Raw genomic sequence first — 72,089 nt, 5'->3', positions numbered from 1 at the left:
TACCGGTTAACGATGCTCTACATCTTCATGGATGCTCTCAAGGTCGCTGCAGAGAGGTGCCTGACGCGCATTTCCCCCTCCATCCAAGATCATAACGAACCTGATTTATAATTTTCACATGGCAATCATGTAGTTTTGCTATTATCGTTCATTTTAAATACACAGCATAAAACAGATTTTCCGTTTATTTTTCTGGATTTTAGCTTGCAAATTGATTAGTTTGTTAACGCATAATACGTTTTATAGGTGTGTGCTCAAGATTGCTGCGATATCATGCGGCTCGCGGGAAAAGATACAACGTTCAACTGGAGTTATGCTGTCAATCAAGCTATTTATTCACCGAAGTCTTGCCCAACTCATGCAACGATTGGCGATTAAAAAGTAGCGTCATTCCAATGGAACTCCTCAGTGGCTATTTCTAGTGTCATTTGAATGAGTTTTCGCAGCGCTTCCTAAAAGAACAACGATTTGGGCTTAGTATTTGTAGATTTTAAACTTAAATATATTGAATGTTGGTAGGGTATTAAGAAGGGGTTATATCTGGGTTCAGAACTGATAGTCCTCGCGATAAAATTTAAATCAGAGGCGTTCCATTTGGATTGTATTTATAAAATGTTAGTGGTCGCCCTAAACTGTGAAATTTACCTGCAAACATACGTTTCTGAAATGGATCGCTACTAATAGAGTCATTTTATGTTGTATTAGGATGAAATAGTGCAACTAATTTGCAATCCATAACCAGCGAATTGTTCATATTTTGTGTCCTTTCTCACGTTACCGTTTCAATTCTTATTTTGTCATAAAGAACAATTTAATCATATGTAACATATGTTTTGGATAAAATTCTAAATGCTGTTTCTTACAACAGTAACATTGTTGACCCGTTAAAACGAACCTCTGTTTTAAAGCATTCACCTGTAAAAATGCCTTGCAATTGCGAATCGAAAACTGGAAAGCCGATTTCGGTCCATCTCGCCCCAAGTTGAAAAATGGAGTGTAACTCTTAAGTTAATTTTTACCTGTTATTTTCTTTACAATTTTAATTGGCACTAAACGTAAAATCTCCTTTGTGATCAATAGTCTACTAACTAAAACGTTTTTAATTTAATTTCAAGCAGAGCGGCTCGCTTGTTATCCTGTCAGGCTGAGTGAATACAGCTACACGTTGCTGCCACCTGCAGCCTTGTAGTTTCATGGGCTGTTGAGCAATGTTTCAAAAGCGTTAGTTCTCGTGAACGAACGTGGCTCCAGTTCAGAAAGGCTACCCTAAAACACTAGGCTTCTTTAAATTATGACCCCATAAATACATTTTATATTTAAACTTGTAAACTATAACTAAAGTTCTGAAGCATATGTTCTGTTTAGAGATGACCTATATTCTGACACTTGGCAGATATTCTCCATCAGCCTACTCTCTATCATTAGTAAAGTGATGGAATTGCCGGCAGTGCTATCAGGCACAATTTTCTCAACAATGACCTGTTCACTGACGCTCAATTTGGGTTCTGCCGGGGCCACTCAGCTCCTGACCTCAATACAGCCTTGGTCCAAAGAGCTGAATTCAAGAGGTGACCATGATGTGGAGATGCTAGCATTGGACTGGGGTGGGCATAGTAAGCCGGCGGTTTGCACTGTCGGTGGTAGCCATAATGTGGAAACCTGGTGTTGTGAGACTTCTTGCTGTTCAAGAGGTGAGATGAGAGTACCCTTGATGTCAAGGCAGAATTTGACAATGTGGCATCAAGGAACCCTAGCAAAACTGGAGGCCATCAGGGAGAAAATTCTCCACTGGTGGGAGTCATACCTAGCACAAATTAAAACGGTTGTCGTTGTTGGAATTCAATCATCTCAGTCTTTGGATATTGCTACTGATAGGGAGGTGTAAAATTGGATGCTTTGGCAGTGGAGCTGTGTCCATTAACTACCTACCGTCTTGCCCCCATGGGTTTTTTTTTTACTTGCCCTGGGGGAGGTGACCGTCAGCCTGCTGTGTCAAGTGTCCTGGCCACTGGATAGTATCGTGAATTGGCTTGGGAGGATATGCCTCCTGTGCAATCAGAGATTCCCCCCAACAAGATATTCTGTCCCTGAAACCACCCACCACCATATTTCCTCCCTCCCAGTACTATTTAAGATAGCCTCCTAACCCTCTTTCTGGGGTCCTAGCAAGACCCCAGAGTTGCCTATAGGTCTGGCTCCACACTGCATGCAGACCCAGCAGCAGCCACCTCTTCCACTGGTGCTGGGAAAAGAAAGCTGCTGACCATTTGTGGGACTTATTCCCCAAAGGGGGCCAAAGGCTTGCTTCAAGCCAATTAATGGCTCAATGGCTGTAATATGACTGCAGGGTGAACCAGCAACTTGGAGACAGACTCACCCATCCTGACATAGGTCATTGCCCTCCAAGTAGCATTTGGCCCACTATTTCTTCTGATGGTAACACCCAAGGATGAAGGGATATAATCCCAAAATTAGAGCTGGGTAAATTCAAAGGGAAATCAGGTGCACCTTTCACATAAGCGGTAGTCCAAATCTGGAATTCTCTGCCTCAGAAGTCTGAAAATGCTGGCAAAATGACAATTTGCGAGGCAGATAGTTAGATTTTTGTTCGATATGGCCATTAAGGAATGTGAAGCTAATGGAGGTAAAGAAGCGAAGGTACAGATCAGCCATGATTTAATTGAACTCACTTAGGAAATCCCACACCCTATTTACCTGATCATCCCCAAGCTTTATTGGTTCTTCATGCCCCCTCATGCTAACACCAAAAATCACCACCTTATTTTCAAGTCTTTTTAGCCTCACCAAACCCCAACTTTGACCTTTTACTTTCTGACCTCACATGCAACTTCCTTTCCAAGCTTCTCTTCATGACTGCTCTTTCTGCTCCACCATGGCAGTTGCCTGTTTAGCCACTATGCTTCTGTCACTTGAACTCTTCAAACAACATTCTTTGCCAATGGACCTCACTCATTGATTTCAAAAAATATAATTTCTCTTAAGCTGTCCCCCCCCCCCCCCCCCCCCACCATCCTAAACTCCTTTTTTCTCCCTTTTCCTATTTTTGTGTCCACTGGATCTTTTTCTTCCTCATTGTAAAGCACACTGTAATGTCTCCTCAAATGTGAAGGACACTAAGTAAGAGTAAATGTATGCTGTAGAAGCACAGAAGCTTGTGAAGGGAATAGAACAGTCGATTTTAGCAAGCAATTGCAAAATAAGCATTTTGGTTTATAATCATAAATTATTTTGAAAATTGATCTATTAAACACATAAAAAAACAGCCTTTTTTCCTTACTAGAATATACTTAAGTTATATCTCTTACATTTTCCTGTTTAAATATTTACCATTCATTAATTATGATCATATTTACCATTTTCCCCCTTTCTTTAATCTGGACAGTTCTCTTTTTATATCATATTTATGATGAACTTATTTTACCAATCAACCCCCTTTGTCCTTGGCTTCTTTTTCTATTCTTACATTGGATCTAATTATATTCTGGTCACTGCTTTTCAAATGCTTCCTCCTTTTAGGTCACCTACTTGCTCCACTTTGTTACAAAGAACCAGGTCAACAAATGCTTCCGTCCTTGTTGAAATATCATATTGACTGAGCAAACAATCCTGAACACATTGCAAAAAAATCTCCAGCTTCTTCACCACAGTGCTTTTCCTGATATCAGAATTTTTGTGGAGAATTAAGATCACATAAAGTTACAATTCCTTGTTCGCAGATTCTAATTTGTCCAAAAAAATCTTAAATTTACTTTCCACTATTTAGTCATTATTCTATAATCAGAATAGGACCAAAATCTTCCTAATCCACAATATAATCTGGAAATTCCACTTAATCTATTTAAGATCCAGCACTTTAATATTTTAATTTTTTAAAATTTTGTCAAAATTTGTCAAAAATACATAGGTGATGGCATTGTTTGGTTAAGGACTGCGATCATATATAAAGTCCAGGTCCAGGTGGCGGTGGGAGTCAAGGTGATTGTCTGTCCTGATTGTGTGCTCCTCTACCATGACTATTTTTGCTTGAGTTTTCCTGACTCCTACAACTACCCGCAAGACCTCCTTTCTATAACCCAATGGTAATACAACCTGATGAACGTCTGCCCATTTTCCATCTACCTGAATATGTAAAGGTCTTCACTTCCTCATTAAGACATACTTTTAACCTAATAACACTCCAATATACACTCCGATTCTTCTTCTGTGTATGCTTTCTGATGCCACTGCTTTATCTCTATATCTTTGTTGTAATTCTGTCAACTTCCCTGAGCTAAAAATATCCACTTCATCCTCCACCTGTTCTTTCTAAACCATCTGGTGAAAAATGGTTTCCGATAATTGAACTTCAACCTCCTTCCTTATTCTTTAATTTCTCCTCTTGTCTCAACCTGTGGCTTTGTGACCTTGTTACCACATAGTCAAGAAAAATCCCCGGATATGCTTCCAGCAACACCTCAATTGTTTGATTTTCCACTGGCTTTTTAACCACAGTAGGCATCACTCCCACCTGCGATCCAGCTATATCATTACCCAGGATAAACTGCTCCTAAAAAGGGTATTTTCCCTATTACTCCTACCACCACTTCACCTTTCACCATGAATTCCACATATTACCACTTGTTCTGGTGACATTCCTTCTGAGCTCCATATCTCCACAACTCTCACTATTCAAGATTGACTCGCTCATGATTTCTTGTAAAATCCGAACTTCTTTACCTACTCCTCCAGGTGCAGTAGGCATCACTCCCAGCTGTGATCCAGCTATATTGTTACCCAGAAGAAACTGTATTCCAGAAAAGATTATTTCTCTATTCCTCCCACCAACACTTTTCACCAGACTCTCCAACCTTACATTACATAATGGAACATTAATCTTTTCACCAAGAATTTCACATATTTCCACCTTCTCTGGCAATACTCCTTCCAAATTACATATCTCCTCTTCTCTCACCATACATTGACTTACTACCTAATCTTAAAATCTTAACTTCTTTACCTACTCCTCCTGGTATCTCATGCACTATTCGCAACACCTCCTTTCAATAACCCACTGGTAATACAATCTGATTAACTTTTGCCCATTTTCCATCTGCCTAAGTACACTTCATCCATATCCTGTTCCTTAATCCTGACCCTCATGTGGCTTTTATAGTCACTAACAGAACTTATAAAGCTTTATGCCACTTGACCAGGTTTTTTTCCAATGCATTTTTGGGATTCAAGTCTTGCTTTAGTTAACTTCAGCTGTGTCTGATTCCTATACATGCAATCTTTCCAGTTTCGTAAAATTTATGTTTGAGGCTTTGACTGTAAATAATTTGATTTTTCTTCCTTAACTTATTTCCAAGAACATCCCAATCTCCATTTTTGAAAACTTTCTTTATACCTGAAAATTGAACCCATTTTTACAGTAGGCACAGCAAGTTGTCTGCAGCTATAATTTTCTCAACCAAATGAAATATGATGCAATATTGATATGAATTGAGGGTTGTTAGGACATGGAATGTTCCCATTAGAAACAGTGGCAGGAATAGATCTCATCATACGGTTCATCTCTGATGATTAAAAAAAAGAGAAGTGTGGGAAATAGAATGATATGGATAGATCTTTCTGAGAACTGTGCAGTGACAATGATGAATCAAATAGCTTCCATCTGTGCTGTGAAATGTGTACTTCCCACATGGAAATTGAATGTCATCTCAGGAGTACTGCTATGGATGGGAGGGGTGAGGGACTGGGCTTGGGGTGACAGAGGAAGAATGGGTGTGATGGGGGAGAATTAGGGAGTGAAGGAGGGTGGATGGAGAGGGTGAGGCAGAGGGGAAAAGGTGCATGAGGGAGAGGGATGGAGTAGAGGGAGTTAAACAGTTGTGATCCCAGGTTCCCACTATCCAGGGCTCAGATTTACACATGCACACCTCCAATTCTAGCACCATCCATGTGACAGTCACATGAGCTCACACTTTCTCAGATTTGGACTCCCAACCACTGCTGCGCGCTCAGGGACCGTGGGCTAGCTCTTCCCAATTCCATACAGCTGTTCCTCACAGCGCAGGTGTAGTGTCACAAGCTGGATGAGGAATATAGGTCTAATCAGTGATTGTGTATAGTAACTCCAGGAGACGGCTGTGAAGAAATCATGCTTTTGTGCATTAAATGAAAATAAACAATAACCACAAGCCTGTGGTGAACACAACATTCCCAACCAAGTCTAAAAGGATAATGGACCCACTCAGGGTCTTGATTTATACAGGGCTAGGTAAATGAGCTCCATCTGGTTGGCTAATTGCCAATCCCCGGGGAGCTCGTATTCAATGAGCCCAACTGGGGGGGTCAATTAGTGATTCCCCAAGCAGATCCTGGGGGTTACCACTCCGCTCCCCCTCCGAATCCAAGGGATCTCCCTCACTCCTTGGGCACCAGGGCCATCTTCACCTTTTGGCCCGTGGTCTCTTTCCTATTTTGTACTCCGCCTGGTGAGGCAGGGTATGCATATCAGCAAGTGCCTCTTTCTTGACGACCAAAGAAGTAATATTGGATGTGGTTCTTCGTCACCGATGGCTTCTGCTGTTTGAGTCTCCATTTCAGAGTCAGAGATCTCATAGTGTTTCAGAGCCTCCCATTGGTAGAAGTGTTTTGTCTTTGCTCTGTGTGCTTGGGGTCTCCGATGGCATACTCGCCAAGTTGGCTGCTTCTATTGACAGCTCCCACGTTTTAGGTGGTCCACATGTTTTCTTTGTACTGCGTCTCCAACTTTTACCATGTAGGACGCTGGCCCTGTTTCAAAGAGAATTGTTCCTGGTGTCCATTGGGTGCTGCCTCCAAAATTTTGCACTAAGACTATGTCTCCCTCCAAAAAAACTCTTTTTATTTCATCATGGCCCCTTTTTGGGGTTTCTTGCTTCTGTACAACTCTTGTATTTAGGTTTGGGAATGTAAGGCTTAGCTTGGTCCGTAGGCACCTGCCCATTAGTAACTTGGCCAGGGCTACATCTATTGTTACATGAGGCATCGTTCTATAATTGAAGAGAAAGACGTGCCGGTTTGGTGTCTACAGACCCCTGGTCTGTTTTTCATTCCCCTTTTAAAAATTTGGACAGCTCGTCCCATTGTCTGTTCGATGATGGGTGGTAAGGGGCTGTGCAGATATGCCATATTCCATTTGTTTCTGTAAATGTCTTCTTTTATATATGTTTATTGAAAATTTTCTTATACTTTACATAGCAAACAAATGTAGATACAGATCCGCGTGTACATTCCAACGCGACTGGGCACAGGGCTCCCCGTGGCCAGGGGACAAGCCCCTGGTACCCCCAGCACCCACCCCGCCCAAGTCCCATCTAATTGTATCGGTAATAACGGTAATAATATAAAAACAAAAAGGCAGAGGAATGCCGCTGGAGAATCAACTGAGTGCCCAAACAGCTCACGCTCTAAACTAGCGAACAGAGAAAAGAAAGAGAGACAGCAAAGGAGAGAGAAGAAAGAGAGTGAGAGGGAAAAGAGAAAAGCTCTCGTGTTTGTCCCCGCACCTCGGCAGGGTGGGCGGGTGTATTCAGGTAAAAGGCCAGGGCACGTCCAATAATCGGGGGAAGGGGATTCTGTGGGAGCACCCAGGGTTCTGGGGCCATTGGGTATCTACTCACCCGGCTCCAACTGCAGAGTCCCAATATGCGCTATAAATAGTTACTAGGTCTTATAGAACCTAGTGGACCCATGTAGTATGCACCTCATCTTCTCTAGCTTAATGGTATCTACCACCTCCTTCACCCACTGTGAGTGTGTCGGGGCTGCACCTGATTTCCACCTAAACAGGATTAGTCATCTTGCCAGAAGTGTAATGAAAGCTACAAAATCCGTTTGGAATTTCGGCAGTGGCCGAAACGACCCCAAACAGGCAGCCTGGGGGGATGCACTTATGTCCCAATCTAGCATTGCCGCAATCATCTCAAATATCGATGTCCACTAGTTATACAGTGATGGTCAAGCCCAGAACATATATAAGAGGATGGCGGGAGCTTGCCATCACAAATGGGGCTTGTGCCTGGGTACATTCTAGAGACTCTAACCCTAGTTAGATATGCTCTATAAAGGAGTTTACATTGTATCACACCCAGCTTGGCACATATTGAGGAGGAGTGTACTCGATGCAACACTATGTCCCAATCCTCCTCCGAGAACTCCTCCCCCAGATCTCGTTCCCATAAAGATTTAACTACTGATAGAGAGTTTTGTTGGGACAGAATTTGAGAATAAAGAACAGAAATGATACCACGCAGAGTATAGAAGACACTAAGAAGATGTCAATGGAGGCACAAGATGGGAGCGTCGAAAATTGAGGGTCAGCCCTACGCACAAAGTCTCGAATTTGCAAATATCTGAAAAAGTGAGTTGCAGGTAAAGCAAACTTATCCACCACCTTCTGGAATGACGCAAATACGCCATCCACATACAAGTCCCGGAATGTTCTGATCCCGTGCTTGACCCATACGTTGAAGGCATCATCCAAGAAAGGAATGGTTAGCCGATACTGGGGAGGCCAGCAACCAGGCCTGAAACCCAAAGTGGCATCTAAATTGCGTCCAAATTCTAAGAGTTGACTTGATAAGTGCACTCCTAGCATACTGTGAGGAGGGAAAACTTACCGGGGAATATATCAAGGCAGCCAAGGAAGATGGAGCACAGGAGGAGGATTCTAACAGCAGCCAACAAGGAACCTCCTGTTGCCTCTCTGTACCCAACACACTACCGCTCTCATATTGGCTGCCCAATAATAAAATAGAAAATTGGGCAATCCCATACCCCCCTCCCGTTTAGGGCTTTGCAAGACTGTTCTCCGCATTCTTGGGTTTTTTCTATTCCAGACAAAGCTTGAAATGAGCCGATCAAGGATTTGGGGATGAACACCGGGATGCACTGAAAGAGATATAAAAACTTTGGTGGTATGTTCATCTTCACCGCATTGATACGGCCTGCTAACGATAACGGGAGGATGGACCAATGTTTGAGGTCCTGTTCCATCCGCCCCATGAGTGGAGCAAAGTTAGCTCCAAAGAGCCCACTAAATTTGCGAGTCACTTGCACTCTCAAGTAAGTAAACTGCCTAGTGACAATCTTGAAAGGTAGGGTGTGGAGTGGGAGGCTACGAGCCGCTGCATTCAAGGGAAGGAGCTCACTCTTATTCAAGTTAAGCTTGTACCGCGAAATACGACCAAACCTCTCTAGTATAGGTAAGACTTTGGGAATCGAGTTGGACAGGTCACTGACAATAGTAGATTGTCTGCATACAGCGATACTCTCTGTTCAATTCACTCTTGACCAATCCCCACCGTTCGTTTGCTGTTGCAAAAAGCTGCAGCAAGAGGTTCAATAGCAATGGCAAATAACAGGGGGGAGAGGGGAAATCCTTGCCTAGTGCCCCAGGACAAAGGGAAAAAGGCTGAATGCACATTGTTTGTCCGGACTGGGGCTAGAAGGGCGGAGTACAGTATCTTGATCCAGGAGATGAGCTTTGGGCTGAACCCAAACCTCCCGAGAGCATAAAATAAATAATCCCATTCCACCCAATCAAACACTTCTACAACGTCCAGCGAGATTAACATCTCTGGTAGCTTGGAGGTGGCAGGCACATACATAATGTTAAACAGCTGCCGAATATTCGAGGACATATGTCTATTTTTAATGAACCCAGTCTGGTCAAGTGAGATGATAGAGGGCAGACTGTCCTCCAAGCGAATGGCCAGAGTCTTAGAGATCAGTTTGAGATCCACATTCAGCAATGAGATCAGTCTGTAAGAGCTGCAGATTTGCGGGTCCTTATTCTTTTTAAGGATAAGCAAAATTGTCACTTGCCTCAAAGTCTGTGGGAGAGGGCGATTCTCATATGATTCATTGATCTTGCGCAGTAGCAGGGGAGCCAACCTATCCATAAATGTTTTGTAGAATTCGATGGGGTACCCATCTGGTCCCGGACATTTCCCACTCAGCATAATTCTGGCCGCCCTAACAATTTCTTCAACATCGATTGGTTTCTCCAGTGTAGCGGCCTCTCCCCTGTCCACCACGGGGAGATTCAGTGCCCCAAAGAACTACTGAAAGTCCGCTCATTGGCAGTAGTCTCTGAGCTATGAAGTGTTGAGTAAAGGGTTATAAAGGGTTTACCAAGAAGTGGGAAGCAGAAGGTCTGGTGTCAAGGAGTGGTAAGCCCAAAACACTACATTAGTGTTTCCCTCCCTCCCTCCTCCTCTCACCAAAAAAAAAGGCCACTGTGAGAAGGTAAAAGTGAAGGTAAGAGTTTTATAAATTTTCTCAAATAATTTAATTGATGCTCGAAATGTCGGTTGGTGGGGTTAAGTGTTGTACTTGTGAGATGTGGGAGATCCGTGACACTTCCAGCACTTAGAAGCATGAAGGAGGCGGAAAGCGTCATAGATAAGAGCTTTAGAGATGTGGTCACACCCAAGGTGCAGGCAGATGGATGGGTGACCGCCAAAAGGGGCAGGCAGTCAGTGCAGGAATCCTCTGTTGTCATCCCCCTCTCTAACAAGTATACCGCTTTGGATACTGTTGGGGGAGATGGGCTATCAGGGAATAACAGCAGCAGCAGCCAAAGCAGTGGCACCACGGCTAGCTCTGTTGTTAAGCAGGGAGGGACAAAGAGGATTACAGCAATAGTTATAGGGGACTCTATAGTTAGGGGTGCAGATAGGCGTTTCTGTGGACGTGAAAGGGACTCCAGGATGGTATATTGCCTCCCTGGTGCTAGGGTCCAGGATGTCTCTGAACGGACAGAAAGCATTCTGAAGTGAGAGGGTGAACAGCCAGAGGTCGTGGTACATATTGGTACGAACGACATAGGTAGGAGGAGTGATGAGGTCCTGCAGCAGCAGTTTAGGGAGTTAGGTAGAAAGTTAAAAAGCAGGACCTCTAGGGTTGTAATCTCAGGATTACTCCCTGTGTCACGTGCTAGTAAGGCTAGGAATAGAAAGATAGTGCAGCTCAACACGTGGCTAAACAGCTGGTGTAGGAAGGAGGGTTTCAGATATCTGGACCATTGGGGTCTCTTCTGGGGCAGATGGGACCTGTACAAGAAGGACGGGTTGCATCTAAACTGGAAGGGCATAAATATTCTGGCCGGGAGGTTTGCTAGTGTCACACGGGAGGATTTAAACTAATTTGGCGGGGGGTGGGAACCAAAGCAAAGGTGAATTACCTGAAGGGAAACCAGTGAACAGAGCCAGTAAGACTCAGAGAAACAGCAGGCAGGGTGGGGTTGCTAATCAAAGAGGGTCTGGTGGACTGAAGTGCATCTGTTTCAATGCGAGAAGTGTAACAGGTAAGACAGATGAACTTAGAGCTTGGATTAGTACTAGGAAGTACAATGTTGTTGCCATTACAGAGATTGGTTAAGGGAAGGACAGGATTGTCAGCTTAACATTCCAGGATACAGATGTTTCAGGCAGGATAGAGGGGGATGTAAAAGGGGTGGGGGAGTTGCACTACTGGTAAAGGAGAATATCACAGCTGTACTCCGGGAGGACACCTCGGAGGGCTCATACAGTGAGGCAATATGGGTAGAACTCAGGAATAGGAAAGGTGTAGTCACAATTTTGGGGGTTTACTATAGGCCTCCCAACCGCCAGCGGGAGATAGAGGAACAGATATGTAGGCAGATTTTGGCAAGGTGTAAAGTAACAGGGTTGTTGTGGTGGGAGATTTTAACTTCCCCTATATTGACTGGGACTTACTTAGTGCTAGGGGCGTGGATGGGGCAGAGTTTGTAAGGAGCATCCAGGAGGGCTTCTTGAAACAGTATGTAGATAGTCCAACTAGGGAAGGGGCCATACTGGACCTGGTATTGGAGAATGAGCTCAGCCAGGTAGTCGATGTTTCAGTAGGGGAGCAGTTCGGGAACAGTGACCACAATTCAGTAAGCTTTAAGGTACTGATGGATAAAGATAAGTATAGTCCTCAAGTTAAGGTGCTAAATTGGGGGAAGGCTAATTACAACAATATTAGGCAGGAACTGAAGAATGTAGATTGGGGGCAGATGTTTGAGGGCAAATCAACATCTGGCATGTGGGAGGCTTTCAAGTGTAAGTTGATAGGGATTCAGAACCGGCACATTCCTGTAAGGATGAAGGATAAGTATGGCAAGTTTTGGGAACCTTGGATAACGAGAGATATTGTGAGCCTAGTCAAAGAGAAAAAGGAAGCATTTGTCAAAGCTAGGAGGCTGGGAACACATAAAGCAAGTGTGGAATACAAGGAAAGTAGAAAGAAACTTAAGGTGTAAGGAGGGCTAAAAGGGGTCACGAAAAAGCATTGGTCAGTAGGATTAAGGAAAATCCCAAGGCTTTTTATACATATGTAAAGAGCAAGATGGTTGGCCCACTCAAAGACAAGGGAGGGAATCTATGCGTGGAGCCAGAGGAAATGGGCAAGGTATTAAATGAGTATTCACCAAAGAGAAGGACTTGGTGGATGATGAATCTGGGAAAGGATGTGTAGATAGTTTGATGTGGAGATGCCGGCGTTGGACTGGGGTAAACACAGTAAGAAGTTTAACAACACCAGGTTAAAGTCCAACAGGTTTATTTGGTAGCAAAAGCCACACAAGCTTTCGGAGCTGCAAGCCCCTTCTTCAGGTGAGTGGGAATTCTGTTCACAAACAGAGCATATAAAGACACAAACTCAATTTACATGAATAATGGTTGGAATGCAAATACTTACAACTAATCAAGTCTTTAAGAAACAAAACAACATGAGTGGAGAGAGCATCAAGACAGGCTAAAAAGATGTGTATTGTCTCCAGACAAGACAGCCAGTGAAACTCTGTGGGGGTTACAAATAGTGGGACATGAACCCAATATCCCGGTTGAGGCCGTCCTCGTGTGTGCGGAACTTGGCTATCAGTTTCTGCTCAGCGACTCTGCACCGTCGTGTGTCGCGAAGGGCGCCTTGGAGAACGCTTACCCGAATATCAGAGGCCGAATGCCCGTGACCGCAGTTCGGGAACAGTGACCACAATTCAGTAAGCTTTAAGGTACTGATGGATAAAGATAAGTATAGTCCTGGATTGAGGACTATACTTATCTTTATCCATCAGTACCTTAAAGCTTACTGAATTGTGGTCACTGTTCCCAAACTGCGGTCACGGGCATTCGGCCTCTGATATTCGGGTAAGCGTTCTCCAAGGCGCCCTTCGCGACACACGACGGCGCAGAGTCGCTGAGCAGAAACTGATAGCCAAGTTCCGCACACACGAGGACGGCCTCAACCGGGATATTGGGTTCATGTCCCACTATTTGTAACCCCCACAGAGTTTCACTGGCTGTCTTGTCTGGAGACAATACACATCTTTTTAGCCTGTCTTGATGCTCTCTCCACTCATGTTGTTTTGTTTCTTAAAGACTTGATTAGTTGTAAGTATTTGCATTCCAACCATTATTCATGTAAATTGAGTTTGTGTCTTTATATGCTCTGTTTGTGAACAGAATTCCCACTCACCTGAAGAAGGGGCTTGCAGCTCCGAAAGCTTGTGTGGCTTTTGCTACCAAATAAACCTGTTGGACTTTAACCTGGTGTTGTTAAACTTCTTACTAGATAGTTTGAGCCATGTTGAGATCAAAAAGGAGGAGGTATAGGGGTTCTTGAGAAACATTAAGGTCGACATGTCCCCAGGGCCTGATGGGATATACCCCAGAATACTGAGAGAGGCAAGGGAGGAAATTGCTGGGGCCTTGACAGAAATCTTTGTATCCTCACTGGCTACAGGGGAGGTCATGATGTGGAGTTGCCGGCGTTGGACTGGGGTAAACACAGTAAGAAGCTTAACAACACCGTCTCACAACACCAGGTTAAAGTCCAACAGGTTTATTTGGTAGCAAAATCCACTAGCTTTCGGAGGGCTGCTCCTTCGTCAGATAGATGAGAGTTCTGTTCACAAACAGGACATATAAAGAGACAAACTCAATTTACAAAATAATGGTTGGAATGCGAATCTTTATAGGTAATCAAGTCTTAAAGTCTGTACAAATGTCTGTACCTTTAAGACTTGATTACCTATAACGATTCGCATTCCAACCATTATTTTATAAATTGAGTTTGTGTCTTTATATGCCCTGTTTGTGAACAGAACTCCCACTTACCTGACGAAGGAGCAGCGCTCCGAAAGCTAGTGGATCTTGCTACCAAATAAACCTGTTGGACTTTAACCTGGTGTTGTGAGACTTCTTACTGTTCAGAGGAGGTCCCAGAGGATTGGAGAATAGCCAATCTTGTTCCTTTGTTTAAGGAGGGTAGCAAGAATAATCCAGGTAATTACAGGCCAGTGATCCTTACATCAGTGGTAGGGAAATTATTGGAGAGGATTCTTCGAGACAGGATTTATTCCCACTTGGAAATAAGTGGATGTATTAGTGAGAGGCGACATGGTTTTGTGAAGGGAAGGTCGTGTCTCATCAACTTGATCGAGTTTTTCGAGGAAGTGACGAAAATGATTGATGAGGGTAGGGCAATGGATGTTGTCTACATGGACTTCAGTAAGGCCTTTGACAAGGTCCTTCATGGCAGACTGGTGCGGAAGGTGAAGTCGCATGGATCACAGGTGAGCTGACAAGGTGGATACAAAACTGGCTCGGTCAAAGAAGACAGAGGGTAGCAGTGGAAGGGTGTCTGAATGGAGGGTTGTGACAAGTGACTTTCCTCGGGGATCAGTGCTGGGACCTTTGCTGTTTGTAACATATATAAATGATTTGGAGGAAAATGTAACTGGTTTGATTAGTAAGTTTGCGGACGACACAAAGGTTGGTGGATTTGCGGATTGTGATGAGGACCATCAGAGGATACAGCAGGATATAGATCAGTTGGAGATTTGGATGGAGAGATGGCAGATGGAGTTTAATCCGGACAAATGTGAGGTAATGCATTTTGGAAGATCTAATACAGATAGGAAATATACAGTAAATGGCAGAACCCTTAAGAGTATTGATAAGCAAAGGGATCTGGGTGTATAGGTACACAGGTCACTGAAAGTGGCAATACAGGTGGAGAAGGTAGTCAAGAAGGCATATGGCATGCTTGCCTTCATTGGCCAGGGCATTGAGTTTAAAAATTGGCAAGTCATGTTGCAGCGTTATAGAACCTTAGTTAGGACACACTTGGAATATAGTGTTCAATTCTGGTTGCCACACTACCAGAAGGATGTGGAGGCTTTGGAGAGGGTACAGAAAAGATTTACCAGGATGTTGCCTGGTATGGAGGGAATTAGCTATGAGGAGAGGTTGGAGAAACTTGGTTTGTTCTCACTGGAACGACGGAGGTTGAGGGGCAACCTGATAGAAGTCTACAAGATTATGAGAGGCATGGACAGAGTGGATAGTCAGAAGCTTTTTCCCAGGGTGGAAGAGTCAATTACTAGGGGGCACAGGTTTAAGGTTTAAAGGAGATGTACGAGGCAAATCTTTTACACAGAGGGTGGTGGGTGCCTGGAACTCGTTGCCGAGGGAGTAGTAGAAGCGGATACGGTTGTGACTTTTAAGGGGCGTCTTGACAAATACATGAATAGGATGGGAATAGAAGGATATGGTCCCCGGAAGGGTAGGGGGTTTTAGTTCAGTCGGGCAGCATGGTCGGTGCAGGCTTGGAGGGCTGAAGGGCCTGTTCCTGTGCTATAATTTTCTTTGTTCTTTAAAAGTCCCTAAACAGTTCATTTATTCGCTGTGGATCAGTAGAGACCCCATTCGGAGTCTGCATTTGTGGTATTAGACTTTTGGCGGAGAATTGGCACAGCTGATGAGCTTGCTTGCTTGCCTTGTCCCCATGCTCACAGTGTGTATACTTAGATTTGAACAGCATTTCTTCTGCTTGACATGAGGACAATGTCTCAAAACTCCGCCTGTAGTAGTAAACGTTCCTTATATACCTCTGGGAACGGGCCTACGGCGTACATGGCATCAACTTGGGCGATATGCCCCAGCAATTCCGATAACCTTCTACCTCTCTGCTTTGCCTCGTGCACTGAATAAGATATGATCTGGCCCCTCAAATAAGTCTTCAATGTCTCCGATAAGGTAGCTGCCAAGACTCCCGGAGCATCATTAAACTCTAAGAAATCATTGATCTGGGTTAACAGAAATCTAACAAATTTATCATCAGAGAACAGACAAGTATTAAATCGCCAAGACGTACGGGGGCCCACCCTCCTCCCCACTACCAAGTCCATTGTCAAGAGAGCATGATCCAAGATTATAATGGTTTTGTAGGAGCATGAGCACACAGCGGGGAGCAGCTTATTATCTACCAAAAAGTAATCTATATGTGAATACATTCGGTGGACAGGTGAAAAAAAGCATATTTCCTTCTAGTGGGGTTAAGAAACCTCCATGGGTCCGACACCGCGTATTCGGTGAGAAATGATTTAATCATTTCTGCCGACTTGGAAGATACAGCAGTTCTGGGGGAGGAGCAGTCCAGGGCAGGATTCAACCAGTTGGAATCTCCACCCAGTATCAACTGATATGAATTCACATCTGGAAGTAGCGTGATAAACGACTGGAAACAGTTCTCACAGTTCCAGTTTGGGGCAGACACATTGGCTAACACCAGAGGCATCCCATATAATTTACCCGTGACAATGACGTATCGGCCATTTGAGTAAGAAATGACATTGGCTACTATCAAGGGTAAGGACTTGTGGATAAGGATTGCCACCCCCTGCACCTTGGTGTGAAAAGTTGAGTGAAAGCATTGACTCCCCCATCCTCTACAGAGCCTAAAATAGTCCATTGGCCTGAGGTGGGTCTCTTGGAGGGATGCAATTTGGGTACCCATCTGTCAAAAATGCTGAAATATCTTACCACGCTTAACTGGATGATTTAATCCCGACATTCCAGCTAGTGAACTTGATCGCTCTGAGGTCGAAGTGTAAGGGCCTCGCAGCCAGCATCCCACATTCCTAACAGTGTCCTGGTATCCTTCCTCACTGCGTAGTCTCCCCCCAACCGCTGACATTGGCAGATGCCACACCCCAGGGCCCCAACCCCCACCCGCCCCACCGACCACAGGGAACCAACTACGAGAAAGAGAGGGTGGGCTTGAAAGAGGCCAAACCATGTCCACAGAGAAAAAAAGATATAGCAAAAACACAAAAACACCCACACAGACCAAACCCACAAACACAGCATTGCTCCCCCCCCCCGCCGGCACACGTCCTCCCAAACAGGGCGCCTGTGCCTCCAACACTTCCTTACCGTGTCGCCTTCACAGCAGTCCGCATGGGACACGATCTCCACCTCCATTCCCATCGTGGTCACAGGTGCTATAACCTAAAAAGGTCTGTAGAAATACCAAACACTTAACCTAACAGTCGTAAAACTCATTACGCTTTCTTGGTCGACAATTCGATCCAGGTATAGCATGCAGGTTATTAAAAAAACAAGTATCAGTTTACATTCGCTGTGTGGTCACCCAATTCAAAAGTCTGCTTCACAAATTTCATCACCGCCGCCGGATCCGTGAACTTGTGCTCGGTTCCATTGTTGAGAGTAATCTCAAGCAGGCTGGAAAGCGAAGCCCAAACTGTCACGCAGAAGTCGTTTGACATCAGTGAAGGCCGCCCTTCTCCTTGCCACCACCGGGGTAAAATCTGGAAATATCAACAGCTTATTTTCCTGGTACCTCAGAATGGTAGCCTGTGATGCTTGCCGCAGGATTCTGTCTCATGCTGAGATGTAATGTACTTGTGCAATAATGGGCTGAGGAGCTTCTCCCAGTCTGGGCTTTGCCCGTAACACTCTGTGTCCGTGATCCAGAAATGGATCATCCTCCAGTTCCAGCACATTCTTCAATAGCCGGGTGACAAAGTCTGTGATATTTGGGCCCTCGATTCCCTCCGGAAGGCCAATCAGACAGATGTTATTTCATCTTTGGCGATCTTCCATCTCATCACATTTCTCCCTTAGGGACTTAACCTCCGATGTCAAATGAGTAACTTGGCTCTTCAGCTGGGAGATAATGTTTCCACTAAATGCCTTTGAGTCCTCAAGCTCCTTCAAATGGTTTTCATGGGCGTCGGTGACACCTTGGAGAGATTTAACAGATGATCCGAGCTCCTCTCTCAGCTCTTCTATCTTGGCCTGCAGCTCAGTGGCCCACCAGTCCAACTTACTGTCCAATCTTTGCATGGCCTCCATAATAGCTTCCCCTGTCCTTTCGTTCAGCATGCTCTGTTCAGGGATCCCTCCAGGAGAGCGTGGTGGGGACCCCCCCTTCTGTCCCTGTGGTCCCATTCTTCAATTTTGGTTTGCCTCCTGCCATTTTGCCAGTGCCAGCGTCTGTGGGCTTACCTATTTCCTCCAGCCTGGAGCGCTATTTCTTGGTTGACGTATCAAGCTGTCTTGCTGTTCGATCTACCAGAGTTTTTACGTGGATTGCTTTTCACCTTACTTCACCCTTAACTGGGCGAACAGATGCAGCAAAGGATTCCCAGCCGAGCTGCAAGTGGCAACTCTTCTCCCTCACTTTAATTCACCCTTGATTGAGTGAAAAAAGAAACAGCACAGTGTCTCCAGGTTGAACTGACAGTTGCAGTTTTTATGACACAAGAGTTCTTCCCTGGGCTGCCACCCACCCCAAACCAATTCACACTTGACTGAGTGAAAAAATTACAAGATGGTTCCAGGCTGAACGGCAAGTCCTAACATGCCCCTCATAGAGCTCAAGCTGCAAAAAAAATCCAATAGTAGAAATGGCAGCTTGCAATTTGCAACAGGACCTCAGTGGCTCCTGCTTCCCACTTTAATTCACCCTTTCTGGGGTGAAAAAAGAACAGAGAGTTTGCAGACAGAGCTGCAATCCACAGCTCCTCCCTTGCTGAGCACACACAGTAAATTCCAACCGGCAGGAAGGAATCTAAAAATAACCTTTCCAGCTAGACTTCCAAAATCCTCTCTTTGCAACTGCCCTCCAGGTATGTTTAAAGCTTGCTTGATGTACATTAACCTCTCTCCAGATCTCAACAAACAGCCAGATTTCAAGAAGGATCTTACCACCTGTGGATCATGCTTTCTCTCACACCAGCACCATCTTTGATTCCCCCTGTTTCTGTAAATGTCTTAAATTCCCAACTGGTAAATGGGGTTCCATGGGTACTAAAAGATTGTCGTAGTTTCTCTATCATGTTTTGCGATGTGGAGGAGGTCATCTGGTGCACCTCCATCCATTTAGAATGGGCATCAATTAACAACAAAAACACGGAGCCCACAAATGGTGCTGCAATGCTCACACATATTCTAAACCATGGCTTTCCTGGCCATTCCCGGGGATGTAGGGAAGCTACCGGTGGTGCCTCTTGGTTTTCCTGGCACATTCAACATGTTGTCACTGTATTTTCTATGTTCCTATAGAGGCCACCAGACGTAGCTTCTTGCTACCATCTTCATTTTTGATACACCTGGATGGCCATTATGCTGTTCTTGAAGGACAGGCCTTTGAGCAGGACGAGGGATAACTACCCGGGCTCCCCCCAGGATAATGCCATCTTCTATGCCTAATTCCAGGCATTTTGTCGCATACGACTTCAAGTCTTGTGCAGGACATGCCTGCATTCCTCCATTTAAGATCATGTAGTTTAGTTTTGCCAGCTTGGGGATGTTTCAAGTCCAAGCTTTTATTTGTTTTGCCAAAATTGGCAAAGTGCCCATAAAATTTAATGTCATCACTACTTCATTCATTTTTGATGGTGACGGAAAACTTGTGGGCAAAGGTAAGCAACTCAGGACGTCTACGTCAGCAACTTGTGTCCCTGGTCTATGCTCCATACCCATAAGCGCCTAATAATAGTGCCCATCACTGTATTCAGGCTGACGCTATAACAGGGATCGTTTTCTGCTTGGAAAAAAGGCTGTGGTCTGTTATGATTGTACCATGCATTTACATGTATACCATACATGTATTGATGGGATTTCTTCACTGTGAAGATCATTGCCAAACCCTCTTTTTCTATTTGTGCGTACCTTTTTCCGCATCGGCTAATGTCCTTGAGGCATTTGCAATCGAGCGCTCCATCCCATTGTTCCATCGGTGTGATAGTACTGTACCTATTCCGTAAGGAGAAGCGTCACATGTTATGACCAACGGTCTTTCTGGGTTGAAATGGGTCAATATATTGTCTGACTGCAGTTGGTGTTTTATCCTCACAAGAGTATCCTCCCGTGGTTCTTACCATGCCCTGTTCTGATGTTTTCAACAGCGTATGTAGGTTGGAAGTAAGGTTGCCAAGTTTGGAATGAATGGGTGGCACAGTGGTTAGCACTGCTGCCTCACAGCGCAAGGGACCCGGGTTCAATTCTGTCTGTGTGGAGTTTGCACATTCTCCCCGTGTCTGCGTGTTTCCTTCGGGTGCTTCGGTTTCCTCTCACAGTCTGAAAGACATGCTGGTTAGGTGCATTGATCCCAACAGGTGCTGCAGTGTGGTGATTAGGGGAATTTCACAGTAATTTCATTGCAGTGTTAATGTAAGCCTTATGTGTGCCACTTTAACTTCAGAACTTTCCATAATAATTTATGAGGCCAAGGAATGATTTTAATTCTGTTGTGTTCATTGGTATTGGAGCCTCTTTAATGGCTCTTACTTTTACCTCGACTGGCCGTAAACCATCTTTGTAGACCCTGTATCTTTTGTATGTTATTTGGAAAATGCATTTTTTTCTTTTTAGTCTAACCCTGGCTACCAAAACCCATCGTAAGACTTCTGCTAATTTTCATGGTGTTCCTTGACTGTGGCTCCTGTGACTAGAACATCATCTAGGTAAACTACCACTCTGGGTATTTCCTGCCGTATGCCTTCCATTATTCTTTTAAATATGGCACATGCTGATAATACCCTAAATGGTAGGCAAGTGTATTCATATAAAGCCTTGTGCATGTTTACTGTCATATACTTCCTTGATGACTCTTTTAGTTCTAACTGGAGGTATGCATGATTCATATCTAGCTTTGTGAATGTCTGGCCTATGGATGACTTTGCAAAGAGGTCGTCTATTCACAGCATTGGTATTTGTCCAAATTAGATACTTTATTCACCGTCATCTTATAATCACCATCAAGGCAGATTGTGTTGTCCAGCTTTACCGATGTGGCCCACTCGGAAAATTGCACAGGTCGAATTATCCCCAGCTCTTCTAATCACTTCAGTTAAGTCTCCACTTTCGCTTGTAGCACATGTGGAACTTGCCTTGAAAAATCTCAGTTGACCACATAAATGTTTGACTTGACCCTTTTATTTTTCTAAGGCCTGGCTTGAACACCTCTGGGTACTTTCCTATTGCCTCATACAAGTTTCCAGTGTCGATTTTAAAAATTTTCCTCCAATCCAATTGGATTTTTTGTAACCAGTCCCTTCCCAAAAGCCTGGGTCCTGACCCTTGTACCACTATCAACAGGAGTTGAACTGTTTGTTGCCCATGTGACTAGGGTTGTGATCCTTACTACTCATAATGGCTCTCCTGTATAAGTTGCTGATCTTACCTTAGTGTCCTTCAACTTCTGTAGAGATACCCAATCATAATCTAAATTTATGCTCCCCTACAATAGACACTGCTGCCCCATGTCCACCTTTATATTCAATTGGTGTCCATTCACTTGGGGCTATATCTATTGGGGCCGCAATTTAGTAATGCTAGTTTCTCCTGCAGATGATACAAAAATTGGGGGAGTAGTGGATAGTGAGGAGGATTGTCAGAGGATACAGCAGGATATAAATCAGCTGGAGACCTGGGCTCAAAGATGGCAGATGGAATTTGACCTGGACAAATATGAGGTTATGTGATTTAGAAGGTCTACTGCAGAAGGAAAGCATACAGTAAATGGTAGAGCCCTTAGAAATATTAGCATATAGAGGGATCTAGCATGCAGATCCACTATTCCCTGAAGGTGGCAACTCAGGTGGACAAGAAGGCATATGGCATGCTGGCCTTCATTGGTCACAGCATTGAGTATAGGAATTGGAAAATCATGTTGCAGCTGTAGAAGACTTTAATTAGGCCGCATTTGGAGTATTGTGTACAATTCTGGTCACCACACTACTGGAATGTTGATGCATTGGAAAGGGTGCAAAAGAGATTTACCAGCATGTTGCCTGGTTTGGAAGATATGGACTATGAAGCAAGGTTGAACAAACTTGGATTGTTTTCATTGGAACGTCAGAGGATGAGAGGGGAATCTGATAGATTAAGATTATACAGTATGAAGTCTCACAACACCAGGTTAAAGTCCAACAGGTTTATTTGGTAGCAAAAGCCACTAGCTTTCGGAGCGCTTGCTGCTCCTTCGTCAGGTGAGTGGGAGTTCTGTTCACAAACAGGGCATATAAAGACACAAACTCAATTTACAAAACAATGGTTGGAATGTGAGTCTTTACAGGTAATCAAGTCTCAAAAGGTACAGACAATGTGAGTGGAGGGAGCGTTAAGCACAGGCTAAAGAGATGTGTATTGTCTCCAGACAGGACAGTTAGTGACATTTTGCAAGCCCGGGCAAGTCGTGGGGGTTACAGATAGTGTGACATGAACGCAAGATCCCGTTTGAGGCTGTCCTCATGTGTGCGGAACATGGCTATCAGTCTCTGCTCAGCGACTCTGCGCTGTCGTGTGTCGTGAAGGCCGCCTTGGGGAATGCTTACCCGAAGATCAGAGGCCGAATGCCCGTGACCACTGAAGTGTTCCCCAACAGGAAGAGAACACTCTTGCCTGGTGATTGTTGAGCGGTGTTCATTCATCCGCTATTGTAGCATCTGCATGGTCTCCCCAATGTACCATGCCTCGGGACATCCTTTCCTGCAGCGTATCAGGTAGACAACGTCGGCCGAGTTGCAAGGGTATGTACCGTGTACCTGGTGGATGGTGTTCTCACGTGAGATGATGGCATCCGTGTCGATGATCTGGCACGTCTTGCAGAGGTTGCTGTGGCAGGGTTATGTGATGTCGTGGTCACTGTTCTCCTGAAGGCTGGGTAGTTTGCTGCGGGCAATGGTCTGTTTGATGTTGTGCGGTTGTTTGAAGGCAAGAAGTGGGGGTGTGGGGAACAGTGACCATGACACCACACAACCCTGCCACAGCAACCTCTGCAAGACGTGCCAGATCATCGACATGGATGCCATCATCTCACGTGAGAACACCATCCACCAAGTACATGGTACATACTCTTGCAACTCGGCCAACGTTGTCTACCTGATACGCTGCAGGAAAGGATGTCCCGAGGCATGGTACATTGGGGAGACCGTGCAGACGCTACAACAGCGATGAATGAACACCGCTTGACAAAAATCAGGCAAGAGTGTTCTCTTCCTGTTGGGGAACACTTCAGCGGTCAAGGACATTCGGCCTCTGATCTTCTGGTAAGCATTCTCCAAGGCGGCCTTCACGACAGCGCAGAGTCACTGAGCAGAGACTGATAGCCAAGTTCCGCACACATGAGGACAGCCTCAACCGGGATCTTGGGTTCATGTTACACTATCTGTAACCCCCACGACTTGCCTGGGCTTGCAAAATCTCACTAACTGTTCTGTCTGGAGATAATACACATCTCTTTGACCTGTGCTTAACACTCTCTCCACTCACATTGTCTGTACCTTTGAGACTTGATTACCTGTAAAGACTCGCATTCCAACTATTATTTTGTAAATTGAGTTTGTGTCTTTATATGCCCTGTTTGTGAACAGAACTCCCACTCACCTGATGAAGGGGCAGCGCTCCGAAAGCTTGTGGCTTGTGCTACCAAATAAACCTGTTGGACTTTAACCTGGTGTTGTGAGACTTCTTTCTGTGTTTACCCCAGTCCAACGCCGACATCTCCACATCAAGATTAAGATTATGACAGGCTTGGATAGAGTGGATAATCAGAGCCTTTTTCCCAGGGTCAAAGGGTCAATTACTCAGGGGCATAGGTTGAAAGTGAGAGGGGGAAAGTTTAAAAGAGATGTAAGGGGCAAGTTTTTCAGAGGATGGTGCATACCTCAAACGTGCTTCCGGAGGAGGTGGTGGAAGCAGATTCTATAACAAACGTTCAAGAGGCATCTGGATAGATACATGAATAGATCGGGAATAAAGGGATATAGTCCATGTAGAGGCAAGAAAATATTAGATGAGAGGCATCTGTGTTGGCACAGACTTGGTGGGCCGTAGGGCCTGTTTCTGTGCTGTACTGTTCTTTATTCCTTGTTCTCCTCTTCAGCCTAACTTATCTGGTACATTCTGTTTTGGGGTGGCTTTGTCCTTTGATGTGGGCATTGTACACGCTGCTTGTTTTGGTAACCTTGCTTGGGATGGGCTCCCTGGCTGCAAACACTGCGCTGGTGTGTTGGCTGCTCCCTCAACTGTGGAACCCTCTCTTGGCCAGTGTTGGGATTTCCTGGCTTCTTTGCTTGCTCATTTTTCCTCATCCAAAGCCGGGGTTCACGAGTATGTTCAACTGGGGACCTGGAGCTGCGGTAGGGGACTCATACAGAATAGCTTATGGATTTTACTGTCTAACGATCCTTGCAGCTCTTGGGCCCCTTCTCATGAGCTAAGGCCAGCTCTATGGCTTTTTTTTAGATCTAGGTTAGGCTCTGTCAAAAGTCTTCTTTGAGTTGCTAGATCATTTATGTCACACACTAAATGGTCTCTCAGCATTAGGGTAATGTTGTGCCATAATCACAATGCTCTGCCAGTTTTCTCAGTCGCTTCAGGAATTCCGTCACTGGCTCCCCTGCAAATCTGGTAGCTGTATTGGAACCTGTACTGTTGCAAGATCATGGAAGGTTTAGGATTGTAATGATTTGCCACCATTTCTACTAACTCATCGATGCTCTTGGACTCCGGTATTTCCAGATAAGTCGGACTTTTTATAATACTGAATGTTGCAGCCCTACACACAGTCATCAGGATGACCTTTTGTTGATTATCTCCTATTTCTTTTGCTCAAAAGAAGCATCTCATTCACTCAGCATATTGTGCCAGTCTTCAATACTCACATCGTATGGCTCCAACTTCCCAAAAAATGGCATTGCAATGATGCAGGCTTATCAGGATCTGATGAGCAGGGTTACCAAAACATTCCTTTTACCTCTGCACCAATATAATAACTCCAGGAGATGGCTGTGAAGGAACCGTGCTTTCAATGCACTCAATGACAATAAACAATAACCACAAGCCTGTGGTGAACACAACAGGTCCCAACCGGGACTAAAAGGATAGTGGACCCACTCAGGATCTTGCTTTATACAGGGTTCACTATACGAGCTCCACCTGGTTGGCTAATTACCAATCCCCAAGGAGCTTGTATTCAATGAGCCCAACTGGGAGGTCAAATAGTGATTCCCCAAGCAGATCGTGTTAGGAAAGAACTGCCCTTCCTCTGGAATTGGCTCAGCAGAATGTTGACAAGTACATTTTCGAAGGGATTTCAAAGTAGTTCTGTCACGGGCTATGAGACTCATTCATCTTTTTGGGCCTCCCTATCATTTGGAGGTTGTGTGCCTTGACTCGGTGTAAATCCTCCCCGCTAGCATAGGCAAATTGGGAAGGCAAGTGCCATTCACAATCAATGGGTGCCCCTAACTGAGATAAACTTTATAAACAGGGAATCCAGTCATGGACTGTCACTTCTTTGAAAGCATTGGATATTTCTACAATTGGTTATGTCAACTTGCTCAGAGGAAGAAGCCAGGAATGTTATGGAATGGAATATTATGTTCAATTCTGGTTGCCACATTACAGGAAAGATGTGGAGGCTTTGGAGAGGGTGCAGAAGAGGTTTACCAGGACACTGCCTGGATTAGAGTGTTTGAGCTTTAAAGGAGAGGCCGGACAAACTAGGGTTCTTTTCTCTGGAGTGGCAGAGGCTGAGGGGAGACCTGATGAAAGTCTATAAAATTAAGAGAGGCAGAGATAGGGTTGACAGTCATAATCTTTTTCCCAGAGTTGAAATGTCTAATACTAGGGGGCATGCACTTAAGGTGAGAGAGGGAAAGTTCAAAGGAGATGTGAGGGGCAAGCTTTTTTTATACAGAGAGTGGTCGATGTCTGGAACTCATTGCCAGGGGTGGTATTGCAGGAAGATACGATAGGAACGTTTAAGGGGCTTTTATATAAGCACATGAATCTGCAAGGAATTTCAAAGGATATGGACCAAGGGCAGGCAGAAGAGATTAATTCAATGTGGTGTCATGCTCAGCAAAACATTGCGGGCCGAAGGGCATGTTCCTGTCCTGTACTATCCAATGTACTCTATTTGCTTGCAGCAACTCATTTGATCGGCAGTCATTCGCCACTTTAAACATTTTGCCTGCAGCATATTGTGGCATTTTGTAAAATATACAAGATGCAATACAACAACTCGCCAAAGTTCCTTCAAGAGTACCTTCTAAACCCATGACCTGTACCATTGAGAACAATGGCAGCAGACTATAGAAACACCATCACCTACAATTTCTCCTCCAAGTCACACACCATCCTGATTTTTAAAAATTTGATTTGTCACATGTATTGGTATACAGTGGAAAGTATTGATTCTTGTGCGCCATACAGACAAAGCATACCATGCATAGAGTACCTCAGAGAGAAGCAAAGGAGAGGGTGCAGAATGTAGTGTTACGGTCATAACTAGGGCGTAGAGAAAGACCAACAAGGTAGGTCCATTCAAAAGTCTGATGGCAGCAGGGAAGAAGCTGTTCTTGGTACCTGTCCTCAGACCTTTGTATCTTTTTCCCCAAGGGAAGAAGGTGGAAGGTAGAAGCGGGGGAAGGGGGTCCTGAACTTGGAAATATACTGCCATTTCTTCATTATTGTTGGGTCAAAATCCAGGAACTCCTTCCCTAACAGCACTGTGGGTGTACCTACACTACTGTGACTCAAGAAGGTGGCTCACCTTCTCAAGGGCAGTTAGGGATAGGAAATAAAGGCTGCCCTTGCCTGCGGCACCCGTGAAAGAATAAAAAACGTATTCTCAGGAAATGTGACTGAAATACTTACGCTTGGATAGTAACTATCAAAGATATAGCTGCATTGCTCAGTAAATAAAATCCGGACTCGATCAGAGAAACAAACGGCTAATTTCTATATTAGGAGATATCACGTGACACAGTAACCAATGAGCCGCAGGGAAGCGCTCGAGCTCCGGATTCAAATGTGCGGCGATGGGCAGCTGGAGCTGGGACTGCAGGAGCGGCTGTGACAGAGAGCGCGAGCGGGGCACAGGGATTCGGCAGCATCATCGGGGACAGTGGGATAGCAATTGGGACTGGAATGTGCCGGCGCTCTGATGACTGAGCAGCCGGATAGTTAATTTCACATTGGAAAATAATGGAAAGCCGCATTATCACCCCAGGCCCCTACAGGGCGACAAAACTTGTAAGTTAATTTCGTACTTTGGATCGTAGTTTGGAGCAATAGATGATTGAGGCGCCGGGTGCCGAAAACTAAGAGCTCGTGCTCTGGAGGAGATGGGGGGCGGGGGGAGATGTTTGGGGGGGGGGGCGGGCAAGGGGGAGTTGGTTGGGGGGGTGGGCAAGGGGGAGATGGTTGGGGGGGTGGGCAAGGGGGAGATGGTTGGGGGGTGGGCAAGGGGGAGATGGTTGGGGGGTGGGCAAGGGGGAGTTGGTTGGGGGGGCGGGCAGGCAAGGGGGAGTTGGTTGGGGGTGCGGGCAAGGGGGAGTTGGTTGGGGGTGCGGGCAAGGGGGAGATGGAGGGGGGCGGGCAAGGGGGAGATGGAGGGGGGCGGGCAAGGGGGAGATGGAGGGGGGGCGGGCAAGGGGGAGATGGAGGGGGGGCGGGCAAGGGGGAGATGGAGGGGGGGCGGGCAAGGGGGAGATGGAGGGGGGGCGGGCAAGGGGGAGATGGAGGGGGGGCGGGCAAGGGGGAGATGGAGGGGGGGGGCGGGCAAGGGGGAGATGGAGGGGGGGGGCGGGCAAGGGGGAGATGGAGGGGGGGGGCGGGCAAGGGGGAGATGGAGGGGGGGGGCGGGCAAGGGGGAGATGGAGGGGGGGGGCGGGCGGGCAAGGGGGAGATGGAGGGGGGGGGCGGGCAAGGGGGAGATGGAGGGGGGGGGCGGGCAAGGGGGAGATGGAGGGGGGGGGCGGGCAAGGGGGAGATGGAGGGGGGGGGCGGGCAAGGGGGAGATGGAGGGGGGGGGCGGGCAAGGGGGAGATGGAGGGGGGGGGGCGGGCAAGGGGGAGATGGAGGGGGGGGGGCGGGCAAGGGGGAGATGGAGGGGGGGGGCGGGCAAGGGGGAGATGGAGGGGGGGGCGGGCAAGGGGGAGATGGAGGGGGGGGCGGGCAAGGGGGAGATGGAGGGGGGGGCGGGCAAGGGGGAGATGGAGGGGGGGCGGGCAAGGGGGAGATGGAGGGGGGGCGGGCAAGGGGGAGATGGAGGGGGGGCGGGCAAGGGGGAGATGGGGGGCGGGCAAGGGGGAGATGGGGGGGCGGGCAAGGGGGAGATGGGGGGGCGGGCAAGGGGGAGATGGGGGGGCGGGCAAGGGGGAGATGGGGGGGCGGGCAAGGGGGAGATGGGGGGGCGGGCAAGGGGGAGATGGGGGGGCGGGCAAGGGGGAGATGGGGGGGGGCGGGCAAGGGGGAGATGGGGGGGGCGGGCAAGGGGGAGATGGGGGGGGCGGGCAAGGGGGAGATGGGGGGGGCGGGCAAGGGGGAGATGGGGGGGGCGGGCAAGGGGGAGATGGGGGGGGCGGGCAAGGGGGAGATGGGGGGGGCGGGCAAGGGAGAGATGGGGGGGCGGGCAAGGGGGAGATGGGGGGGCGGGCAAGGGGGAGATGGGGGGGCGGGCAAGGGGGAGATGGGGGGGCGGGCAAGGGGGAGATGGGGGGGGCGGGCAAGGGGGAGATGGGGGGGGCGGGCAAGGGGGAGATGGGGGGGCGGGCAAGGGGGAGATGGAGGGGGGGTGTGGGCAAGGGGGAGATGGAGGGGGGTGTGGGCAAAGGGGAGATGGAGGGGGGTGTGGGCAAGGGGGAGATGGGGGGGGCGGGCAAGGGGGAGATGGAGGGGGGGTGTGGGCAAGGGGGAGATGGAGGGGGGGTGTGGGCAAGGGGGAGATGGAGGGGGGTGTGGGCAAGGGGGAGATGGAGGGGGGTGTGGGCAAGGGGGAGATGGAGGGGGGTGTGGGCAAGGGGGAGATGGAGGGGGGTGTGGGCAAAGGGGAGATGGAGGGGGGTGTGGGCAAGGGGGAGATGGGGGGGGCGGGCAAGGGGGAGATGGAGGGGGGGTGTGGGCAAGGGGGAGATGGAGGGGGGGTGTGGGCAAGGGGGAGATGGAGGGGGGTGTGGGCAAGGGGGAGATGGAGGGGGGTGTGGGCAAGGGGGAGATGGAGGGGGGTGTGGGCAAGGGGGAGATGGAGGGGGGGTGTGGGCAAGGGGGAGATGGAGGGGGGGTGTGGGCAGGGGGGAGATGGAAGGGGGAGATGGAGGGGGGGTGTGGGCAAGGGGGAGATGGAGGGGGGTGTGGGCAAGGGGGAGATGGAGGGGGGTGTGGGCAAGGGGGAGATGGAGGGGGGGTGCGGGCAAGGGGGAGATGGAGGGGTGGTGCGGGCAAGGGGGAGATGGGGGTGTGGGCAAGGGGGAGATGGGGGTGTGGGCAAGGGGGAGATGGGGGTGTGGGCAAGGGGGAGATGGAGGAGGGATGTGGGCAAGGGGGAGATGGAGGAGGGATGTGGGCAAGGGGGAGATGGGGGGGGTGTGGGCAAGGGGGAGATGGAGGGAGGGGGCGGGCAAGGGGGAGATGGAGGGAGGGGGCGGGCAATGGGGCGATGGAGGGAGGGAGGGGGGGCGGGCAAGGGGGAGATGTTGGGGGCCAGGCAAAGGGGAGATGTTGGGGAGAGGCGGGCAAGGGGGAGATGGAGGGGGGGGCAGGCAAGGGGGTGATGGACGGGGGGCAGGCAAGGGGGTGATGGAGGGGGGGGCAAGGGGGAGATGGAGGGGGGGCAAGGGGGAGATGGAGGGGAGGGGCAAGGGGGAGATGGAGGGGAGGGGCAAGGGGGAGATGGAGGGGAGGGGCAAGGGGGAGATGGAGGGGGGGGCAAGGGGGAGATGGAGGGGGGGGCAAGGGGGAGATGGAGGGGGGGGCAAGGGGGAGATGGAGGGGGGGGCAAGGGGGAGATGGAGGGGGGGGCAAGGGGGAGATGGAGGGGGGGGCAAGGGGGAGATGGAGGGGGGGGCAAGGGGGAGATGGAGGGGGGGGCAAGGGGGAGATGGAGGGGGGGGCAAGGGGGAGATGGAGGGGGGGGCAAGGGGGAGATGGAGGGGGGGGCAAGGGGGAGATGGAGGGGGGGGCAAGGGGGAGATGGAGGGGGGGGGCAAGGGGGAGATGGAGGGGGGGGGCAAGGGGGAGATGGGGGGGGGGGCAAGGGGGAGATGGAGGGGGGGGGCAAGGGGGAGATGGAGGGGGGGGGCAAGGGGGAGATGGAGGGGGGGGCAAGGGGGAGATGGAGGGGGGGGCAAGGGGGAGATGGAGGGGGGGGCAAGGGGGAGATGGAGGGGGGGGCAAGGGGGAGATGGAGGGGGGGGCAAGGGGGAGATGGAGGGGGGGCAAGGGGGAGATGGAGGGGGGGCAAGGGGGAGATGGAGGGGGGGCGGGCAAGGGGGAGATGGAGGGAGGGCGGCAAGGGGGAGATAGAGGGGGGCGGGCAAGGGGGAGATGGAGGGAGGGGCAAGGGGAAGATGGAGTGGGGCGGGTGTGGGGGTGGGCGAGGAGGGGGCGGGTGTGGGGGTGGGCGAGGAGGGGGGCGGGTGTGGGGGTGGGCGAGGAGGGGGGCGGGTGTGGGGGTGGGCGAGGAGGGGGGCGGGTGTGGGGGTGGGCGAGGAGGGGGGCGGGTGTGGGGGTGGGCGAGGAGGGGGGGCGGGTGTGGGGGTGGGCGAGGGGGGGGGCGGGTGTGGGGGTGGGCGAGGGGGGGCGGGTGTGGGGGTGGGCGAGGAGGGGGGCGGGTGTGGGGGTGGGCGAGGAGGGGGGCGGGTGTGGGGGTGGGCGAGGAGGGGGGGCGGGTGTGGGGGTGGGCGAGGAGGGGGTGGCGGGTGTGGGGGTGGCGGGTGTGGGGGGGCGAGTAGGAGGGAGGTGGCGGGTGTGGGGGTGGGCGAGGAGGAGGGAGGTGGCGCGTGGGCGAGGAGGAGGGGTGTGGCGGGTGTGGGGAGGCTGAGGAGGAGGGAGGTGGTGGGTGTGGGGGGGGCAAAGAGGAGGGGTTTGGTGGGTGGGGGGGGGCAAGGAGTCGGGAAGTGGTGTGTGGGGGGGGGGCAAGGAAGAGGGAGATGATGGAGGAGGGAGCGTGCTGAGGGAGAGAGGACAGGTGGCTAAAAGTGAGGGGGGGGGATTGGTGGGAGAGGCAAGGAACGGGGGGTGAAAGAGGAGTGGGTTGGGGGCGAGTCGGCTTATTTTAACACAGCAATAAAAAGGTATTGTGAAAATCCCCTAGTTGTCACACTCTGGCTCCTGTTCGGGTACAGAGGGAGAATTTAGCATGGCCAATGCACCTAACCAGCATGTTTTTCGGACTCTGGAGCACCCGGAGGAAACCCATGCAGACACGGGGAGAACATGCAGACTCTGCACAGATGGTGACCCATGCCAGGAATCGAACCTGGTCCTTGGCGCTGAGAGGCATCAGTGCTAACCACTGTGCCGCCCCATGGTGATCTTGGCCATCTCATATAGTTGGCGGGAGCCCAATGCCATCCAGGACAAAGCAGCCTACTTGATTGGCATCCCATCCAAACACATTCATTCCCTCCACTACCGACTGCAGTGGCAGCAGTGTTTACCATCGACAAGATGCATTACAACAACATAACCACTACCATCTCGAAAAACAAGGGAAACAGACATATGGGATCACCGCTACCTGTAATTTCCCCCTCCAAGCCACATACTGTCTTCAAACTATACTGCAATCCTTTGTTGTCGCTGTGTCAAAATCCTGGAAGTCCCTCCCAAACAGCACTGTTGGTGGGCCTACTCTACGTGGACTGTACCAAGGCAATTCACCGCCCCTACTCAAGGGAAATTAGGGATGAACAATAAAAATACTGGCCTAGCCAGTGATGTCCACATCCCATGAAAGAATTTTTAAAAATTACTGAGTACTCTGACCTCTTGTTGGCTTGAAGTTATGACATCGTTGCTTTAAAAGGGGCCAATACACTCGCGTTTCATGGAGTGACCTGACAGTGAGCGGGTGATCTGATTTGACGGGTCTCTAATCAAATACAAATGAAATGGAAGAATAGTTATGCAATTGGTTCTTGTGAACTTTATGTACTACTTCCTTTCCTTTTTATTTGATATTGTACTTGTCCTGAATGCTTCGGACTATATTCTAAAATTACTTCTGTACGGTTGTCATATATTCCAGGACTATACTGAAAAAACTTTCTTTGAACTTTTTTCTCCAGTGGAATGAATTGACCAAGCTTTTTAGGGCAGGAATGCCTCTGAGAAAACATAGACTGCACTTGAAAAAATACAGTAACTGTTACACCGCTTCTGAAGCAGTGGACTGGCTACATGAACTGCTAAGAAATAACAGTAATTTTGGGCCAGAAGTGACTAGACAACAGACTCTACAATTATTAAGGAAGTTTTTGAAGAATCATGTAATTGAAGATATAAAAGGAAGATGGGGAGGAGAGAACTTGAATGATAACAGTCAACTATACAGGTGAGGAAGGGAGGGAAGGAATTTGTATTTATTTTTTGCTATATTGTATTTCTTGGTAAACCCTAAAATGCTTTACAGACAATTACTTTGTAGTATAGCTAAATTGGTATATAGGTAAGTGTAACAATTATTTTGCATACAGCAAAATCCTACAAGTAGTATTGAGATGAATGTCTTGTTAATCTGGTGATAGCTGACACATTTTGTGGTTTAACTTTGTTACGACCACCCCAGGTGAGGTTCCAAGTTGTTGATCTGGGTGAGACCCCCTCAATTTGTCACTGTCCAGCTGGAATTGCCCCAGGTTGTTACCATCCCAGGTGAGGAGGGATGATCTGGCTCCCTGTCTTATTCAACCCTCTGTTGGTCACAACACTCTCTAATCTAGAAAGGTTCCTTTTTTGTGGATACATTTTTCTCAGGTCCTATTGTTTTAAAATGAGCCAGTTTAACCAGGCTTTAAGTTAGTGAGTTTATCAATTACTAAAGACAAGAAAATGCTGAAACATATGCATATATGTACAGATTAGAAGTCGTTCGGAGTAAGTAATTATTTTTAAAAGGGTATACAGAATTGTCTTTGACTCATAAGGAGTAGAGGATTGAGTGTTGCATTTTGAGATTCCAGTTGAGTTGACTTCAGCAGTTGAATAATCAGTTTTTGATTCTGGTGTTTGGCAGAGAAGTTTCCCAGTTCTCTTTTCACCTGTGATCCTGACTGACCGCCACAGTTGAGAGAAAGAAATCAAGAATATCTCTGCAAATGAATGTTTTCAGGGGTACTGTTAGTGTGCTTGCTGACTTTTACTTCTGTGTCAAACTTCCAAGATTTGTTCTCACTGAACACAGGAACTGACAGACAACCTGAGGTAGCTTTCAACTGGTTTTTAACCCATTCTTTGCATACTCCAAGTAGGAAGGCGAATCCACAAAATCCATCTGGACATTACACAGGGAATCTCTTCATAAGATTAAGGCTATTATATCCCTTTGTCTCCACAGGAGATGGAATTAGCTTTCAGATGCTTTTTAGGAGCACCTTGTCGGGTAACAGGATTGGGTTCCATTGTCTTGAATCTCACTGGAGCAATTCAGCCAGTGGCTTGTGTGTCCATTTTTTAAAGAAGACTCTGGTTTTATTTAAAGTTCAATATTTCCAGGTGTAGTTTTCCTCCATTATTATGAAAATTTATATGTTTGGCTAAAGTAGGGATAAATATACTTGGTGTAGTGCCATGCTAGAATAGTTTGATTTTCAATGTTGATTAAAAGCAGCGACCTCAAGCCCTTTATCTTCTACTGGCAATGTGATGTACGATCACAAAGGTTAGCAGCTCTACCAAGAGAATTTGTTTTATTTTTACAGCCACATATGGTTCTTACTCTTTACTGCTCCCACCGTGCTGCCTGCAGAAATTCTGCAATTAAATTTTGGAAACACCAAAGACATTACTTTTGGTCCCGTTACAAATTCCATCCCTTTCCTTGGCCACTTGCTGATGTTGATAAAAAATGTTTGTGTCCTTGGCATCTTATTTGCCCTGAGCTGAGCTATCCTCTCCATCACCAAGACTGCCTACTTCTATTCCATAACATCGCCAAGATTTGCCGTGCCCCTCACCTGTTGCTGAAACCATCCATCTATGTCTTTGTTACTACTAGATTTGACTACTTCAATGCACTTCTGGCCAGCCTTATATTTTGCATCCTCCTAAACTCAGTAACTGTAAAAGTGTTAATGTAAGCCTACTTGTGATACGAATAAACTCTAAACTTTAACTTTAGAACATGGATAGAGGGCATTGAGACCATCATTTCTGAGCCAACTTGTTTCAGCCATTCGAAACTAATCTCACTACCCCTGCTCTTGCACTGTAGCTCCGTCTGCTTTGAATTTGCACTCTCGCTCGATCTGCTGTTGGAGCTCATCCAAAACTCTGCCCATATTATGATTCACACCAAGTTCTATTTACCCATAATCCCGTTGCCCATTTCAGCAACACCTTAAAATTCTATCCTTGTTTCAAATCCTTCCATAATCTTCCCAGTGTCTATAACCTTTTACAGCTCTCCACATCTTTGAAATATTTGCACTCTAACAAATCTGGACTCTTGTATACTCTGATTTTCTTCATTCCACCATTGGGAGTTGTACTTTAGCTGTCAAGGCCACAGGTTTTAAATGCACAGATTTAACACTTATGGGGTTGTAGGAGGAACCAGCTGAACATAGAGCCTGAATCTCTCTAGCTTGTTGCAAGATGTCACCGTATTGGTGCTGTTTTTGTTGAGACACCATTCTTCCCAGAGTTTTGAGGATATTTTTGCGATGCTAGTGAAAGCTGGTAGAGTGGGGCTGATAAGGTGGTCCACTGGGTCTTTTGTTCCACTTCATTAGTCAGCAGACAAAGATTTGATAACTACTGATTTGAGAGGAGAGGGTTGTTGTTAAAGGAAGCTGGTTGGAGGTCACCTCTGAGAGCAAACTATGAACAATGATCTGTTGAATGGAGAAAGGAATTTGGAAGCAGTAGATGGAATGAAATGGGAACAAAGAGTAGCAATGAACAAACAGGAATCTGACCCTGTAATGTACAAGTAATGGGGAGGGTAATACACAATCCTCTTTTCCAGAGAAGCTTGTTTCAGAAACACAGGAGCATGTTTTATTTTTGCTCTTTTGAATCTAATGTAAACAATACTTCAAGATTTCAGTATATAGCATTAATGGTTGACTACTTCAAATCACTGGATATCATGCTAAGTATATACCCCAGTCTTCCAGTCATTGCTCATCAAATTTATGGTGGCAGTTTCTCGTTTCTTGTGAAAGATGGTCAAGAAGGACTAGAGCTCTCCTCATACCCAGGCTATACACTTACCCCGGTGTATACAACCGCACAGAACAACCATGTAGCTTAAATCAAGCTTTTCTTTGTGTATCACATGTCACTACAAGTATACATTCAAACTGCTATTGGCTTTCCTGTGTACAAAAGTACTATCCCAGGGTCTTCAGTGGCTGATTGTGGCCATTTTACATTTCTTCAGTTAGTCTTCCTCTGTTTCACCACCCTTTATCTGCACACAAGACTACCAATTGCCATTACAAGCATGAAGGATAAAGATCTTGAAATCTTTGTCAGTTCTTGGTGGAAGTGGGCCAGTACTTTTGGGAGATCTGAGACTACATCATTAAAGAGAAAATGCTGCTTTCTTCAGACCTCTACTGTTTTCAGCCCACCAATAAGAGGTATTCATTTTCAAATGAAATATTTCATTTTCTTCCCCTATTGAGGTTTCTCTTCAATGTTGTGTTTTTGATTTGTATTAACTTTTTTTGCTAAATCTCTGCTTTCCTCTGTACAATTGATTACTTTTAAAAATTGTATTTTTGCTGGTTTAAAGATTCACTTGGACTAACTGATAACATTTTGTTAGTTTCCATTTGTTTCCCAAAATATCTTAAATATGTTACACCTGTAACATACCATTTTAGAATTCTGAAATCTCTTATGCTTTTTAATATATTATTGATGAAAACAATTCACATGGTGTTTGTCATTGATGTAAATTGTTGGGCACAAATTTTAATTCCCTTTCATTGATCCTTTGTTTTTAAAGCAAAAAAGATTGAATGTGTTTGTTTTTGTGCTTAACATTAAAACAGCTTGTTTTGGCTACATGACTTTTAAACAGTAGTATTAATGTACTTTTGAACAGATTTCCTACTACCTCACCATTGAAAGTTGTTCCTAGTCATCCTCCATTTTACAAAACAAATGCTACAAGAGCAAGTACCAAGTCAAAAGGTGGTTTTTGTGAATGCTCCAAAAAAATGTCCAAGGAGAAAGAAATTCTACAATTACAGGTATTTTATTGGCTCTTTTGATCTGGAGATTAATTAATAAATTCAGATTTTTGAGAAACAAAACTGGTTGTTTTGTTGCAATGTGATTTTAAACTACATATTCTTGCCACTGGATGTTGCTCATGTTCTTTCTAATGTGGTGCTCCAGCGTATTTACCAATTCAATAATGAAAAGGATACAACCATCCATAATCTTTACCTATTGTACTTGTTTTGGAATTAAGATTTCTAGGTCTACACATGCCATCCCTGAATTACCAATGTAATTCATATTCTATAATTGAACAGTTTATTCTAGGAAGGTGTACTTGATTGTACATTAGGTGTTTTGATATCTGTAAATGATCAAAAATGCTTAATGAATCTCCTATTTGACCAAGTAAGTGCCAAAACAGTAAGGGCGTTGTTGCAGTCTCCATGTTAAAAAACTTATTAAAATTTGGACCTGGTCATTTTTTTCTTCCTACATAACAATAGTGACAATTTTAAAATTGTTTCCTTGGTTATAAAGTAATTAGGGATGCCCTGAGTTTGTGAAAGATGTCATGCCATATAAATGCAAGTCTTCATTTCAAGAGGGAGTGGTTGTTTCAGTTGTGAGGTGTACGTACTTTGTCAAGCCTGTTTCATCAACAATCCATGCATGACTCTTTAATGGAGTTCTCCAGCCTTCCCATCTGTGGATGTTTCTATTTTTTAAGAAAAGTATCACCCCCACCTGATTATTGGAATAGTGGTGATAGTTTTATTCCAGATAGCCAGACGATGAAGGATAGAACTGGAGGCTAAGCTTTTACACACTAAGTTTTATTCACAAGCGCATTACAAACATGCACTTTCAAACAACAACCACTGTTTCAGTCTGCTCCGATTTGCCAGAGTACAAGTGATTGCCAGTTAATGCCCACCACCTGAATATACAATAAACATTTAATTACCAATAACAATAGCAGGAGTGAGAGCAAAACTTCCCTGGCTGATTGAAAATGAATTGACAAGAAGTGTCTCCTGGGTTGACTCATTCAATAAACTAGATTTTTGGACACAGTTATGTTTGACAAACATTTTCATCTTAATGTCTCCAAACCAAAGTAAAAGCCACTAGCTAGTTTCACAACTGGAAAATTGAGCTTTTTGCTCTCCACTTGTCAATTTCAGTTTATCTAACTCCGTAGCCCATCTCTTATTGACTCGGTCAATTGATTGATACCATGCGGGCGTGTTTGACATAAGATCCTTAGAACCCTTAGTTAACAGATGTTTGAGCCATTGGTTTGGGTTGGATTTGAATCCAAGACTTAGCTGACGGACTCCTTTTGCAGATTTATGATGTACATCTTTGAACAATGAACTAACCAGATGATTAATGGTAATTGAACTCCCCCAGTTCAGCATTATGACTTTGCAGTTTAGGAAGGGATCACGAAACTGATGTGGCATTTGTCCCAATTGTTAATTCATGTCAGTACCTAGGATTTTGATGAATGCTAACTTTGACATTTTGCTGCAAGAGGTGAAGGGTAATTTCACCTTCCCTTTACCTCAGTTTATGCTCAGGTTGTGAGATTGACATGTCAACCTTAGTCTAGACATCCATCAATCTAAGCTGTATACAAAATATGGGACAAAACTATGGGGTAAATGTTTAGACAAAAATGGGGAAACTAAAGGAACAGGGGCTCTGATTCCCCAACCTTCTCACTGATCACCCTTGAGGGAGTCAGCTTGTTGCAGATGTGACTCTTTGCCAAAGCCCTTACATGATGACCTCTCTTTAGACTTGGCTAAATGCTTGCATCATTACAAGAAAAACATGCAGCTCCATTTTCAGGTAATCAGAAATGTTGTGGCCATAGTTTGGTCTGGAGACTGTAAACCTAGTAATAGATTTTCATGAATGTCAGATCCCTGGCTAAGCTTCCATAAAATTGGTCCCACCTATATTATTGCCTGATAGACTAATTCAACTAGAGTCTAAACCAATTTAATTTGTGTTTATGCATGGTACATGCCAGTCCATTTTTATATTGGGGGGCTGGGCTGTATTTCCACGATCCCAAAGTGCCATGGCAGATCACCACTGAAATGATTAAGTGTTTATTGACAATTAATTGTTTCCTGTCAGGTTTTCAAGACAGTTTAAAAGCCAGGAGGAGCCTGCCTTCGTGGATTGCTGGTCAAAGAGCTGGCAGCTCTTATCCCGTCAGCACCACCAGGGATGGTGGACACTGTTAGGACTGGGCAGGCCCAGAATGTGGCAGCTAACGATGGATGCTCTGAAAGCAGGTGGATGGGCTGGGCTTGCCAGGGCCAATCAGGCAGGGGGTAGTGATGGTGGGGTGGTGGCAGGAGGGAGCAGTCAATGAAGGCAGGGTGTGTGTGTTCCAGCTGCACACCTTGCAGATGGGGATGGGTCACTATGGCCCATGCTGCCCACAAAATACCAGTGATGGCAGAATGAGGCCCTTGGCCTAGGGGTTGGAAGGCTGCCCTTGATCTTGCCTGTCCTGACTTAATCAGGGCGAGTCAGGAAAGTGATGGGCTCTCCATTCCATCCTACCCAATTATACACCACTTTTCCACATTAAGTTCCACCCTGTGTCTCTTTAAGAAGTTTACTTTGAAAATTACTCATTATGGAGGTTGAGCAAGCTGTGGGAAATCATTACAGCATCAAATACATGTTCCTACCTCCTATTGCTTCATGTCTGGAGTCATAAATTCTACTCCCCATTTGCGAACATCTCTATGCTATCTAAAGTGCCTACTTGGCCTCCATTGTATTTCTGCCTGCTACTATATTTGAATATAGCAGTATACATTTCACATTTTTACTTGGGTTTAAGTACACAATCAATGGCCTTTATTTCTAACTTGATAAACCAGTTCTTAAATTTTGATGGAATTATAAATTAGTTTTTATTTCATAACATTTGTATAATTCTTAAGGGGAATACAGGACAAACGGATAAAGAAATGCCAGGGGTCATTCCTGAAGGACAGACAATGCATGTCAGACAAGTTACACAAACCGACATTGAAGAAACTTGGAGAGAAATTGTGCTTAACCAGTAAGTAATGTAAAATGTGTGTCTACAATGTCAGCTTATGTCAAAGGGGTGGATGGCTGTCAGCTGTCAACTTCCCAATGGATTATTCATATTGGTTATTGGGCAGTGTTACACAAACTTCTTATTTGGGTAAAAAATTCTTACTAATCCACATTGTGAACTATAAATATGCAATATTGTCCTCAGTTGCTCACTGGATTGTTCTTCATATTCTTTACAGATTTGCCACTGATCAACTATTGAGCAATGATATACTTTCAATTTTTAATATTCTGAAGGCTTAGGTAAACAATGGTGTTCCCCACTTCTAAACTAGAAAAAAAAGATCCGGAGATAATCCTACCTGAGTTTATAGCCCTCTGCTTTCCTGAGGCAGGTTCTCCCCTCCTGAAGTAACAAGTACATACATTTTTAAAAATTTATGGAATGTGGACGGCTCCAGCGAGATCCAACATTTATTGCCCATCTCTAGTTGCCCTTGAGAAGGTGGTGGTAAGTTGCATTTCTGAACTGCTGCAATCCAAGGTGTCGGTATACCTGCAGTGCTGTTCGGAAGGGAGTTCCAGGATTTTGACCAAACAAAGAAGATATAGTGATATATTTCACTATATATGGGGCGGCACGGTAGCATAGTGGGTTCAATTCCCGGCTTGGGTCACTGTCTGTGTGGAGTTTGCACATTCTCCTCGTGTCTGCATGGGTTTCCTCTGGGTGCTCCGGTTTCCTCCCACAGTCCAAAGATGTGCGGGTTAGGTTGATTGACCATGCTAAAATTGCCCCTTAGTGTCCTGAGATGCATAGGTTAGAGGGATTAGCGGGTAAAATATGTAGGGATATGGGGGTAGGGCCTGGGTGGGATTGTGGTCTGTGCAGACTCGATGGGCCGAATGGCCTCTTTCTGCACTGTAGGGTTCTATGATTCTATGATTTCCAAGTTAGGATGGTGAGTGACTTGGAGGGGAGCCTCCAGGTGGTGGTATTCCTAGGTATCTGCTGTTCTTGTTCTAGATGATAGTGGTTGTGGGTTTAGAAGGTGCTGCCTTAGAAATTTCTGCAGCGCATCTTGTAGATAAGAACATAAGAAATAGGAGCAGGAGTAGGCCATCTAGCCCCTCGGGCCTGCCCCGCCATTCAACAAGATCATGTCTGATCTGAGGCGAATCAGTTCCACTTACCCGCCTGCTCCCCATATCCCTTAATTCCCTTATCGATCAAAAATCTATCTACCCATGATTTAAACATATTCAACGAGTTAGCCTCCACCACTTCAATGGGCAGAGAATTCCAGAGATTCACTACCCTCTGAGAGAAGAAGTTCCCCCTCAACTCTGTTCTCTCCTCATAAGCTACACCCCTCATCTCTGGTATCAACCTGGTGAACCTTCTCTGCACTCCCTCCAAGGCCAATATATCCTTTCGCAAATAAGGGGACCTAGGTGCACACAGCTGCCACTGTTCGTCCGTAGTGGAGAGATTGAATGTTTGTGGAAAGGATAGCAATCAAGTGGGTGTATTCCATTGCACTCTTGACTTGTAGATGGTGGACAGGCTTTAGGGAGTTGGGAGGTGAGTTACTCACCACAGGAATCCTTGCCTTTGACCTGCTTTGGTAACCACTGTGTTTATATGAATCAAGTTTCAGCATCTTCCCCATCTTGACTTGACTGAAGCAGATGCAACTTGTGTTCTAGGGGTATTTTTACTTCAATAAAATCATTGCATATATTTGCATTGAACTTATGTTTGCAACTTTAGAACATAGAACATAGAACATAGAACATTACAGCGCAGAACAGGCCCTTCGGCCCACGATGTTGCACCGACCAGTTAAAAAAAAAAACTGTGACCCTCCAACCTAAACCAATTTCTTTTCGTCCATGAACCTATCTACGGATCTCTTAAACGCCCCCAAACTAGGCGCATTTACTACTGATGCTGGCAGGGCATTCCAATCCCTCACCACCCTCTGGGTAAAGAACCTACCCCTGACATCGGTTCTATAACTACCCCCCCTCAATTTAAAGCCATGCCCCCTCGTGCTGGATTTCTCCATCAGAGGAAAAAGGCTATCACTATCCACCCTATCTAAACCTCTAATCATCTTATATGTTTATTTAGTCATATTTATTACTCAATTTAATATGGGCACTTGCCAATTCTTTGGAATCAGGTTTGTACATCAATTAGAGACAATTCATTGAACTTTGTAAAAGAAGTGTCCTTGATTTTTATGCTAACTCTTACAAGATCTTTCTCCAAATAAATAAGGGCATATTTAAGGTAGATTATTCCAGATTCTCACGATTGCAAAATGAAACCTGTGACTTGCTTAGACTTGACATCTTTACAGTTGCCTTTGTGTATGTCCAGTTGTGTCATTAAAATAAATTTGCCATTTGATAAACTTAGACTGTCACCATTCATAATAGCGCTCAAAGTAATGGAGAGCCTTGGTTGTTAAACATTTGTTATGATGATCAATGCTGCAGAAACAAAAAGATATTAAAATAAGAAAATCATTCTAAGTTCAAAAGAGAAAATGCTGGAAAATCTCAGCAGGTTTGGCAGCATCTGTAAGGAGAGAAAAGAGCTGACGTTTCGAGTCCAGACAACCCTTTGTCAAAGCTTTGTCAGAGCTTTGACAAAGACCAGACCTCAGGTACTATCCTTAAATTGTCTGTAATAATTCCTGTCCACCAGTTAGGTAAATAACAAAGGCAATGTTTATTTACATATAACTTTAAGACCTGAGGCTTGCAGCCTCATGGCTGCCAGTTTCCAGCCATGGAAGCCCTCGCTTGCGAGAGTGATCCTTATCCTAGTCCCAGATTGGTTACCTGGATCACGTGACTCTTGGCAGATTGCTCCATAAAGGAGACAAACACCACATCCCTCACCCTCCAAGTTTTTTACATCAATAATTAAGTTATTCAGTCCCCAATAATTAGAACATTCAACACATGCATTCAGTCCATTATAAATTGAGTCTCAGATGATTTGTTTTTTGTGGAGTGCCATAACTCCTCTCAGACGTGCTTTCTGCAGCAAGCAGATATGTCCTCGGGAACTGGTAACTCCGCATCATCCATTTCCATGGGGCGACATCCCCTGTCCCAGGCTAACTTGGTACTTCACTGCTTGGATCGTCAACAACATTTCCTGCTGGCAACATGATTTCAGGTGGCAGCACTGGCTGCTGGGACAACTCATAAGAACATAAGAAATAGGAGCAGGAGTAGGCCATCTAGCCCCTCGGGCCTACCCCGCCATCCAATAAGATCATGGCTGATCTGATAGTGGTTTAGTTCCACTTACCCGCCCGCTCCCCATGACCCTTAATTCCCTTATTGATCAGAAATCTATCTACCTGTGACTTAAACATATTTAACGAGGTAGCCTCCACTGCTTCAATGTGCAGAGAATTCCAGAGATTCACTACCCTCTGAGAGAAGAAGTTCCTCCTCAACTCTGTTCTAAACTGACTCCCCCTTATTTTGAGGCTGTGTCCTCTAGTTCTTGTTTCCTTTCTAAGTGGAAAGAATCTCTCTGCCTCTACCCTGTCTAGCCCCTTCATTATCTTATATGTTTCTATAAGATCTCCCCTCAGCCTTCTAAACTCCGAGTACAGGCCCAATCTACTCAATCTCTCCTCATAAGCTAACCCCCTCATCTCCGGTATCAACCTGGTGAACCTTCTCTGTATTCCCTCCAAGGCCAATATATCCTTCTGCAAATAAGGGGACCAAAATTGCACACAGTACTCTAGTTGTGGCCTCACCAGTACCTTGTACAATTGTAGCAAGACCTCCCTGCTTTTATACTCCATCCCCTTCGCGATAAAGGCCAACATTCCATTTGCCTTCTTGATCACCTGCTGCACCTGCAAACTGAGTTTTTGCGATTCATGGACAAGGACCTCCAGGTCCTCTGCACAGTAGCATGTTGTAATTTTTCACCATTTAAATAATAGTCCATTTTACTATTATTCCTTCCAAAGTGGATCACCTCACACTTGTCAACGTTATACTCCATCTACCAGATCCTCGCCCACTCACTTAACCTATCCAAATCTCTCTGCAGACTTTCCACATCCTCCACGCAATTCGCTTTCCCACTCATCTTTGTGTCATCCGCAAACCTTGTTACCCTACACTCGGTCCCCTCCTCCAGATCGTCTATGTATATGGTAAACAGTTGAGGCCCCAGCACTGATCCCTGTGGCACGCCACTAGTCACCAACTGCCAACCAGAAAAGCACCCATTTATTCCAACTCTCTGCTTCCTGTTAGATAGCCAATCATCAATCCACGCTAACACTTTACCCCCAACTCCGTGTACCTTAATCTTCTGCAGCAACCTTTTGTGAGGCACCTTATCGAACGCCTTCTGGAAATCTAAAAACACCACATCCACCGGTTCTCCTCTGTCAACTGCACTCGTTACATCTTCATAAAAATCCAGTAAATCCGTCAAACACGACTTTCCCTTCATGAATCCATGCTGCATCTGCTTGATCGAACCATTTTTTTCCAGGTGTCCTGCTATTTCTTTTTTAATGATGGATTCCAGGAATTTCCCAACTATGGATGTTAAGCTAACCGGCCTGTAATTACCCGCCTTTTGTCTACCTCCTTTTTTAAACAGTGGCGTCACATTAGCTGTTTTCCAATCAGCCGGCACTTCCCCAGAGTCCAGCGAATTTTGATAAATTACAACCAACGCATCTGCTATTACTTCTGCCATTTCTTTCAGTAGCCTGGGATGCATTCCATCCGGGCCCGGGGACTTGTCTACCTTTAGTCCCATTAGTCTACTAAGCACTACGTCTTTAGTAATAGTCATCCTCATAAATGCCCTACATTCTTCCAGATGATTCTTCCTTGTCTTAAGGTCCCGTTTTTGATACAACTACTCCTGGGATCAAACTCAAGCCACTTCCAAAATTTCTGATGTAGTTTTCAGTGGAGGCTGTCCACTATCTTGTGGACTTGCCCGAATCGTGAGTTTTCTTCTGACTGCACTGACTTGCCTCTACCCTCCTCAGCAAATACCAAATGCTGGCAGCACTCCCATTGTAGAGTGTGGAGTGATTCTATAGCCCAGAAGGAGTCAAAAGTTTCTGGTCTCCAGGGTCACCTGTGACTTGCATTAAAAGACCTGCCTTGAAGGTTTCGATTGCTTCTTCGCCCAGTCCTTTGGATGCTGAGCGGTAAGGCACAATCCTGATGTGCTTAATACCATTTAAATAGGTGAAATTTTGAAATTCAGCACTAAGGCTCTGCAATATGACTAGGAACAACTCCCTCCCTGGTATAGGGATGACTACTCTGGCTCCCCAAAGTATGATGCCATCTTTGCAGCTTAATTCATCCTGTCATCTATAATATGGTTTCAGATGAGGCATCAAAAGGATCTCTGTCTGAATAAGAGCATATCGGCAAACACTTTCTCAACTTGAGTTGAATGTCATGATTTTATACTCTTGATCTTGGGGCCGTTTTTTAAAATTTTATCCTCATTGCCAGTGTAATAATTCCTGTCCACCAATTAGGTAAATAACAATTGCAATGTTTATTTACAGACAACTATAAAAACAGATTTGCTGCCTCATGGCTGCTGGTCAGCTTCCAGGATCAAACTGATACAGAAGCTTGCACATACTAGGGTGATTTCTCCACCCTGGTCCCTGATTGGTTACCTGGGTCACGTGAACCTCGCAGGTCACCCCATAAAGGAGCCAAACATTACATTGTCTTTACTAACTTGCATACATTACAAGTGGACTATTAGTTTGATTCATATTTGACATTGTATTCAAAAATGTATCCATTTGTATGATCTTTTTATATTAGTTCTGTAACAGAAAATTTTAACTACGGAACTTTTAGATGGGTAAATTCCACAAAACTAAAAGGATGGATGGTTAATGTGGTTGTTTATTTTAAACATGAGAATATCTTTCGTAATTTTGAACAGTTAAATCCAATTAAAATCAGAATAGAATCAAATCAGGAAATGTATTAAACTCTCTCCGATACTGAGAACACAAACCAATTATAACTTGCTCTTGTACTTTAACAGCAAAATTACTTGTAGTAGCTTCCTAATATTCATTATTCTGTATGGTAATGTGTTTTTTCCAGCCTGCAGAAAATCTTAGGCTTAGCTTCATTAGATGAGGTCCTGGATTTCTCCCAAGTCATCCCTCAGCACATTTTATACAACGTGCGTAATGTCAGTAAACACGGAGTTGTAATATTACAAGACAAATCAGGTGAGACTTTCATATTTCTGATGGCATTGAAGATGGAGACAAGCTGCTCATTCCATGACAATGTGTGCCTTTTGCCCATCAGGTATGAACCTCCTATTCTTTGATTTGCTACTAGCTAGCTGCTGGTGGATATGGCATTTTGAATTATCTATTTTTCTTATTACAATGTAATTTGATAACAGCTAAATTGTACAGCTGTTTAAAACCAAAATTTCATGGATCCTGAAAAAAGACCTTTGTACAGTGGTTAAAGTAAAGTGCAAAATATATTCCAAGACACTTCAGAGATGTAGATATCAAAGCAAGAGTGATAAGAAGCTTGCTTGGTAAAATACTTTCCTACTGATTGCGTGCGGGCAATTTACTTTTCATTTTTGGTAAGCCACAAATAGACTCTTCAAATCATCACTGAGAGCAATAGCTATATTGTTTCCATATTTAAATCTCTTTTCCCGTTTCTGGTAATTTGTATCCCAGTTCAACTCTCACTTTAGCAATTTCTCTCTTGTACAAAGATGTCTCTTAGAATAATCATCTGTGTGAGTTTTTATTTTAAGTAATGGGAAATAGTGTTTGCGCTGGAAAAACTTTTAAAATCCAACTCTAATGATGACTGGAGAAGCGACAAAAACATTTACTAGAATGATTGATTGGGTTTCTATCCTTAGAGCAGAGAACATGGAGTCCAATACGACTTATATTTGGAAGTGGAGAGGGGTAGGAGTGTGGGCTTTATACTGTTGAGGGGAAAAAAAGGGGGAAACGTCAGTGTTGCAACAGAAGGGCAAGGATAAATTAAAGGGCAGGGGAGATTAAATGATAAAAATGTCATGAAGCCCAACTGGAAAGGAACATTGCATTCCATAATAAAACCACTACCGTGGTGTACACCCTCTTTTGGGTTGAACCAAATTAAATAAATAAACTGAGGGACAAAGCAAGAGCAGCAGCCTCTTAAAGGGGGACTGCTGAAACAAAAGCAAATGAAACTCAAAAATCATTTAATCACATTTTGGTTTAAAGGTCTATAAATACACTCCAGACCTTGCGGTGCCAGACATGTACAGAAGACCTCAATGGTGCCCATGAACACCACATGTTCCCTCACCAGGGACATCTAGCTGTGGAGGGGGACAGTCAAGTCAAATGACCCCTTGGTCACCTGCTGTCTGGACCTGTTGAAGGCAAGTGTCTCTCTCCCTCCATCCCCCTCCCCTCCCTCTCCCTCCAAAATTAGGTGCCTGCAGGAGCATGAGGCTCAAGTGCAAATTAAACAGCAACAAAAAAGATTTTTTTAAATAACCAAAAAAGGGTCTGAAGGCAAAGGCACACCAGCGCCTGATTGCCCTCCCTAAATGGGAGACTCAGAACCTCAGCAGCAATCCAATGCAGTCTATTGCATAAGCATTCTCTGGATGTTTGTGATAAAAATCAGGGGGCAGGGTCACAGCCAGTACCACAATGTGGAAGCGATCAGCTGGTTTATGACAAGAACTCTTCCCCTATAAGACTGAGTAGTCCTGTCCAGCATCACAGGCCAATTTGCCAGCCAGGATTTCTCAGCCAGACAAAGATGGGCTAGATGACTCATGTAGACACCCCCTCGCCACTACTGGAGCCACGTGGCTTTGTGTCCTAGATCGGTGTGTGTTTCTTACAGGGTGCATGCTGCATACTTCCCATCCCAGAGGACTGAGAAGTTCTGGAACCTGCGTTGTGCCCCTCTGCTGCCGTTGAAGTTGGCTATGGATACCTTCATGTCAAAAGTATTGTGCAACTTTCGCCAACACCACTTTTAAATGCTCAGAGGGAGCAGGGGCATAAATGCACCTCTCTACTCCCTCAAAAGCCCAGCAAGGAAACTAGTCAGCCAGCATTGTCCATTTCAGTCTGAATCCGGCACTCCCTTTGAGTAGATATGCACAGACCAGACCAACAGCGCCAAATCCAACCAGCAGGCGAGAGCTAGCTGGACTCTGTCTGTGGTGGGAAAACAAGTTGCCCCAGAGTTAAGGGTCCTCTGCAGTCTCCTCTCTGGATTCTGGGCCAGAGGGCAGTGGCGGCTCAGACCCCCCACTCTACCATAGACACTGGGTCAGCTAGGGAGTCCAGAGAAAACTCCAGCCTCGGGACAAGAGTGCTCAGTGCTAGGAGTTGGGACAAATGTTATGGGGGGATGGGTGCACGGTGTTCCTCAGTGGGTGAGAGGACTTGGCATTTTCAGCCCTGGAGGGACCTGGCTCTGAGTCCAAAAGTAGTCTTTACCTCACCCCTGCAGTTGGAAAGCACCAATCTTCAATTAAATGGGGCAGCCCAGTCTCAGTGCATATGTCCTCCTGTTCAACCCTCCTCCTGCAGGCTATGAGGCCTTTAAGCCTCCAGGCCTCAGGCCCCTGTGGTCTGGCATCCCTTATTCTCACACCTTGTTTCTTTAGTACTCAGTGCCACTCCCTTTGCTTTTGGTTCCATCACAGCTTTGTCATTTAATCTCCCCTGACTTCTAACCTTCCCTAGACCTTCTCTTTTCCACCGCCTGTCCCCAGATTTCTCAAAAGCATAAAACTCATCACATTCCTACTTCTCCCCTGTTCATCCAGCAGCAGCAACTCTTCAGTTGCAAGCAATAAAATAAAACTTACTGCAATAGACAAATCAAAAAAGGCTTAATAAAGAAACTTCATTACTCCAACACTTGAGGCCATACCCTGGGCCATCCAAGCTTCCCACAATACCTAATTGCATTTTATTTATACTGAGTCAGTTGGTCAGCTGACCACCACGTCATTTTGTCATTGGTTACATAGTCTACCTGGTCAGCTGACTCTCACAGCATGTTACCATTGGTCACATTATAACAGATCCAATGTTATCATTTGTTACATTCTAACATCTCCATTTCCAAAGAGTCCTATTGGACTTGAAACATTAACTCTATTTCTCTCGCTATAGATGCTGTCAGACCTGCTGAGTTTTTGCAGAATTTTATTTTTGTTTCAGAACTCCAGCATCCACAGTATTTTGCTTTTATATTAAGGCTAACAGGGAATCTGATTTTGATTTTAAAATCAGAGTTGTTCTGCTAGTCACAATTACTTTGGAAGCAAGAGTGGAGGTCAGAAACCCCAAATCCCAACAGACCTCGAGTTTCCACAGAATGGGAGTGGGATGCACATGCACAATTCAGCAGTGTAAGTTCTTTGGGCTGAGGATGGGCCCAGCACATTTGCACAGACATGGAAAACAGTGTGAAAACCCAGATCATGCGATAGGTGTGAAGCACCATTGAAGTCATGACCCAGACAGGTGACAGGAAGAGGTCCTAGTTTTATTTAAAAGAGAGGAGCAAAGAAAAAGGCCCCAAGCAGTAAAAGGGCTGCGGTTAGCACACTTTTATGGATAAGGCTGCTCAGTAGTTGAAGTTGTGCTCAAGTGTTGGTGCCTGAGTGTATGTTTGGGAATCCAGGGGAACAAAATCTTGGAAGATAAGATTGAAAGCCTGCAGCTGGGTTGTCATTGATGCTGTCCAAGTTGGAGCAACTTGTGCAGAGAATTTCAAGGGAGATTTTTGAAGGCGAAGACAGGGATCTCAAATGCAAAGGACAATTTCTGTGAAATTGGTTGACTCCATGTTTATTGATATCTGGGTGGGTTGTTGAGTAATTCATTGACCCTGTGCTGAATGCATTTGCCATTTATTGCGCCATGTAATGCATTGAACTGCAGCTTAACTGTTAATTCACTTGTATCTCATATTAACCCTCAATATTGGAGTACAAGATGGATATTGTAAATTGTTTTATTTTCCTGACCTTGTACAGTAAAATTTATCTTTGTTCAAATCCCATGGAATCTTGTGACTTGAATCTCAAAATTTGTTGACTTCAAATAAAGCATTATTGATCTTGCCAAAACCTTGGGAGTCTGGTCTAAGATCATAACAAAATAAATAGAGAAATCTGGTGGTATATCATTACCTAGTTTCCACATGAGATGGGGTAATTTTAATGTGCTGAACAATTTCATGTAGGTAAAATTTCTTCCTCAAGTATTTTTATTCTTTTTTGCAGAGGACTTGCCTCATTGGGTGCTGTCAGCTATGAAGTGTCTAGCAAACTGTAAGTTATCAATGCAAAATTTAAAAAATGAGCTCAAATAAGCAGAATTGGCACAGAGATCAGTATATGTAGTTTCCATTCTGATCTGCTTGGGGTAGAAAGGAAAAAGTAGTTGGACTGTGAAAAGAGTAAATAGAAAGAATGGGATGGGAATGCATAGCAAAAGAATAAAAGAGAATATGTAGGGTGAAATAAATATTGTGAAAGAGGAGTGGGCACGTGAGGTGAGAAAGTGGAGTGAGTAAGTGCATCAAAAATAAACTTCTGTAGGAGAAGGGGAAAATATTGGTGTAGATGTGGGGGACAGGGAGTTAGGGGAATGAGACCATAGGTGCAGAATTATTTGGAGTAAAGGCATAGAGGGACACAGTAGGAAGGAGAGAGGATGTATCAGGGAGAGGATATGTCAGGCAAGGGTGGGAAGAAGTAAGACAGCTGCACCATGCATGGAGAGGTGTGGACCAAGCGGGAGGTAGAAAGTGTGGGAGGGAGTGGAAGGTTTTTTTCTCGTAGGGTTTGGAGTTGAAGGAGTATAGGCTGACCCCAACCTACATTTTGACCAAATATTTGAGCATTGCTGTTCCCCCGGGTTGGCGAAACCATGCAAATAGAGAAGAGACAAGGGTGACGCATCATGATGCTTGCACAGAGATGGATTGCTCTTCAGATATTCATGCCTCATCCTATGCCCCAATACTCTAATTCCATTTGCCCATCCTTGCACACCATCTTGCTGTACATTCTCAGCATTAAAAATTAACTGCATGGAGTAAACTAATTTACTCCAAATATTTCTGCACCTATGGTTTCACTCCCCTCCTCCTACAGAAGCTTTTCTTTCCATATGAAATGTAACAGACACTCATTTCCACAGAATAATGGGCAGATTTGCAAAAATCAGTTCCAAAATGAGAACATCCAGGACTACAGTAAACTAAAATTAAATTGTCTAATGAGTCACTTTAGATCTCGTGTTAACTTCTATATGGCCTAAACACCTCAACTGTTAGAGGTCAGTTTGTTTATTACCTTTTGTAGGAGGAACAGATATGCGCAGTATTTCCTAAATGGCGAGCGATTAGCAAATGTGGATGTATAAAGGGACCTGGATATTTCCATAAATAAGTCACTGAAGGCTTGCATGCAAAAGTGGCAGGCAATTAGAAAGGCTAAAGGCATATTGGCCTTTACTGTAGGAGGATTTGAGCACAGGAGTAATGAAGTCTTACTTCAAGTGTATAGAACCTTGGTTAGACCACACCTGGAGGATTGTGTACATTTTGGCCCCCTTGCCTTAGGAAGGATATTGCTTTAGTGCAACAAAGGTTCACCAGACTTGTTCCAGGGATGGCGGAACTGTCTTATGAAAGTTTGGGCAAACTGAGTCTTTAAGAGTTTAGAAGAATGAGAGGGGATCTCATGAAACCTACAAACTACTTAAAGGCATAGATAGGGTAGATGCATGTTTCCTGAGGTTGGGGAATCTAGAATCAGGTTACGCAATTTCAAAATAAGGGGGAAATCATTTAGGATTAAGATGAGGAGAAATATCTTTTCTCAGGAGAGTTGTGAATCTTTTGAATTCTCTCCCCCAAGGGGCTAAGGGAGTTCAGTCAGAATATTTTCAAAGCAGAGTATCTAGAAATCACTTACAAAAGCATTTGGGGGTGGGGACACAACAACAAAAGACATTGAAGTGGATGATCAGCTATAATTGTATTGAATGGCAGAGCAAGCATGATGGGTTGAATGGCCTACTCCTCCATCTAAGCAACGCCATAGGAAAATATAAAAATATATTCACTTTGTCTGTTTTCCAATTAAAATTTGGACACCAGAGTTTGATATCCATTCCTGTGATGGAAGAACTGCACTGGAATGTCATCATATATTATATGCTTAAATCCCAGTGAGGCTTGAATCCATAATTTGCTGACTCATGAGTAACACCAATGGAAGGTTTGAGGTTATCTCATTTGTAACAAGTTGTTTGACCCTATTGGAAATTGATTTAATTTTTTTATTTTACATTTCTATTTAGTTTCCTATAGGCCCTCTGAGATTATCTTCATTATTGTCACTCTGTATTTCTATTAATATTTATGATGTTTTTTTCATTCAGGGCCCCGGAACAATGACCTGACCCAGCCAAGTTATCCTGGTTTTGAGCGAGATGTTTTTAAAACCATTGCAGATTACTTTCTAAATCTTCCTGAGCCACTGCTTACATTTGAACATTATGAACTCTTTGTGAATATATTGGGTAGGTACATGAACACAAAAATAACCAGATATGGATTTTAATGCCTGGAGTTGTGCTACTGTTAATGCCTTATTATGAAGGTTTATTGTACTTAATGCTCCATTTGACCTGTGATTTTTACAAATGCTTTTGAGAAGAGTAGTTAAGTACAAGTAAGTTGTACCCTTTTGTAATTGTTGCTTTTTTTTAGTCTGCTTTGTGTTTTCTATGTTACTAACACATTTTGCAACGTGTCTTGTATTTTGTTCTTGCTGAGCTCATTGCTAATGTTTACTGTTTATTTGCACTCTGTGTACCTAAATCTGTTTTGGTTTTCTGTTAGTTTTATGTGGTTACATCATGATCTCCAACAGACAGCAAGGAAAGCGCAAGAATTTGGATGAACCCAGTTGTCCACAGCCAAGAAAATCACAACATTTGAATAGTCATATAAATTCTTTCAAATCAACAGAGTGCCTGTTACTAAGTTTAATTCGCAAAGACATTTTGCAAGAAAACAACCCTTTATTTGAACCAGATAAACAGGAGGAATTGCAATGTACATCTGGGCAAAAACTAAATCGAAATGAGCACAACCTTCAAAAAGGATGTGCTAAACGTTTAAACCAGTGTGCAAAAAGCCACAGAAAAGCTGATATCCAAGCGCAGATGATAGGAGGCAGCTGCGAGAATCTGACAAATTTAAAGAATGATCACGTACAGCATGATTCTATCAAGTCTAAATGCTACTCCGTGGGAAATATTGTGAACCTTTCAAGTGGAGATGAACTGCACAAACCACTGTGCCACACTGACCTAAATGAAGCAAGACATCAAAATGATAATGAACGTGGTCAAAACGTGCATTACTTTACGAAAAGTAGACCAAAAGCAGAATCCATGTTGAATCTTTATTTGGAAAGTGGCCGACAGCAAATTTCTAACTCAACTTCTAGGTTTGGCTCAGCATGGACCTTGACTGAATCCAGTAAAGAGCCTTGGACTAATTATAAAAATCAAAAATTGCTCGAAGGAGAGTCTACCAATGCTGTCAACCAAAAATCCATTCATGATCAGGGCCAGCAAACACGGAATTTACAATTGAGGCGATTGCACCACTTTTCTAAAATGAACTACCATGAATTAAATACAGCCAGTAACAGTAAAGTATCCAAAGATATAGGCAGCCACTTCAATATAAATGCTCCAGTTGCTGAAGTCACTATGAAACCTGATTTTTCGGCTCAGCCAGGACTAAGAAGACCAAACCCAATCAGTTTTGCTGCTACAGTGGACAGTGAATATCCAGCTATAGATATGTTCCAGTGTCACAAATGCACTGTGGATGGATCTGAAAACCCTTCAACTGGTTGCCATTCGACATTTGTAGGATGTTTAAATGGCACGCAAAGTAAGATAAATGCTGAATATTGCATGCATTGCTTGGTGCTTTTGTCTGAGTTTGTGTAATTTTGTCCATTTATATTTGGAAAAGACTGGATTAATTTCACAAGTTTAGCTATATTTAATGGGATATTAATTAATTAAATTAATATAATAGAACCAATAGTGCATTTAGTGTTGGTGTACTTGGTGAAATAAGTGGATTGTAAAGATTGAGGCTGGTATTGCTGAAAGTATTTTGGATTACCTATCAGTAGCTTGATGGTGACAGCAATGATAGATTATGATCCCAACCTGTCACTGTATTTCATTCAGACTGGGTAGAGGGAAATCTAATGTTTGTGTATTAGGAGTATGCTTGTACAATATTTCTGGAAAGGAAACATGCTGTCAAAGGTCCTCATTTTGCACTCAAGGATACAAGAAATAGGAGCAGGAGTAGACCACATGGCCTGATGAGACTGCTCCACCATTCAATATTGTAAGGAGACTACGCCACCATTCAACATGATCATTGCTGATCTTTGGTTTCAACTCCACCTTCCCGTTTTCCCCCTATGCCTTTATTTTCTGAGACCAAATATCCATCTATCCCAACTTTAAGTGTATTTTCTATGATTTCTATAGTATAGTTTCTATAGTATGGTATTTTCTATAGTTAAAGGTATCCTTTCTTAAATGTGGTCTCACCAAAATCCCATACAATTTTAGTAGGACTACTTTATTCTTGTACTCCAACCCCTTGTGATAAAAGCCAACACGACATTGACCTTCGTATTTGCTTGTTGTACATGCATGCTAACTTGCTGCATTCCTTATACAAGCACCCGCTTCGTTATACAAACACTAGATTGAAGATAGCTTTATCTTTGATTGGTTCCACAATGTATTTCTCCAGGCAAATTCATAAACATTCTACAAGCTTATCTAGCCCACTCTTGCCAATTTGATTGCCAGGGCTATTCCTCCTTTGCCATTCCGTCTGCCTTTCCAAAATATTATATACACTGGAATATTAGTTCCCAGCCTTGATCACCTTGTAACCATGTTTCTGTAATGGTAATTAGATATAATCATTTGCTTCTATTTCTGCCTCGAGTTGATCCATGTTACTGCAGATTCTTCATTCAGATAAAAAACGTTTTTTTCCCTTTTCATATTCCCTACAAGGACCTTGTATGCTTTTGTATGTTTTTTGTTAAACTCTCTGTCCCTTCCAGTTGCCTTTGGTTTACCTTGCCCACATTGCTATACTGTTCCAGTGCCTCACCCTATCTCCAACCAAAAGAGAAAATGTTGAAAAATCTCAGCAGGTCTGATAGCATCTGATAGGAGAGAAATGAGCTGACGTTTTGAGTCCAGATATCCCTTTGTCAAAGCTTTTATCCTTGCCCTATCTCCTTAGATTTCTAAATCCCTCTTCACCCAAACTCTCCACCTTGTCTTCTACCCACTTGTTAATTTAAAGCCCTGTCCACAATCCTAATTATATAATTGGCCAGGTTTAAGAAGAACCCGTCCCAACAGAATACCTCACTTTTCCCTGACTACTTGGAAAGGCATTGGTTAATTAGAGATAGTTAGCATGACTTTGTCAGAGAGAAGTCATGCCTAACAAATTTGATAAGATTTTTCAAAAATGTGATCGAGCGTGTGGATGAGAAAAATGCAGTTGATGTAGTTTATATGGATTTTAGTAAAGTCTTTGACAAGGTCCCACATGAAAGATTGATTGAGAAGGTTGAAGCATATTTGCAAATGACGCCAATACTGGTAGGTACGATTAATAGTGAAGAAGAAGGTTGTAGGTTACAGGAAGATGTAGATGGGTTGGTCAGATGGGCAGAGCAGTGGCAGAGGGTATTTAACCCTGATGAGTGTGAAGTAATGCACCTTGGAAGAAGTAACAAGACAATGGAGTCTTTAATGAATGGCAGGACACCAGGAAGCTCAGAGGAACAGATGGATCCTGAGGATCACAAATCCCTGATGGTGACTTAGCAGGTGAATAGTATATGGAACACTTGCGTTTATCAGTCATGGCATAGAGTATAAGAGCAAGAAGGTAATGTTGAAGCTATACAGAACATTGGTTAGCCACAGCTGGAGTACTGTGTGCAGTTCTGTCACCTCACTATAGGAAGGATATGTTTGCACTAGAGGGGGTACAGAGGAGATTCATCAGGATATTGCCTGCGATGGAGCATTTGAGCTATAAGAATATACTGGATAGGTTTGGATTGTTTTCTTTAGAGCAGAGAAGGCTAAAGGTCATGACTGAGATGTATAAGATTGAGGGGTATGAGCACAAAGAACAAAGAACAAAGAACAATGCAGCACAGGAACAGGCCCTTCGGCCCTCCAAGCCCGCGCCGCTCCCCGGTCCAGGATTGAATCCTGAATCCAGGATCCCCGCCCAATTTTCCAGCCTATCTACATACCAATATCCTATCCACCGAGCTGTCCCTCACAGCTATGATGCTTTGTTCATTACAACCTATTAACTTACCCCCACCCCCCCATTCCAGACCATGTGATCTCCAGGGAGAGGCGAAAACCCAGAGTGAAAAACCCCAGGGCCAATATGGGGAAAAAAAAATCTGGGAAATTCCTCTCCGACCCCCTGAGGCGATCGAAACGAGTCCAGGAGATCACAATGGCCCCGATCGGAAAATGCTTCCCAACCCTAGTCATTTCCACTTCCACGAACACCATATGAATTCCCTGCCCCCGAGACAGGTTCCCAACTATCCGCAGTCTCACTCTGTACTGGCACCAGCAAGATGATCGTAGAATGAAGGCTTGAAACGAGAAACCAGGAACAATTAGCCCGCGCCGCTCCCTGGTCCAAACTAGACCACTCTTTTGTATCCCTCCATTCCCACTCCGTTCATATAGCTGTCTAGATAAGTCTTAAACGTTCCCAGTGTGTCCGCCTCCACCACCTTGCCCGGCAACACATTCCAGGCCCCCACGACCCTCTGTGTGAAATATGTCCTTCTGATATCTGTGTTAATCCTCCCCCCCTTCACCTTGAACCTATGACCCCTCGTGAACGTCACCTTCAGGTGAATAAGACACAGCTGTTCCCGTTGGTTGAGGGGTCAATCACGGGGGGGGCATAGTTTTAGGGTAAGGGGCAGGAGATTCAAAGGGAACTTGAGAAAAAACATTTTCACTCAGGGTGGTGGGAATCTGAAATGCACTGCCTAGGAAAATAGTGGAGGCCAGAAACCTTACAACCCTTAAAGTAGTTGGATGAGCATTTGAAACATCATAACATTCAAGGATATGAACCAAGTGCTGGAAATTGGGGTTAGTTCTCACACTCTCATCACTCTCTCTCTCACTCTCTCTCTCTCTCACTCTCTCTCTCTCTCACTCTCTCTCTCACTCTCTCACTCTCTCTCTCTCACTCTCTCTCTCTCACTCTCTCTCTCACTCTCTCTCTCTCTCTCACTCTCTCTCTCTCTCTCACTCTCTCTCTCTCTCTCTCTCTCTCACTCTCACTCTCACTCTCACTCTCACTCTCTCTCTCTCTCTCTCACTCTCTCTCTCACACTTGTTGGACAATTGGCAGGGCTGAGGGTCCTCCAGCAATACAAACTGATTTCCCCATACCTGCCTGATTCAGTCACACCCTGCTATCTCTGACCATTGACCAACTGGAAAGATCTGCCTAGCCTAAGGGAAATGACTCCTTCCTGAAATAAAGTATCCAGGTAACTTTTCCCTCTGTGTCTGCAACTCAGTGACTTTGAGCTGAAGTTCCTCAAGCTGCAGAAGTGTCTGCCTTGGCTCACAGTGGTGTCCATGAGCTCAGACATTCTTTCCACAGCCACACATCGCCTATCCTGCTATCTTTATAATATTTAATTATTTTACTAATTAAATATGCTTCAATAAATGTTCTGTTTACCCTGATGTAAACCTGAAATCAGGGATTCATCAGGACAGATGCAAAACTGCCAAATTTCATAGGGAACAGCAATTTATACTGTATGAGAAAAGTAGTGCTGATTTCCTGTAAGTCGACTTGATTGGTCAATGTTGCCATGTCAAATACACCAGGGAGCTTTGTTTCCCCATGTTCTTGTTCATGCAAAAATATTTTGATTTGATTTATTATTGTCACATGTATTAGCATACAGTGAAAAGTATTGTTTCTTGCGTGCTATACAGACAGAGCATACCGTTCATAGAGAAGGAAACGAGAGTGCAGAATGTAGTGTTACAGTCATAGCTAGGGTGTAAAGAAAGATCAACTTAATGCAAGGTAGGTCCGTTCAAAAGTCTGATGGCAGCAGGGAAGAAGCTGTTCTTGAGTCGGCTGGTACGTACCTCAGACTTTTGTATCTTTTTCCTGACGGAAGAAGGTGAAAGAGAGAATGTCTGGGATGCGTGGGGTCCTTAATTATGCTGGCTGCTTTGCCGAAGCAGCAGGAAGTATAGACAGAGTCAGTGAATGGGAGGCTGGTTTGCATGATGGATTGGGGCTACATTCATGACCTTTTGTAGTTTTTTGCGGTCTTGGGCAGAGCAGGAGCCATACCAAGCTGTGATACAGCCAGAAAGAGTGCTTTCTATGGTGCATCTGTAAAAGTTGGTGAGAGTCGTAGCTGACATGTCAAATTTCCTTAGTTTTCTGAGAAAGTAGAGGCGTTGGTGGGCTTTCTTAACTATAGTGTCGGCATGGGGGGGACCAGGACAGGTTGTTGGTGATCTGGACACCTAAAAACTTGAAGAGCTCAACCCTTTCCACTTCGTCCCATTGATGTAGACAGGGGCATGTTCTCTACGCTTCCTGAAGTCAATGACAATCTTCTTCTTTTTGTTGACACTGAGGGGGAGATTATTGTCGTTGCACCAGTTCACCAGATTCTCTATCTCATTCCTGTACTCTGTCTCGTCATTGTTTGAGATCCGACTCACTACAGTGGTGTTGTCAGCAAACTTGAAAATTGAGTTGGAGGGGAATTTGGCCACACAGTCATAGGTGTATAAGGAGTATAGTAGGGGACTGAGAACATAGCCTTCTAGGGCACTGGTGTTGCTGATGATCGTGGAGGAGGCGTTGTTGCCTATCCTTACTGATTGTACTTTTTTTTTACTTACAATGTCTGGACATATTACTCCTGTCTACAGAGAACTGTTCACTGCATATGATTTTGTGAAAGCATGAGTGCACTGCAAGTCTGATTAATTATGGTAATTCTTAGCACACTCTAGATTGTTCAAATGCTGCTCAACCACAGAATCATATCTAACGTTAGATATTGTATTCTCAGATTTATAAGTACACGTTTGTTGAGTATGTCAGTGCTCTGCCTACAACAAACAGCCGAAAGAATGTGCTGAGCCAACTGTTGGAATGTACAACCTACCTCTCATCAATATTATTGCTTGTGTATTGCACATGCTCGCGGGCCTATGTTCACCACCTTTGCACCTGAGAAGTGCCTAGTCTACGTCAAATTGCCCAGGTGGGGTAAAGTATCTCTCAAATTTGAGCAACAGGTGGAGCTAGCCATTTCATGCTGCTACTATGCAGTGGCAACATGAGTGGCATTTTTCTACTAACAGGGTGCTGCTCTCAAGTCAAAAAGACATTCTGCCGACCACACAAATGAGTAATGTGCTATACGAATTTCGCTGCCAGTGCAATTCCAAGTACGTATCCCAACGACTGACTAATTGTATCAAACGACACCTCCCTTTGGCAGTTCACAGTAGGCAGAAACTGACCACACTCAGCCTATCTGTGCTTGCAAATCTCAGAGCACAATGTCTAGCATTAGATGTGATTCCACAATTGGACAGTACTTGCTGAATAATTGCATGTGTGCTAAAAATTACACTAACCACCAGTTTCAGATGACCAGTCAGGTTCACAATGTAGCTCACTTAAGCTTGCTAGAAGATGTGTATATTCATATGCAGGGAGTTGTGCTCTGCAGTCAAAGGAATGTGTCCAGGCATTGCATTTTGCTTTTGCATAAACAAAGCATGGAGGGACAATAGTATTCACCATGGTAATATTGGTTGGCAAGTTAGCTCTGGTCAATCAGCACCATTTTCTCATGCAGTATATATTGTTCCCTTTGAAATTTGACATGCTTGCGCCTGTCCTGATGAGTTTTGACAGCATGTTTCTTTTTATTTGTTTTAAGCAATACTCCAGTTCTTTACCAGTGACTATTAATACAACACTATTGTTAACAAATTGTATTCTCCAGTATTTGATCCGGTTGTAAGAAAATCACACTTACATAGTACAGGTATGTTCAAATTTAGATTTGGGGAAAAAAATAGTGGAAAACACTGATTTCTCAAATGTTCTAGGAACACTTTTAGTGCATTTATGCATGAGATGACGGTCCAGGGAATAATATAGTAAAACTTGATTCATACCCGTACAACAGGTTTGCTACAACCTCAGCTGGAGCAGGTTGCTATAGAAGCCCTTCAGATATGTTGTCTCTTCTTGCCTCCGTCTAATCGTAGAAAACTGCAACTACTAATGCGCATGATTTCTCGCATCAGCCAGAATGTAGATATGCCACAACTCCATGAAGCCATGGGAACAAGAATGTTGGTATGTGGCTACCTTTAATATCATATCGACCTGGTATAGTGAAATATGACATGCCTTAGCACCAAGTTGAATTCGTAAAGATTCTGATATTCTTTTCAAATGTAGGTTGAAATTATTTTTGCACTCCAAATGGGAATGGCAAGCACCCAATCTTTGCATCAGGCACTTGAAAATCAGATACAGCCAACCAGCTGCAGAGTTCCTTTTGCCAACCTCTGTCCAACTGCAGGGGGTGCCCATTTTGCACCTTATTACCTTGTTTAATTTTCCATATCAGCTATCTTGCAATAACATTCAAAATGAAATGTAAAGGAAGGTAGTGGATGTCTAAAATAAAACTCGGGTAAATGCGATCTTACAAATTCGTCGAGTGACAAACTGGAAAAAAAATTGCACTAACCTACATCATTGGTATGCTAGAAGGGAACAAAAGCTTTATTTTTCCTTGCCTCATAGTTCAGTGGGAAACCATGTGTCATGTGGCACTAGTCTGTTCAAACTAGTAGGAACAGTTTGAAGTTTGGTCTCTGCATTAGCTTATCTCATCCTGGATAGAAACAAGCATTCAGGAATGCGAAATTTCAACTCCTTGATGAATTTCTGTATGGAATTCCATCCTTGGATATAACTTTCTGACCGTCCCTTCTCTGTAGTTCTTGCACTCAAATTTTGACCTCCCACTCTTAACTGGTCCCTGAAGTCTGAGCTGTTCAAGGCGCAATTTATGAGCTCCTGTATGAAGGCTCCCATCACAGCTTATGCCCTTTTTCAAAAATTATTCATTCATGCAATATGGATGTTGCTGGCTAGGCCAGCTTCTATTGCCCATTCCGGGAACATAGGAGCAGGCCCCTTTAGGCATTGTCCATCATTCAATTAGATCATGGCTAATCTTTTGTCTCAATGCCATCTTCCTGCACTATATTTCTGTAAGATGTCATCGGTATTTCAAAGTCGAGTGACCATTGCTTTGAACAAACTCTGACTAAGACTCCACAGCCTTCTTGGGGTAGAGAATTCCAAAGATTCGTCACCCTCTGAATGAAGAAATTCCTTCTCATCTGGGTCCTAAATAGCCTATCTCTTATTCTGAGACTGTGTCCCCTTGTTCTAGGCCAATCCTGCACCCCCTCTGCCCCCAACCAGGGAAAACATCCTTCCTGCATCTATCCTGTTTAGCCCTGTAAGAATTTTGTATGTTTGAATGAGATTATCTCATTCTTCAACTCTCATTCTTCTAAACAATGGTGCCATCCTAGGGATTAATCCAGTGAACTTTCATTCCATTCCCTTTATGGCCAGTATATCCTTGGGTAAGGAGACCAAAGCTGCACACAATATTCCAGATTCCACACAAGTACAGCAAACCTTCTTTATCCTGTACTCAAAATGCCATGTGCTAAAGGCAAGTATAGCATTTGCCTTCCTAATTGCACCTGCATATTAGCTTTCAGTGACTTGTCTACAACAACACCCAGATCCCTTTGGACATCAACACTTCCCAATTTTTCATTATTTAAGAAATGCTCCTTATTTCTGTTTCGCCTATCAAAGTGGATAACTTCAACTTTATTCCATCTGCAATGTTCTTACTACTCACTTAGCCTGTCCAAATCCCTTTTAAGCCTCTTTGCATCCTCCTCAGAATTCACATTCCCACCTAGTTTTGTGGTCACCAGTACAATTGTCATAGAGTCATTGAGGTTTACAGCATGGAAACAGGCCCTGCGGCCCAACTTGGCCACGTCGCCTTTTTTTTTAAAAACCCCTAAGCTAATCCCAATTGCCCGCATTTGGCCCATATCCTTCCATACCCATCGTACTCATGTGACTATCTAAATGTTTTTTAAAAGATAAAATTGTACCCGCCTCTACTACTACCTCTGGCAGCTTGTTCCAGACACTCGCCATCCTCTGTGTGAAAGAATTGCCCCTCTGGACACTTTTGTATCTCTCCCCTCTCACCTTAAACCTATGCCCTCTAGTTTTAGACTCCCCTACCTTTGGGAAAAGATATTGACTATCTACTTTGTCTATGCCCCTCAGTATTTTACAGACCTCTATAAGGTCACCCCTCAACCTCCTACGCTACAGAGAAAAAAGTCCCAGTCTATTCAGCATCTCCTTATAACTCAATCCATCAAGCCCCGATAGCATCCTAGTCAATCTTTTCTGCACTCTTTCTAGTTTAATAATATCCTTTCTATAATAGGGTGACCAGAATTGCACACAGTATTCCAAGTGTGGCCTTACCAATGTCTTGTACAACTTCAACAAGATGTCCCAACTCCTGTATTCAATGTTCGGACCGATGAAACCAAGCATGCTGAATGCCTTCTTCACCACTCTGCCCACCTGTGACTCCATTTTCAAGGAGCTATGAACATGTACCGCTAGATCTCTTTGTTCTGTAACTCTCCCCAGCGCCCTACCATTAACTGAGTAAGTCCTGCCCTGGTTCAAGCTACCAAAATGCATCACCTCGCATTTGTCTAAATTAAACTCCATCTGCCATTCGTCAGCCCACTGGCCCAATTGATCAAGATCCCATTGTAATTGGAGATGACTTTCTTCACTGTCCACTATGCCACCAATCTTGGTGTCATCTGCAAACTTACTAACCATGCCCCCTATATTCTCATCCAAATCATTAATATAAATGACAAATAACAGTTGGCCCAGCACTGATCCCTGAGGCACACCGCTGGTCACAGGCCTCCAGTTTGAAAAACAACTCTCTACAACCACCCTCTGGCTTCTGTCAAGAAGCCAATTTTGTATCCATTTAGATACCTCACCCTGAATCCTTATGCAACAACCTACCATGCGGCACCTTGTCAAATGCCTTGCTAAAGTCCATGTAGACAACATCAACTGCACTGCCCTCATCTACCTTCTTGGTCCTTTAAGGTGGTTCTTGAATTGCTGCAGTCCATGTTGTAGGAACGCCCACAGTATTGTATTGTTGGAAAGGGAGTTTCAGGATTTTGACCCAACAACAGTGAAGGCACAGTGATATCGTTCCAAGCCAGGATGGTGAGTGGCTTAGAGAGAAAATTGCAGCTGGATGTTTCCATGTATTTGCTGCCCTTGTCCATTGCAGGTTTGGAAAGTGATGTTGAAGGAACCTTGGTGAGTTCCTGCAGTACATCTTGTAGATGCCACTGTACGTTGGTAATGGAGGAAGTAGATGTTGAAGGTGGTGAATCAGTTGCCAATCCAAGATTCTACTTCATGACTATCACTGCCATACGAACATCATATTAAGGTCAAATAGCCTACTGGCACTGATTGTAGAGACTTTTGAGTGAAGTAAAGCCATAGGGAGAGGAACTCCAGCAAGGAACCCTGTGGGCTTCATCCCATGACACTCCAACGGTACCGTGCTGCTCAACCTCCCTCTGTCGGTGACCCCAATGTCTCCAGCAAGGTGAGCTGTCATTATGCAGTTGAGTTTCTGTCTTCGAAGGAGAAAATATATTGAACAAAAAGCAGAAGATACTGAAGGATGAGATTTGGCATGCGAATTCTTGATTGAACATTTTGGTTTCCTTAATAGGTAATTCAAACTTTTTCACGTTGTATACTACGTTGTGAAAAAGAAGCTGACCTTGATGAATTACTGGGCACACGACTTGTTTCCTTTATGTTGGACCACCAACAAGAAATTCTGCAGGTACCACCTTATTTGAGGAATGCTGTTGACAACCACATCAATCATCTCCAAAGAGTCCAGGTATGCTATACTTTCATTAGTAATAAATGATTTTGAAAGTATACATGTTATTGAATGTGTTTTAACTTCATGCACTATAGCGGTAATATGAATTTCAGTCCCACGTGATAGTGAGGAGAGGAATAGGGAGAGAGAGCAGTTGAACACGTGGCTACAGGGATGGTGAGGGAGTGAGGGATTCAGATACCTGGACAATTGGGGCTCATTCTGGGGTACGTGGGACCTCTACAAACGGGATGGTCTACACCTGAACCAGAGGGATACCAATATCCTGGTGGGGAAATTTGCTAATGCTCTTCAGGAGGGTTTAAACTAATTCAGCAGGGGGATGGGAACCTGAATTGTAGCTCCGGTGTACAGGAGGTTGAGAGTAGTGAGATCATGGATAAGGTTTCAAGGTCGCTGGAGTGTACTGCCAGGCAGGAAGGTGGTTTGAAGTGTGTATACCTCAACGCCAGGAGCATCTGGAATAAGGTGGGTGAACTTGCAGCATGGTTGGTACCTGGGACTTCGATGTTGTGGCCATCTCGGAGGCAGGGACAGGAATGGTTGTTGCAGGTTCCGGGGTTTAGATGTTTCAGTAAGAGCAGGGAAGGTGGTAAAAGAGGGGGAGGTGTGGCATTGTTAGTCAAGGACAGTATTACGGTGGCAGAAAGGATGTTTGATGAGGACTCGTCTACTGAGGTAGTATGGGCTGAGGTTAGAAACAGGAAAGGAGCGGTCACCCTGTTGGGAGTTTTCTACAGGCCTCCAAAAAGTTCCAGAGATGTAGAGGAAAGGATTGCAAAGATGATTCTGGATAGGAGCGAAAGTAGCAGGGTAGTTGTTATGGGGGACTTTAACTTTACAAATATTGACTGGAAAAGCTATAGTTCGAGTACTTTAGAGGGGTCAGTTTTTGTCCAATGTGTGCAGGAGGGTTTCCTGACACAGTATGTAGATAGGCCAACAAGAGGCGAGGCCACATTGGATTTGGTACTGGGTAATGAACCAGACCAGGTGTTAAATTTGGAGGTAGGTGAGCACTTTGGTGATAGTGACCACAATTCGGTTACGTTTACTTCAGCGATGGAAAGGGATAGGTATATACCAAAGGGCAAGAGTTATAGCTGGGGGAAAGGAAATTATGATGCGATTAGGCGAGATTTAGGATGCGTAGGTTGGGGGAAGGAAACTGCAGGGGATGGGCACAATTGAAATGTGGAGCTTGTTTAAGGAACAGCTACTGCGTGTCCTTGATAAGTATGTACCTATCAGGCAGGGAGGAAGTGGTCGAGCGAGGGAACCGTGGTTTACTAAAGAAGTTGAATCTCTTGTGAAGAGGAAGAAGGAGACTTATGTTAAGATGAAACGTGAAGGCTCAGTTAGGGCGCTTGAGAGTTACAAGTTAGCCAGAAGGACGTAAAGAGAGAGTTAAGAAGAGCCAGGAAGGAACATGAGAAGTCTTTGGCAGGTAGGATCAAGGAAAACCCTAAAGCTTTCTATAGGTATGTCAGGAATAAAAGAATGACTAGGGTAAGATTAGGGCCAGTCAAGGACAGTAGTGGGAAGTTGTGCGTGGAGCCTGAAGAGATAGGAGAGGCGCTAAATGAATATTTTTCGTCAGTATTCACGCAGGAAAAAGACAATGTTGTCGAGGAGAATACTGAGATACAGGCTATTGGACTAGACGGGATCGAGGTTAATAAGGAGGAGATGTTAGCCATTCTGGAAAGTGTGAAAATAGATAAGTCCCCTGGGCCAGATGGGATTTATCCTAGGATTCGCTGGGAGGCTAGGGAGGAGATTGCAGAGCCTTTGGCTTTGATTTTTATGTCGTCATTGTCTACAGGAATAGTGCCAGAAGATTGGAGGATAGCAAATGTTGTCCCCTTGTTCAAGAAGGGGAGTAGAGACAACCCTGGTAATTGTAGACCAGCGAGCCTTACTTCTGTTGTGGGCAAAGTTTTGGAAGGGATTAGAAGAGATAGGATTTATAATCATCTAGAAAGGAATAATTTGATTAGGGATAGTCAACACAGTTTTGTGAAGGGTAGGTTGTGCCTCACAAACCTTATTGAGTTCTTTGAGAAGGTGACTAAAGAGGTGGATGAGGGTAAAGCAGTTGATGTGGTATATAAGGATTTCAGCAAAGCGTTTGATAAGGTTCCCCACAGTAAGCTATTGCAGAAAATACGGACGCATGGGATTGAGGGTGATTTAGTGGTTTAGATCAGGAATTGGCTAGCTGTAAGAAGACAGAGGGTGGTGGTTGACAGGAAATGTTCATCCTGGAGTTCAGTTACTAGTGGTGTACCGCAAGGATCTGTTTTGGGGCCACTGCTGTTTGTCATTTTTATAAATGACCTGGATGAGGGCGTTCAAGGATGGGTTAGTAAATTTGCAGATGATGCTAAAGTCGGTGGAGTTGTGGACAGTGCGGAAGGTTGTTGCAGGTTACAGAGGGACATAGATAAGCTGCAGAGCTGGGCTGAGAGGTGGCAAATGGAGTTCAATGCGGAAAAGTGTGAGGTGATTCACTTTGGAAGGAGTAACAGGATTACAGAGTACTGGGCTAATGATAAGATACTTGGTAGTGTGGATGAACAGAGAGATCTCGGTGTCCGTGTTCATAGATCCCTGAAAGTTGGCACCCAGGTTGATAGGGTTGTTAGCTTTTATTGGTGATGGGATTGAGTTTCGGAGCCAGGAGGTCATGTTGCAGCTGTACAAAACTCTGGTGCGGCCACACTTGGAGTATTGCGTACAGTTCTGGTCGCCGCATTATAGGAAGGATGTGGAAGCGTTGGAAAGGATGCAGAGGAGGTTTACTCGGATGTTGCCTGGTATGGTGGGAAGGTCTTATGAGGAAAGGCTGAGGGACTTGAGGTTGTTTTCGTTAGAGAGAAGAAGGTTAAGAGGTGACTTAATAGAGGCATACAAGATGATTAGAGGATTAGATAGGGTGGATAGTGAGAGCCTTTTTCTCGGACGGTGATAGCTAGCATGAGGGGACATAGCTTGAAATTGAGGGGTGATAGATATAGGACAGATGTCAGAGGTAGGTTCTTCACTCAGAGAGTAGTAAGGGCGTGGAATGCCCTGCCTGCAGCAATAGTGGACTCGCCAACATTAAAGGCATTTAAATGGTCATTGGATAAACATATGGATGATATTGGAATAGTGTAGGTTATATGGGCTTTAGATTGGTTTCACTGGTCGGTGCAACATCGAGGGCCGAAGGGCCTGTACTGCGCTGTAATGTTTTATGTTCTATGTACATGTAAACCTCAAGGGCTAAAAGTATTAATTTATTCTTGTTTTTCAGATTACATATCCAAGCACAAACATAAATGCTACAGTCCCAATGTATGCATTCTGCCAACAGATAAGCACCAAAGAATTTGAAGAGCAAAGGGTTTCTGTGTCACAGGCTGCAATAGCTGAGTTATTGGAAAATATTGTGGAAGACAAGAAATTATCAGTTAAAGACAAGAGGAAAAAGCTTAAGCAAGTAGGCAAAGGAAGTACCTTTATGTAAAACAGATTTTTTTGATGGGGAAAAATAATGACAAATAAACTAACATCTAATTTAAAAGGTGACTAAATGAGTTGCACCATCCTTTTGCAGAAAAAGGCAATTAGGCTTCAATTGTTGCTTAGACTGTTTTATTGCATAAATGTTTTAAATTTCTGCGAGGGAGTTCTAACTTAAAATTTACCCATTTTTGGCTTCATGACCATTTAAAATTGCAATTGTATTTCAGAACCACTTCAAGAAAAGGGGACTCCGTAATGCCTTGTCTCCTGGTGTTTAATAACTCTCATTCACCTGTCTGTGGATTTCACTGGTTGCAACTAAAACATTGACTTCAGTGCCCTGAGCTGTCCATAAACATTACCTAGGAAATGATGTGCTGCATCTCTTAGATTATTCTTGCATTTAGTGCCTGAATGTCAGTCTGAACAGATTCCTTGTTATGCACCCAAGGATTCATCCTCCCTTACCTTAAAGAGTGTGGACAGGTCAAGGGCAGCAGGAAGGTTACCCAGGGAATTTTACGGGGCCTGTAAAATTCTGCCCCTGGATTTGGTCTATCTCCCTTTCTAAAATAAAATATAGAAATCACCATTAACTATCTGCCAACCCTCTGGCAGAATTCCCTTAAGTGTATACATAAATATATTTTTTATTATTATATATTATGTGTATAGAAATATATATTCTTAAAATATTTTGTGGATTCAATTCTTCCAGAAAAGTGGTTTTACCTGCTCTACTTTTGACAACAATTATTTTGATCTTAACAATTAGTTACTCCCTGCCCCATTTTATCTAAAATATCTTTTTTTTCTCTTCTAATGTCATTTTAATCTTATTAGTCTCCTCAGTAAATGCCAAAACAAGGTAAATATTCAATATTTAAGTATTTTGTTGTCTTGTGAGTTGAGCTTTGCATTCCTTCACAGTGATAACTCCAGTCTGTCTTTTGTTTTGCTATTGACACGGCTGTTCTGTCTCTATTCTCCTCAATTTAGTTCCATCATTTTTATAATTTCCTAATTTATATTATCTTTAGTCATCCTTCCCTTTCTTTCATTGTCTATATGTTTAGTCTATGCCTTTTTCTTTACTTTCAATTTTACACTTCATTTTATTCATCCATGATGTTTCATCACTGGCTAAGCTTGGTCATGTTTAATGGAATATATTTCTTGAATTCTACTGTTCAGAATTTTTAGATATTTCTCCACTGCCGTCTTTTGTCTTTCAGTCAAATAACTTAGGACTTAGTGATGCATATAGTTTCTCTCAGTCAATATTTTAAACTTCATTGTGCTATGATCGCTATTAGCAATGCTTGCTTCTCTTTTCTGCTCCAGTTCATTTTTCGTTATTAGATCCAGTAGCAGTTCCCCTCTGGTTTGGCTTCTTGAATACAAAGTATAAAAAGTCCCATCATGTCTATTTAAAAACTCCTTTCCTTTTTCCCCCTTCCTCCCTCTTTTTTGTTGTTTATTTGGGAGTAATTGAAATCTTTACTGATCCAAAATCTTTTACTCTTTCCTAGATTTTCCTGCATTTTTTTGCATCCTGTTACAATATTGAACGATTTGTAGAATTAACCTCTTAAAATGATCGGTCTTCTCTGTCTTCATTCAAATGGTTTTCTTTCAGTACTTTGGTTAGACCCTAACTGATGTTGTGAAAGGTTTCCATAACTACCTTGCTTTCCTGCTCTATGCTTCTATTTTAAAGCATCAAGGATCCCTTGTGCCTTTTTCACAACCTTCTAAATTTTTCCTGCTCCCATCAATAATCTGAATAACACAGAAAAGCCACAGGCAATGTCAATTGAGGACACATACCATCCCTTTACTAAATACTTCCCAGCATCTAATAAAAAGCCCATGTTGGGGATTATTACATGAGGCTGAAAATGTGCATGTTTCCTCAATGTCTGAGGAATAATATTTACATGAATCCTAACTAATTATGTATAAAATGCAAAGGCGTTGACTTCAAAAGGTTTGAACTCACCTTCACTAATAATTTTAAGTTGGCCAACTATTTTAACAATCTGCCCAATTTTCTTTTCCATTGGCTGAAATGGAACATAAATTGGAGAGGCTGTAAAATGGGTAATCAACTGCTGCCCACTTTCCCATCTAACAGTAACAGTTAACATTGACCCCTACATGTATAGATTAGAATGAAAGCAATCTTTTTCAAGTGTTGACTAGAAATAACTCCTGGAATTGGTAGAGATGCCTATTAATTTTTCTTTCAGTTTCAGAAAGAATATCCAGAAATTTATCAAAACCGCTTCCCCATGACTGACAGCGAGGCCAAGCTCTTCCAGGATAAACCCAAGATCAAACCACCAATGCTGATTACAATAAAGAAACCACTTAAAAGTCTTCAGAAAATGCAAAGTCTGAGATATTGAATAAAACAAGATCAGGATTTTCAAGCTATTTGCACAAAACTTCAAATAACATCCATGAAGTGATTTTTTTTCTGGAAAGATTTCTTATGATTCACCTCTACAGGGGTAGAGGGACAAAAACAGAAGTAACAAATGAAGAGGACACTCAGGGGACATGTCTCCACCACAGTCTGTTAACTCAACAATATTACAATTATGCAGCTCTTCTTTGAAGATATTCCCTGTACAGTTGATGACCTGGAACTACAAAGCTGAAAAAAGAAATATTTTTATTTTAAGAGCTTCCATCGCACTGAAGAGGCTTCAGGCCAATTCAACAACCAGCTGTGAAAATTCTGCTCTCGTTTTGACAGCTAAGACAATCCACGACATTCTAAAACAATCCACATTTTTTTTTAAAATGTGGGTTGTTTTATTTAGAAAGTTGTAACAGATTTTTTTTTAAAGTCCAGGCTCCAGATCTACATTTGCACCAAAAATGAATTAGTTCTTCCTTGGACTTTTCCCTATCCATTTTGTTGAATCCATTCATTAGCTTTTGAGATGTTGGTTACATATAGACAGGCAAAAATGTTACTGCCACCCTGATAATGACATGCACAATGGATCAATCAGTATCTATCAATAGATGTCAAGTTGAAATTTGGGTGAAGCCTTTTTTCTGAGAAGCTCTCTTCCTTTTAAATATGCCAGTCTATTGATCGCTTGTATCTGCTTTAGACTTCCAGCAGTTGCAGACTTTCTCTTTTTATTACTGAGTAGCTTTCATGTACACGGACAAATATTATACTTTAAACATTACACCAATAAATAATCCCTGCATAATAGTGTGTATGTAATGCATTGAATTGTTGATGTATTCTTCACATATCAGTAATAGTTCGACAGTAACATGCTACCAGTGTAATAATATTGACTTTGTTAGTAGAAGGTTGGCTGTCTCTCTTATTTCAATGTCAAGTAAGCCTATGATGTGGAGATGCCGGCAAGTAAGCCTATGCCATAACTATATGACACCAGTCAGCAACACCCATGTTTCTGCTTTTAAAAAATGGTTCTAAGCAACTTGCTGGTTGAGATTTAAAAACTTACAATATTAGAACATAGAACATTACAGCGCAGTACAGGCCCTTCGGCCGTCGATGGTTTCACTGGTTGGCGCAACAATCTAAAGCCCATCTAACCTACACTATTCCAATATCATCCATATGTTTATTCAATGACCATTTAAATGCCCTTAATATTGGCGAGTCCACTACTGCTGCAGGCAGGGCATTCCACGCCCTTACTACTCTCTGAGTGAAGAACCTACCTCTGACATCTGTCCTATATCTCTCACCCCTCAATTTAAAGCTATGTCCCCTCGTGCTAGCTATCACCGTCCGAGGAAAAATGCTCTCACTATCCACCCTATCTAATCCTCTGATCATCTTGTATGCCTCTATTAAGTCACCTCTTAATCTTCTTCTCTCTAACGAAAACAACCTCCAGTCCCTCAGCCTCTCCTCATAAGACCTTCCCACCATACCAGGCAACATCCTAGTAAATCTCCTCTGCACCCTTTCCAATGCTTCCACATCCTTCCTATATTGCGGCGACCAGAACTGTACGCAATACTCCAAGTGTGGCCGCACCAGAGTTTTGTACAGCTGCAACGTGACCTCCTGGCTCCGAAACTCAATCCCTCCACCAATAAAAGCTAACACTCCGTACGCCAAATTGAGACTTTTTTTTCTCTCTGTCTGCTCTGTGGTTTAGCGTTAGCATCTCCCTGACACTGATGTGCAGAAAGTACACAATAATCTGATCTAAGCCCATTTGTATAATTATTCACAACCTCAAACAAATTTGGGGTGGATGCAGGTGAGAAAAGAAAATTGTATGTAAATTAAATTTAAGGGATCAGGCAAATTAAAGGGAATTGAGAACCAGCATGTCAAAATGAAGAGAAATGAAATGAGATGTGATGCACCCTTGAGCCTACACAATTAAAGCCTGAGCAACATAGCACCGCTATCCTCCTTGGCTGTATATGATAGTGCTGCTTGCAAGGAGATGACACAATCTGTGTTCCACCATATATGGTATCCCAGTTTCAGAGTGATATGCTGCAATAGTTGTAACCAAGTATTGACTTTT

The 72,089-nt window shown here is 44.4% G+C and overlaps 1 protein-coding gene across 2 annotated transcripts; it reads left to right on the top strand.

Annotated features, from left to right (window-relative positions):
* Nucleotides 1-27,178: 27,178 nt before the first annotated feature.
* On the top strand, nt 27,179-70,792 carry LOC144497926 (DEP domain-containing protein 1B-like). 2 transcript variants are annotated; one of them, XM_078219379.1, is made up of 12 exons: nt 27,179-27,410; nt 32,447-32,712; nt 36,436-36,583; nt 39,533-39,654; nt 45,798-45,928; nt 49,996-50,043; nt 52,166-52,306; nt 52,629-53,696; nt 60,112-60,284; nt 63,844-64,020; nt 67,328-67,513; nt 69,792-70,792. In XM_078219379.1, the coding sequence occupies exons 1-12, from the start codon at nt 27,363-27,365 to the stop codon at nt 69,948-69,950; spliced, it is 2,667 nt and encodes an 888-aa protein (XP_078075505.1). In that variant the 5' UTR covers nt 27,179-27,362; the 3' UTR covers nt 69,951-70,792. The 2 variants fall into 2 exon arrangements, with proteins under 2 accessions (XP_078075505.1, XP_078075507.1); XM_078219381.1 differs by lacking the exon at nt 52,629-53,696 and having other exon boundaries at nt 27,241-27,410.
* The last annotated feature ends 1,297 nt before the right edge of the window (nt 70,793-72,089 follow it).

This window comes from Mustelus asterias, chromosome 8 (assembly GCF_964213995.1).
Source record: "Mustelus asterias chromosome 8, sMusAst1.hap1.1, whole genome shotgun sequence".
Classification (NCBI taxonomy): Eukaryota; Metazoa; Chordata; class Chondrichthyes; order Carcharhiniformes; family Triakidae; genus Mustelus; species Mustelus asterias.
Note: the sequence above shows the minus strand (reverse complement) of the source record. Positions and strands in the feature narration are given on the sequence as shown.

Bases quoted from the DNA above. Each gene is read 5' to 3' on its own strand.
- LOC144497926 (XM_078219379.1), top strand. From the start codon at position 27,363: ATGGAAAGCCGCATTATCACCCCAGGCCCCTACAGGGCGACAAAACTT. The intron at 50,044-52,165 runs GTAAGTTATCAA...TTTTTCATTCAG, and splicing joins TATGAAGTGTCTAGCAAACT to GGCCCCGGAACAATGACCTG. The intron at 53,697-60,111 runs GTAAGATAAATG...CCCGTACAACAG, and splicing joins ATGTTTAAATGGCACGCAAA to GTTTGCTACAACCTCAGCTG.